Source organism: Sceloporus occidentalis, unplaced genomic scaffold (genome assembly GCF_023333645.1).
Source record: "Sceloporus occidentalis isolate IW3139 unplaced genomic scaffold, rSceOcc1.0.p SCAF_1, whole genome shotgun sequence".
Lineage (NCBI taxonomy): Eukaryota > Metazoa > Chordata > Lepidosauria > Squamata > Phrynosomatidae > Sceloporus > Sceloporus occidentalis.
Window position 1 is genome coordinate 224,427,549 of NW_028316981.1, and position 60,948 is coordinate 224,488,496.

Consider the following 60,948-nt stretch of genomic DNA (forward strand, 5'->3'; position numbering starts at 1 on the left):
GGAGGGGCTGGTGGCACCTCAGAGGGTCCTGAAGCTGGAAAATGGCACCTGGTTGTCTACCCTGTTGTAGTTAAAAGCCCAATTTCCTTGAGGAAAAAAAAAACTCTGTCAGATCTTTGTTTCTTCTTTTTGTACAAATGGAATAAGAAATTCAGGAGATAAAAATATTTTCCTGTGTCATTAAAAATAAAAGACATTTGTGGTCAAACTGCCTAGAATTCTAGTGCTTCTCCAGCTCCCGCTTCCATTTCATCCATTGCCTCCTGTTCATCCATGGTTGGGCCAGGTGTGGCCCCCCCATATGCTGTTGGGCTGCAACTCCCAGCAGGCAACATAGTCAATAATGAGGGCTAATGGGAACTGCAGTGCAACATCATCTGAAAAGCCAAGTGCCAACTGACTTTGGCTTTGTGATGGAACCTGAGCACTCAAAAACCAGTCAGGAAAGAGAGGTGGGGACCTCAAATGGTTAACACTCATAAATAAATAGACAGGGCAAAGATAGAAGAGACACGCCTTATTTTTGCATAGCCATAATGCCAGTAATATATCAAATATACTTAAGAGTATAGCTTTCTGTTGACTATCTCACTGAATCCCTTTTAATTTGGACTTGGAAGAAGTTCACACTATTAGATTTTGCACTTCTTGCCAAAAAGAGAAAGAAAGAAAGAAACCCCAAAAGCAAAATTGGTTTCTGTCAGTTCTAGTTTCAGCTGACAAATTACATTCTCTCTGTCACCTTCATCTCTTGTAAAACTTTACAGTCCATTCCCATCTTCTCTTAGGAAACAAGTATCCTCCAGCTACTTGGTAAGCATCTATATGCAGCTGTCTTTTAGAGTCACTGAAACTGGCTTTGCAAACTAGTTAAAAACTCTTTAAATAAAGTGGATGATTGAGAGGAGTAAGCTACTCATTTACATATTAATGAGTCCCTATATCCTTCTAATTAACTCAAGGATTGTTTGTCTTCTGATTTCCTGAAATTCAGCTTGTTGTTGCAATTGTTGTTCCTCCCACAAACAGCATTTCATGTTCCAAGAACATATTTTCACTCAGGGCCGGCTCATCCATATAAGCAAACTAGGCCTAGGGTGGCAAAATTTAAGAAGGGGTGCGGTGGCTTTTTTGTATAAGTTTTTGCATAATTAAACAATATTAAAGTGAAAACTCATTACAGCAAGCAACGTAAAAGCAAGCTACTGTATGATGGTTTCTTTGTACAGTGGCCAAAACATAAATGTGCGCCCCCCTGTGTCTGTGGTGCGGTCACATAGTACATCATCCACCTTCCACATGCGCCTTGACTGTAACCCCAAGTTCAACAGCCCCCTCCCCTCTTGCTGTCCACCCACCTTACCCTTGGTGCCACAACAGGGAACGCCAGTTGTCAGTCGTCTTGAGTTTACTGTTTACAACAAACTAGTCTGTTTTCGTGATTTGCATTTTTGGTAGCGATCATGCAATAGTGTTTCAGTGTTTGTGTTTGATTTTGAATGTTTGCCTAGTACATTTAATACTGTGTTGCATTCTTAAGACAGGTTTTAAACTAAGTAAAGATGAAGTTTTAGTTGTTTAGGTGAGTACTCTATTTATTATTACATTATCTTAGGGGATAAGGGATGCACAGCCGTCCTGTAGCCTATGTCTTTTATCATTACGTAATCAGAAATCAGAAAAATAATGTTGTTCTATAAAATGCAATATATTAGGCTACAGACACAATCCAAGCAGAAGGCTAAAATGTTAACAAAAGGAGATGAACTATTTATATTGACTAAACACTCCAACCTATACAATAAAATAATACAACGAACATTTGTTAAATAGCAAAATACAATTGTAACGAACCTAGTCATCTCACCTACATAGTCTAACCTAACCTAAGCTACTTAGTAAATTGACTTTTTTTACTCTTGTAATAATAAAAAAATACTTAAAAATTATGCCAAAAATGATTTTATAGTTTTCAAACACAATTTAAATAGTAGCGAAATACATTTATGTTCTATAAACGGCGTTTTTTACTTGTATTATTTTTAAAGTTTAAGTAATAAAACTGATCTCAAATTACAATTAAAAAGACCAAACTTTTATTGCTATAAGTAGGCTACTTTGATTTGTGTTTAATTTTAAACACTTTTTAGTCAAAACTATACCACTACAGTGTAAATAACATTGAAAATATATTTGTAATTGAATTAAGTTAAGCTATGGTAGCATGGTAGGTTCTAAATATCCTTTTGCGGTGCTCGTTTTTGACTGTGAATTTTTTTCTTTTTTTACTAATTCTCAGTACTATGACGAGAGACTGGAACCTAAATTTTATATCATGTTTAGCTTTAACAATCAAAACAGCGGAAATCGAGGGGTGAAAATAATTATGAGGGGCGACAGGGGGTGCCAAAATATTTCTCGCCTAGGGTGGCCAAATACCTAGAGCCGGCCCTGTTTTCACTGAGAATGTGTTAAGTCAGGACTCAGCAGATCACATAAGACAGTTTACAGGCTGGTGAAGGATATGTCTGACCATTGCAGGCCTCTATGCATTTAAAAGAAGTGATCAGATGCCAGCACTAACAGATTAGAGCCCTTATACCAAACAAACTGGAGCAAACTGTCCCCCTCCCTTGCAAAGTATATGCTTTGCCTTTCCATCCCATTTGTTTTACCACCCTACTCCCAACCTAACTTTACTTCAACAACCTGTACTTTCCCACAGTCTGCTTCTAGTATTGGCATATCACATTTGAATGTTCAGAGATGAGTGTTTCCATTTTGAATACTCAATAGTGCAGGGGTTGGCAACCTATGGCCCGCGGGCCGGATCCGGCCCAGCAAGGCCTTGAGACCAGCCCCAGCCCGGTCCTGCCGCCAATTGCCGCCCCTGCCGCAGCTTCTGCGCCGCTCTGGGCGCCATTTTGAGTTCAGCCCCCCAGTTGTCTGAGGGACAGCAACCCGGCTCCCAGCTCAAAAAGGTTGCCTACCCCTGCAATAGTGAATGCCACTATGCTGATGAAATGACACCATCCATACACATAACTGGAGTATCAATAGCCTTGGGAAATCTCAAAATTTACAGAAATATTACAAACGTTTTGACAACATAATGTAAGGGGAAGAACGCCAAGCAGCCTAAATAGAACTGGTCACCAAGCATCTTCAGCGGTCAAGGAATACTGAATACTTGGAGGCAATATTCCATTGTATTCCTCATCGCCATGTACGGATGTGAGAGCTGGACAATGAAGAAAGCGGACAGGAAGACAATAAACTCATTTGAGATGTGGTGCTGGAGAAGAGTGCTGAGGGTAACATGGATGCAGTGGCATCATTAGGTGGGTGCAGACCACACCAGGTGACACCCTAAGGGAGGTGACACCTCTTCTCCCCAAAAACCAACCTTTTGGCAGAAACAGGGCTGTGGCATCCCCCTGCTTCCCTTTAAAATGCTTAAGAGATAGTGGGAGTGGGGTGAAGCTCAGTGGGGGGAGAAAGGAGAGGCCCCAGAATTTTTTTTAAATTAAAATTTCAAATTTCAAATCATCTTTTAAAAAATATTCTTTTTAAAATTTCTTTAAAAACATCACATTTTAACCAAATCTTCACTATGCATATGTAAATATATTTAGGTGGTACCTATGATATTGTAATTTGAAGACAGAATTTTAATTGTGCTGGTTGTTTATGTCACAACTATTAGCATTACATTCAGTGGTATATGGGAATTAGGATTTATGAGTAACATTAGTGCAAAAAAGCATTACTAAGGATTCTATATGGTGGGAGGAGGTCAATGGTGTGTGTGTGATACCATGAGTTACCATACCGGATGACACCAACCTTAGAGGATGGCCAAGAAGACTAAGAAATGGCTCCTTGAGCAGATCAAGCATGAACTCTCCCTGGAAGCTAAGACTGTCTGTCTTACTTTGGCCACATCATGAGAAGGCATGAATAATCAGGAAAGACAATTATATTAGGAAAGATAGAAGTTAGAAAGGGAAGAAGGCAACATGGCAGAGGCATGGACTCAACCTACAAGACTTAAACAGAGCAGTGATGGACAGGGGGTCTTGGAGATGTCTCATCCATAGGGCTGCCAGGAGTTCGGGTCGACTGGAGAGCAGTTAACAACAACAACAACAACAAGACAGAGAATGGAAAACTGGGTGGGAAAGGTAATGAAATAGGTATCCTGGGCAGTAGTTCTAGACATGGTAGAAATTGGTTGCAAGAGGCCTCACTTGTAATACAATAACAACTCACTGGAAAAGCATTATGCGCTCAGTGGGCAGCAGTGATTGAAGAAAATCTCAAGGAACTGAATAATCACCACCAGCCATATGAAGGAAAGACAATTAGTGGTCTCAGTACCTGGAAGCATGAAATCTCAAAATGGAAAAGCATTTCCCAGCTGGCAGAATGCTACTAGGATCTTTACTCCAGTGGCAGTAGAGAGGGGTGGGAAAATAGAAGAACATGGAGCCCTGGTGGTGCAGTGGTTAAATGCCTGTACTGCAGCCATTTACTCAAAACCACAAGGTTGCGAGTTCAAGACCAGCAAAAGGGCCCAAGCTCGACTCAGGCTTGCATCCTTCCGAGGTCGCTAAAATGAGTACCCAGACTGTTGGGGGCAAATTAGCTTACTTGCTAATTAGCTTACTTGCTGTTCACCGCTATGATCTTTGGAATAGCTGTATATAAATAAAACAAATTATTAATTAATTAAGATCCAATCTGCAAAAGTGGACAAAGCAGTGAGATTGTTTTGACTCCCAACAACATGTCCTCTGATGGTCATCCATTACACCCAACCAGCCCTGTGCTCCATGTCTGGCTAGCATCTGCACTACAAAACTAGCAATGGGTTTGGCACAGTGAGTACCGTCTGGGTGGTCATAGCAGAGATGTTAGCATGGCTCCATCTCATTATTTTCAAAAAGATAGACTGTAAATGTTATGATATTTTGTTTTGTTTTAAATTAAGTTTAAATTTTTAGGTTAGAATTTTAAAATAAATTGTCTTGGGGGCTGTTTGGGAGACAAAAGTCAACTTGCATTGAATTCAATCGATAAATCAAAATATCAGATTGCTGCTGCTTAAAGACATGTGAACTGCTTTGGTGTGTTGTTGCCCAAACCATTAATTACAGATAAGAAATTGGAAAGAGAACAGACACAGACTCAGAATGTCTTAGAAGAAAACCTCAGATGTCCAAGGTTTAATATATCCCATTTAATGACTATTTACACCCCACCTTTGTATTAAAATAGTAACTCTATGGTCCAAAACACACTGGAGAAATAATCCAGTATGAAACTGCTTTAACTGCCCTAGCTCAGTGCTAGGGAATCCTGGGAATTTTCATTTATTGTGGCACCAGGACTTTCTGATAGAGAAGGTGAAGTGTCTTACAGAACTACAGTTCTCAGAATTCTCAAGCATTGAGCCAGGGCAGTTAAAGTGGTCTCAAACTGGATTATTTTTTGCAGTGTGTTTTAGATCGATGTCATTGTATCGCACGAGTGGTTTTTTGGATTTGGACTAAATATAAAGGCTATGTCAAAATATACCAATATAGGTGCCCATACAGAAGGCATTTTATAAACTGGACAAAAGCGAAAAGGAGAAATGGATGGCCTTTCAAGATCTGATCAAATTTGAAGATGCTCACTATAGGCTCCCATCATAGCAGAAGGTTCCAACATAGTTAGGTAGCTATAGACTGTTTATTAAAAGATACAAAATGGATAAAAAAAGTATTGGGTTTTGAATATATGAAAATAGAATTTTATGATATGTATAAATGAGGTACACTTGATTGGTAAAATGTATAGATTATTACTGAAATTAGAAGTAGAAGGAGAACAAATTAAATAATGTGTCATGTACTGGCTAACATCAGTTCAGAAAGTTTAATTCAGAAAACTAAAGTTGTTCACAACATAATGATGTTGTCAGGACTGAGGCAATTTGGGTTATAGAGTATATTAAAACCACACAGCAATTTAGATGTTTTTGCATGCTCCTGCCCCATTCATCTTCAAACCAAAACACCCCTGTTCCCAAGATTACCCCTCCTTCATTCGCATACCAATGTTTCTAGTGAACTGTGACAGTTCAAAGTGCATTTTTCCTTCTCTCACATCTGCTCATAAACCAGCTTTAAGAAGGATAAATAATCTCTACATCCAGCATCACCACTTGTGTAGCATAACCCATCATTCAGTATTACAAAATAATAGTTACCAAGCATGGCAGGACCTATGGTCCTGACAGAATGCATGGTTAAATGGACCCAAAACTTTTGTTACAATATTTAATTTAAAAAATAAGAATAGTGTGCTAAAACATTTAAAATTTACACAGTCTTAGATAAAACATTTTTATAAAAGCAGGAAATCAATTTTAAAATTTTGTGTATGAGTTTTGGGTCTGTTATGGTAGATGTAAATGTTTGTGGGTGATGTTTTGTTTTGTTTTCTTAGGATTTGTACTTATGTTTATATGTTTATATTTTATCTTTATTATATCAATTAAAAGCATTATTTTAAAAAATAGTAACATTGGCCTGTTACAGACTGCCAAAATAAAACTGCTTTGGGTCTCTTTGGAGGTATGCTGTTTAAATGATGCATGCATCCTAAGAATCCGGAAGCTGCACCAAAGCTGCCCTCCAGTGCTCAGGAATGGAGTGTGGCTTTGGCGCGACCTCTGGACTCTTAGGACCCATGCATCATTTAAATAGCATACCTCCAAAGAGACCCGAAGCAGCTTTATTTTGGCAGTCTGTAACAGGCCCATGTACACTTTAGAATCCTTTTTACCAGACTGATGAGCTATTATACTAAGTTGGCAGATGCACACACATGGCTATGGGGGGAGTGGGATGGGCAACAGTCATCAGAGGAAATTAAATACAAAGTAGTCCTGACAGATGGCCATTCAGCCTCTGTTTAAAGACCTCCAAAAAGGAGACTCCACTACGCTCCAAAGGAGTGTGTTCCACTGTCTTATTCTTACTGTCAGGAAGTTCCTCCTAAAGTTGAGATGAAATCTCTTTTCCAGTAGTTTGAATGCTCCAAGTCATGTTCTCTGGAGCAGCAGAAAACAAACTTGCTCCAGCCTCAATATGACATCCTTCAAGTATTTAAACAGGGCGATCATATCACCTCTTAATCTTCTCTTCTCCAGGCTAAACATTCCCAGCTCCCTAAGTCTCTCCTCATAAGGCATGGTTTCCTTCACCATTTTGATTACTCTCCTCTGGACACGCTCTAGCTTCTCAAAATCTTTTTTGAATTGTGGTGCCCTTAACTGGACACAGTATTCCAGATGAGGCCTGACCAAAGCTGAATAGAGTGGCACTATTACTTCCCTTGATCTAGACACTATACTTCTATTGATGCACTCCAGAATCGCATTGGCCTTTTTAGCCGCCACATCACACTGTTGACTCTTGTTCAACTTGTGGACTCCTAAGACTGCTAGATCCTTTTCATATGTACTGCTGTCAAGCCAGATGTCCCCCATCCTACATCTGTGCATTTCTTTTTTTTCCTGCCTACATGCAGTACCTTACATTTCTCCCTGTTTAAATTCATTTTGTTAGTTTTGGCTCAGCATTCTAATCTATTAAGGTCATTTTGAATTTTTATCCTCTCCTTTGGGGTATTAGCTACTCCTAATTTGGTGTCATCTGCAAATTTGATAAGCATGCCCACTGGTCACTTGTATCCAAGATAAAGAGGAGCCATTGCTCTGCACCCTTTGGGTTCAGCCAGTCAACCAATTACAAATCCACCTAACAATAGCATTGTCTAGCCTACATTTTAGTAGCCATCGGCCACCAAAAGAAAGGAAATCCAGCTTTTGATTTGACCTCGCTATAGCCACAGTTTATCATGTGTGAATTTTAAGTAAGTTTTAATTTTAATCTGTTTAATTGTATTTTAAGGAGGTGGGTGGGAATCATGGTTTGTGTATGTGTATTTTAATGTTGTAAGCCGCCCTGATTGCGTTTCGTAGAGGGGCGGGATATAAATAAATTATTATTATTATTATTATTATTAGCTTCTTTGCAAGAATATCATGGGAGAAACTGGTGAAAGCCTTATTAAAATGAAGATATGCTACATCCACAGCATTACCCTTGTCTACCAAGCTTGTAACTATCAAAAAAGGAGATAAGATTAGTCTGGCGTGACTTGTTTTTGAGAAACCCCTGTTGATTTGTAATGATCATGGCATTCTTTTCTAAGTGCTGACATGACAGACTACTCTTCTGAAAAGAATAAAATAAAAATACACATTCTATTTAAAATAAGACATAATAATAAAAATAGTCAGCTGCATAGTGACAGAAACACATTTCAACTTACTGTGGAGGAAATAGAGGATCTGGAAATTAAGAAGCATTGGTTTCTTTAAAACAATTAATGGACAGATTAAAAAAACAAAGCCAGTCAAGAAGGATTTGAGACCAAAAGAATCCTATAAATAAACTATTGATAGGAGAAGAACAGAAACTAACGTCAAAATTTTACAAAACCTTACTAGAAAGATACCTTGAACAAGAGATAATTAAAGAAACCATGATACAATGGGCTAAAGACCTAGGTAAAGATATTTCACTTGAAGACTGGCATCAAGCACGAAAAAAGACTTGGTGATTTACCAGATGTCAGAATCTAAAAGAGAACTATCAGAAGATGGAATTTCACTGGCATTTTACACTGGGAAAAATGGCATTTTTTTTTCAAAAGCACAAGTAATTGATGCTGGAAATGCCAAACAGTTTCTGGCGCATGGTTCCATGTATGAGGGAAATGCAAAAAAGTGGGGGCGGGGGGAATTCTGGATACATATTCATGACAGCATCTGTACAGTTTTCATATGCTCCCAGAAATCTATTTGCTCAACATAACCAATAAAATTTCTAATATTCAAGCGAGAAAACATTGGAAACTCATATTGTATATGATTACTATGGCAAGATTACTTTTAGCACAATTTTGGGGAGGAAACCAACATACCATCAACAGATGAACGGTTGGTAAAACTGCAAGGTATGATTGAAACGGACAGGCTAACAAATCTACTCATTGGAAAATCAGAAAGAGACATTGAAAAGGAATGAGAACTGTATAAGAAAATGGAAGCTTTAGATAAATATATAATAATAGAGACTAATGGGAATGTGCCACCATACAATAACTTTACACAGTTTTTCCCATACACTGGGGGGTGGGGGTGGGGGTCCGGATCCCCCATGTATAGGAAGGGGCCATTGTACTGTAATACGAATACATGTACAGCTTTATGTTCATTCATTGGTTTTTTTATAAATTGTGTAATATTTTTTTAAATGGAGGACATTTTGGAATGTAGACTGGAATGTAAGACAGGTCCTAGAAAAGAAGGATACCTGGTCACCCTGGGTTGGCAAGCCCTCCATTCTATCACTCAGTTTGCAGACATGGTGTGATTAGGGTTGCCATATCCCGCCGGGGGGGGGCGGGACAATCGCGGTTTGGGCGGTGCCATCCCGGTCCCAGTCCGGTTTGGCGCCCAAACCGGGACGGCCCCCCAAACGCGGCCACCTCAGCCCCCGCGGCGGCTCCAAGGCCTTGCTGAGGCCTGGGAAGGCTCTCCGCAGTTGGAGCTCCAGCCGCGGAGACGCTCCCTCCCGGGCCCCAGCGAGGCCTTGGAGGCGGCTCCGCAGTCGGAGCTCCGGCCGCGGGGTCCTCAAGGCCTCCGCGAGGCCAAGGAGGAGGAGGAGGCCGCTTCCCACCGCGGCGATCGCCGCGATGAGGGGCAGCCCCCGCCTCCTTCCCAGCCTGGGAGCCAGGCCCAGGCTTCCTCCTAAGCCGGGGAGGAAGCGGAGACTGCTCTCATCGCGGCGATCGCCGCGATGGGAGCCGGCCCCTGCCTCCTTCCCGGCCTGGGAGCCAGGCCCAGGCTTCCTCCTAAGCCGGGGAGGAAGCGGAGACTGCTCTCATCGCGGCGATCGCCGCGATGGGAGCCGGCCTCTGCCTCCTTCCCGGCCTGGGAGCAGGCCTAGGCTTCCTCCCAAGCTGGGAGGAGGACGAGGCTGCTTGGCACTGCAGCGATCGCCATGATTCCAAGCGGCCCCCGTTCCTCCTACCGGCTTGGGAGCCGGCCTAGGTGTCCTCTGAAGCCGGGAGGAGGAGGAGGAGGACAGGGTTTGAAAATGTAGGACTTTTTTTTTAATTTCCTAGCCAGGAAATTAAAAAAAAGTCCTACATTTTGAAACCTGGTCCTACATTTGTCCCGGTTTGGAGGTCCTCCATTATGGCAACCCTAGGTGTGATTAAGTCTTCTTTCTCTCCCACAACCAGAAACTGGATGGGTCTATGGCCCCGTCCACACTAAGAAAATAACCCGGTGTGACACTGAGTTATTTTTCGTGGTGTTCATACTTGCCCCAACTGCACTTGGTGTAGTTTGCAGGGGGGGTACCACTTAACCTGGTATATTCAATACCGGTTTTTTCCCTGTTTCTTTTTTTAAGAGCTGCAGTGATCTGCATCTTTGGTAGTGGGGACATGCAACTGAATCGATTCCAATCCCTCTGCATCATTCCCGAAAATGGAGGCTCCATTTTAAACTGAAATGGTGGCACTTGTGATTGGCAACAGGGTTTAAATGCCATTGAGAAATTCGGTAACATAAAAGTAGTGAGAACAAAGATCAGGGCTTGCATCAGCACAGTGGTCCGTATCTCCTCGGGACAAAAATGTACGAGTAAGTGTGAATGCCCTCTATGATTCCTAGAGCTGAGCATCTTCATTCCAGGCCATTCCAGCTCTCGGGGGCTCTAGTCTGCCCTTCCCTGCCTGCGATTCTGACATTGCTTTTGCAGCCCTTTCTTCTGGCGGGGATCCTGCCTTCTCGCTAAGAGCTCAGGTGGTTCTGGGCTCCAGCAACAGCTTTCTGCCAATCTCCATAACTAACACCTGCTTGGCACAGAGCATCATCCTTCACTTAGCCCACCAGCTGGCCTCTTCCAAGCCCAAGCCTTACTTAGAAGGCCAAAAGCATCTTTGTGCTCACTCCTCATAGTTCAATGGCTGCTGCATTTCTGGACAACCCTTTTTCTGTTAACTTTCCATCTGCCTTGCTTTTAGATGTCCAAAATCCCCGGTCACCTCTCGCTCAGTCTATTTGGGATTTAGCTCCTCTTTTCTCAGCCCTATGCATCTGTCTTCCACGTTCCATGCCAGGTTGTTAATATTTTGAAAAAAGGAACGGATTTGAAATGAAACCTCTTCATGCATACCAAGAATACTCCTATCAGCACACATTAGATTATTGTCTTCACAAAATAAGAGGCCTTGCCATTTATTTTACCAAACATCTGTTAATTTCAGAGACTCCAGAATATCCCAGGCTGAAATCTAGGTGGACAAACTGCTTTGCAGAATATAGACCTAAGCCTTGGAACTGTTGTGATTAGTTGAGAGAGTATGGAATCACTGATTTTGGTCAGGTCTGGTATTTTTCATAGAATCATAGAGTTGGAAAAGACCCTAAGGGCCATACAGTCTAACCACTCTGCCATGTGGGAAGACACCATCAAAGCACCACTGATAGGTGGCCACCCATCCTCTGTTTTAAAACCTCCAAGGAAGAAGACTCTGCCACTCTCTGAGTAAGTGTCTTACTACTGTCAGGATGGAAGTTCTTCCAAATGTTGAAGTGGAATCTTTTTTCCTGTAGATTGCATCTATTGTTCTGGGTCCTATACTCTGGAGCAGCAGAAAACAGACTTGCTCCATCCTCAGATACTTAAACAGGGCTATCATGTTGCCTCTTAACCATATCTTCTCCAGGCTAAACATACCCAGCTCCCTAAGTCTCTCCTCATAGGGCTTTATGGTTTTCAGACTTTTCACCATTTTGGTTGCCATCTTCAGAACATTCTCCAGCCTCCCAACATCCTTTTTGAATTTTAGTGCACAGAACTGGATGCAGTATTCCAGGTGATGCCTGACCAAAGCACAATAGAGTGGTTCTATTACTCCCTTCGATGTAGATACTGTTGATGCAGCCTAGAATCATATTGGGGTTTTTAGCTGCTGCATCACACTGACTTGTGTGTCTACTAGGCCTTCTAGATCCCTGGTTCAAACTTTAAATGCAATTTAAATATATCTTGAATTGTTTTGTGTATGTCTTTCCAATATTTCTTTCTTTTTTGGCATGGTCACTATATATGGTAGAAAGAACTGCCTTTTTCTCCACATTTCCAACAATTATTATTATAATTATTATTATTGTTCTATTGTATGGACTTTTATTGTAAGCTGCCTCGATCCTGAATGGAGAGGCGGGGTAAAAATAAAGTGTTAATAAATGTTAATGTTAGTGTCCCCCATCCTATAACTATGTATTTCATTTTTTTCTGCCTAATGAGAGCACGGCTTTCTCAGCCAGCAGGCAGAAGAACAGTAGACAACAATACACCAACACCTTATATTGTGGAAGGCTTGAACAGTAAAGGGGCTGGTTGGGTGGTTGACAGTCCCTATTAACCCTCTGTCATCCCACTTTTTCAGCTGTTTTTAAAATGTCCCATTGTCTCTCTTCTTCTCCCACTTTCCCCTTTGTCCTTAAATTCCTGCAAACTGAATTAAATTTAAAACTAGTTTGCACACAGTTATCTCAGCAGGTGGGAAAGGAGAGGAGGGAATGCACTCTTGCTCTTCACAGAAGACTCAGCAAAAGCAAACTGCTGAGTTCTTCCTCATTAATAACATTTGCCATATTCATCATATCCTGCGGTTGCTTGTGTGTTCCAGTTTTCCTCTGTGAAATGTTGATGAGTATGGTGCTATAACTGGTAAGAGGGGTTTCATCTCATTCCAGCTGTTATTAATGGAAATTTTGGTTCCCCCCCCCCCCCCCCCCCCAGTATGGAATAGGTCAGGATTTAACATTGGCGGGTTACATACCACCATTTGGGACGTCCCCAGGATGTCCCAGTTTTAAAAAGGGGTGTCTAGAAGAGACGCCCCTACTCCTGTTACGGACTCTGTCCGTAACAAATGGCGGCGGCCGTTCCACACGGCCGCTACCATCTTGACGTAGCGGACGCTGTGCAGCGTCATAACTGCAACACAAGAAGAAGCTCCATTTTGGAGCTTCTTTTTTGCTCCACGCGGGAGCCACACGGTTTGGCTGCTGCAGCTCCCTCGCGGAGCAAACAGCAGCAGCGGTCTGTAACGGACCATTGTGTTTGACATTGGAACACACTTCCTCGGAGTCTCCTTCTTTTTAGGTTTTTAAACAGAGGTTGGATGTCTATCTGTTAAGAGGGCTTTGATGCTGTATTCCTCCATGGCAGAAGGGGGATTGGATTGGATGGCCCTTGGGGTGTCCTCCAACTTTATCACACTATCCTGCTGAAAAATGGGATTTAAACTAGATTTAAATTTTAAAACCCCCTCAAATGCGGGAAGTTTATCAGATGCCGTTGCTGTTAAAGTGAAATAATGCCAAGTTAAACCGGAGGTAAAGCAGAGAAAAACGACAGCTTTTTACTTTCGGAACTTCCCAAAAGTAAAAAACTGCCATTTTTTTCTGCTTTACCTCCAGCTTAACTTCACATTATTTCACTTTGGCAGTCATTAAGTGTGATAAACATCCCTTCTGAAGGTAACAGAAGGGCACATTATCTTGACAGACTTACATAAAATCTTTTTTTGAGTGGGTCATCCCTAATCAGGCTATCCCCTATTCAATAGATTTCTTTAGTGAAAGCTGATCTTAGGAATAGAATCTATTTCTGGTCTCTCTTTCAGCCTTTCAGAGCCATTATGTATATGAGTCTGCCCAAGTTTAAATACAGTATAAAACCCCATTTAACCCACATTCGTATAATGCAGTTTCCATTTTCTTCATGCTGCTTCACACTGCCTTGTGGTGCTTATTGTGTTCAGCATTGATTCACTTATGGTACCCACCTGTTAGTTGCTCCTGCTGGTAAAGTGCTTGGACTGGTAAAGTTCTCATGCTGGCAAAGTGCATAAGTTGTTTAATAATGGGATCAAAGAGTGGCAATGCTGTCAATCCAGATATGCCTAAGGAAAGGCTTAAAGCTTTTTGTTTAAGTGAGGTGAAAGTTCTTCACTTAATAAGATGGTTGGTAGTTTTGCTGCCGTACCTCAAAATGCAAAAGTTACTCCAGAGATACGTCCAGAGTGCATAGTAAAAATGGAAAAGGCTTTATATTTGTGGGTAGAAGACATGAACAGAAAACATATTCCCTTTGGTGGCGTCTAGGTGTTGCACCACAAAGCACTGAGACTATAAGAATTCAGCAGTGTCCCCGAAAATGAGTGTCACCAAGCTATTTGATGCCATTTAAATGCTATATAAAATCAAAACCTTTCAGAAGAGGATCCTGCTGAATTTTCTTGATGCAGGATGGAAGGAATTTCAGGGAAGAGGCTGTAGAGGTAGAAGGAAGGTGTAAGCTCTCCCTCTCCCTAATAATTTCCAGAGGCATAAATCTAGGCATGCTTATGCTTGAGCCCCATTGAAAATAATGGGGCTCGTGCATGACGCGATGCGTGATGCGTGCACTATGGGCGCTTGTGCCATTGAAACTTCCGTCATGCATCTTTCAGCATAAGCTGAAAGCTGCATAAAAGGCACCCGCGTGTATTTACAGCAGAATCTTCTGATGGAGCAGCTACTGCAAAGCCATGCCCAAGGCACTAAATATGAACAGTTCTGGACCACCAAATGAATGATAGCTTTTTTCCCTCCCTCTGCTTTTGGGATGCTTTTCTAACAGGAGAAAGTCTACTCAACCTGCAATCGAAAGGGAAGGACCAATTATAAGAGCTATTTGATAGTGCAAAATGCTGCCTCAGTGTGGTGGAATCTCCTTCTTTGTAGGTCTTTAAACAGAGGCTGGATGGCCATCTGTGACAGGGAGTCCCTTGAGTGTGTCTTCTTGAATGGCAGAATGGAGTTGGACTGGATGGCCCTTGAAGTCTCTTCTATCTCCATGATTCTATGATTATCACTGCTGTTGTACTACCCCTTGCAGCAGTCTTTCCTGCATAGCAAATGCCTCTCCCAGGAGGTTCATTGGGCTATGTCCTGTTTTATATCTGAATCTTGATGCATGCCTCTGCCCTGATTTTGGTCTACTGTGCACTGTGTGTATCCCTGAGCATAAAAAGGCAGAAGCCCTACCCTATGCTCATGTGATTATATACAAAAGAGATACACTTCCTAACAACTATCAGGCATACCGAGTTTTAAATCATGATTTTATTGGTATATTTTATAGAATATATTATATGAATGTATCTTAATGGTTTTATAGTACTGTATTTTTCCCAATAAACATTTTATTAAACAAACATAAAATTTCACATATACAACACTTACAACATAGAAAAACAAACTCATCAATATACCCAGCAATATGCAACCAAACCTTGAATCCAATCACTTCTCTTCTGCCCCTTCCCACTTCTTCTATTTCATTTTCTTACCTTCGTTCACCAACTCCCACCTCTCCCCTTCTTGTTTACTTGTTCATTCATTCTTTCTCCTCTAAAATTCATTTCCTCGTTCCAACCTTCTTCACTTCCACCCACCTTTCAACCTTCTACAAACCATTTTCTCTTCCATTTTGCACATAAACTTCCTTCTGTGTACTTCTCATTCAATTTCATTGAATTTATTTATTGAGGATGATTTCCAAATGTTCTGAGTTAACCTTATACTTTTACCTTTCGAACAGTTATCTTGTTTCCTTCTTAGATCTACCTTTATAGCTGTTGGTTTTATGCGTTTTCTTTTTTTAAATGGTGTTTTGTATTTTAACACGTTGTACCCTGCTTTAAGTCTTGAGGAGAGGCATAATAATAAATGTATTATTATTATTATTATTATTATTATTATTATTATTATTAGTTGGGGAAGAGCTGCAGAAATGGTGCCATTCCTTTTCGCACAACCATATGGCTGTGTGCATGATCACACCGCAGCAGTAAGTGATAGGGAATGTTCTCTCCCTGCTGTGCGTGAAATGTAGCCTGTACTTATTTCTTTGCCACTTGGTGATTATTGCGATTCTTGTTATTATTTTTGGCCATCTTGCCCCCTGCAGCCACCCAAAGGCCAAGCTTGGTGTGTTAGTTACAACAAGCTCAAGGGAGCTCAGCTGCCTCTCTTCACACCTCGGCTTCCCTCATCTCTCCTAAAGCATCTTTTGCCTCATCAACACAATTCAGTCTAATAAATGCAATCGTTATAGGCGCTGGAGATGCACTCTCTGAAACTCCGGCTTTTTCCGAGCCTCAGGTGCTGAGCCCAATGAACCAGTTAGAAATGCCAAATCCTTTTAGAATGTCAGACACTGATTTTATATCCTACAGCAAATTTATGACAGAGTCAGGAGTGGGGCATGTTAATATTATTGAAGCATGCAGGTTCACTTTGCTCATGAAACCCGACTGATGGCTGCTCTCATGCCCCACATTAAACCAGTGGAAGGTCCTAAACTAGCAACCAATATCTGGGATGTGGAATGTAGTTCATCAGAGAAAGCAGCCTACATTTTAAAGCAAGCCTGTTGACTGACAAAGGGCTTTATCACACAACAATATATAGCAGAAACAAACTGTTCCAGTTCCATTTTTGCTGCTTTTCTATCGGACGACAGTGTGTTCCTTTCATGTCCCTGTTGCTGGAATTGTGTTAGCAAAATACCCCTATCCATTTACAGAAAGAAACCATGAATGACTGCAATTCTGCTTCCCGTCTGCTCTTTTCCAAGTGTGTGAAAATCCGACCCGCCTACATAGAGATAAAATAAAAAATGCTCAATACTGAGGGGCTGGGATGGAGAAAGAAATGCATGTGCGAAATGTCGTGCGGTAGATAGACGGCACTATGGCTGGACATGTGGAGACTCGACAAAGCATTATTGTGCCGATTTTATTCCAGTACTTTTGCAAGCGTGCAATATCGATTGATCTAAAAGCTGTATGCTTCCATCTCCTCAGCAACACCATTTCAACAGTTTGCTCCTGCTATATGTTGTTGTGTGATAACACCCTTATTTTGGAAGGTAAAAAACCAAAGAGGTTTTACTAAGCAAACCTGGTGTGAGGTATGTTCAAAGTGGGGGAAACGAGGGTGCTATATTAGCCAAAATTAAGCATCTTTCTGGCCATTGGGGTTCAAAGAACTATCCCCACTCGGAACCTTTATGGCAGAACAAACATTGCAATGACAACATATAGTGATTTTAAAGTTAAATCCTGCCATATCCCAAAGTGATCACATGCTGGGATTGAGGATTTCTCTGCTGAACATCACAAATGTCAGCGTTGTGATGTTATCCCCAACTTACTTTCTACAAAACAGGTTTTAATCCTGAATGTGACAAAATGATACAAGGTGAATTCTCAGACCTGACAGTCATCTCATGGTGGAAATTGTTCTAAATGTACAGGATGAATTCCCTGACAATGACACAACCACCTCCTATAAATGACTTGATCAGAAATGTGACAGCATTTCAAATGCTTTTTTGATGGCACAATAGCTGATCTGCATCCCAGTTCCAAGTAATATTGGATACCATGATCCATATTACCATTACCTGATTTCTATGAATATAAAACATTGACCAAAAGAATATCATAGCAAAGATGATGTTTGACACACTTCATCCAGAGCTATTCCTGACATAAACATATTTTTTTTTAGATTGTAAGCCTGAGGACAGGGAAATGTCTAATTGAAAAAATAGGTAAGCCGCTCTGATAGCTTTTTGGCTGAAGAGCAGGGTATTATTATTATTATTATTATTATTATTATTATTATTATTATTATGTTAGTAATAATTAACATATTCTGCAAAGAAAAATAGAAGAAGAAAGGTAGGGGAAAATGTAGTTTCTAAACAACTGCATCTACACTACATTAATAATCTTTTTTGACACTGCTTGAAGTGCTAAGGAATCTTGGGAATTGTAGTTTATTGTGGCACCAGAGATCTCTGACAGAGAAGGCTAACTGTCTCACAAAATGACACTTCCCAAAATTCTCTAGCATTGAGCCAAGGCAATTAAAACAGTCTCAAACTGAATTATTTCTGCAGTGTGTTTTGGGCCATACTTGAATGATCTAAAGCTTGCTGAATAAAACAAAAGCAGAATTTACTCCAAAGGGCTGTGTTTTGATTGCTAAGACTGGTGGCACTGCTATTAGCAGCAGGTAGTGATCAGAGACCACAGGAAGGAATTGTGGGGGGATTGCATTTTATTTAGATATTCTTCATCACCTCCACCTAAAACAGACTAATCAGAGGACTTCTTTCAAGTATATTGGACTGAAGACAATATGTAGCCTTGTACAAATCTGCTAAGTGCCACTGGATTCAATGCAGCTTACTTCTAAGGTAAGTAGGTATAGGGTTATTACTTAAAAGAGTTTATGTAGGAATAGTGACCAAGATTCATCTCCTCATCAGGAAGTCCTTGATGTAAATGAAGTCACTAGGTGGCTTAAGGAAGACTACTTTCTTTCAGCTCCTACCCAATAAATTAATTAATTAAAATAAATAAATCTGCAATATGCAGATCGTTACGGTGGTGTACCTTGGAGTTTGTCAAAAGGACTGTGCCAAGACAATGCTCTATATGTTAAGCACTTTGAACAGTCTGAAGCACTACATCAAAGTTAAGCCCTGGGATCGACCTCACAACCTTGTGGCTGCAGTAGAGATGTGAAGACCCGTGAAAAAACCGGGGTGGGGGGACCCCATTTTTGTCCATGTTTTTCCTGAAGTATGCTAAAATAAAATATTGCATAATTGATTTTCTTCCTTTTCCAATTTTTTCATGTTTTTTCCCCTGTTTTTTTCCAGGATCTGCATCTGCAGTACTGGCATTTCACACTTCACCACCAGGGCTCCCCTAAAATTAAAATTATGCATTTCAAATACAGTATTATACACACAGAATAAACATGTTTACATACACAGTCAGTCCTCCATCCCCATGGATTTTTTTTATCCACAGATTCAAGCATCCACTGTTTTAAAATATTTTAAAATGATATAAATTCCCAATAGCAAACCTTAATTTTGGCATTTTATATAAGGGACACCATTTTGCTCTGTCGTTATATTTAATGGGACTTGAGCATCCATTGATTTTGTTATCCATGGGGGATCCTGGCACCAAACCTCAGTAGATAACAAGTTCCCATTGTAAAATGTTCTTCCTCCCCGAAAGGAACTATAATTCCAATACAAGTTTCTGTACTGTTTGAATGTTGGGCTATGGAGACCAGGTAATACCCCAAATCCACCAAATAGTGATACCTTTATTAGACCAATCAAAATGCACAAAACACATGCGGCAAGCTTTCAAAGCTCCACTGATCAGGCAAGGTGTTAAAAACCATACAGGTAAAAAAAAAAACATTGTTAATCCTAGGCCTGAATTTTGTGGTTTTCGTTCTGGTTTTGGTTCTGTTTGGTTCTGTTTTAGTTCTTAGTTCAGATGGTATGGAGACCAGGGTTTTATTCCCTGTTCAGCCATGAAACCCACTGGGTGACCTTGGGCAGGTCACACACTCTCAGCCTCAGAGGAAGGCCATGGCAAACCCCATCTGAAGAAACTTTGCCAAGAAAACCCTATGAATAGGTTCACCTCAGGGTCACCATAAGTTGGAAAGGACTTGAAAGCACAAAATACACAAACACACATATCCTTGTGTGTCCATGCAACCTAATGGATGAGCTTGGGCAAGTCACACTTTCTCATCCTCTGGGGGAAGACAATGGCAAACCTCCTCTGAACAAATGTTGCCAAGAAAATCCCATTATAGGTTTAGGGTCGCCATACATGAGGGCACACAACAACAGAGGTTGGATGGTCAACTTTCAGGAGCACTCTATGTTTACTCTCGTCCCTCCACATTTACAGCTTTGACTTTTGGGTACTTTCTGTGGGTTTGATTATTCACGGATTTTATTAATATGTTCTCTCTAGGAATATCTAAGTCCTCCAGCTCAACTCTATGGTCAACTTTAACCAAAAGTCGCACCAAAGGACTAGAGATTCCTAGAGAGAACACTCCAATAGGCGTTTGTAGCTCCTCCAACACAATTCTATGGTCCCTGTCTGGCAGATGTTAACCATAGAGTTCCACTGGAGGACCTAGAGATTCCTAGAGGGGTGTCCTCTCAGGTAAAAAGCATAGTGTTTTTTGTTATTTGCGGTTTTTCCACATTCATGGGGGTCCTGTGCCCCTATCTCCAGCCAATTGTGGAGGGATGAGCGTACTCATATTTCAGCACTCATAAATCCATGCTTCTTAGTTGTGCTCAAAGTGGAGGACACATTGAAATTCCTCCTGGACAGGAGGCTGAAATGAAGGACAGACCCTGGGAAAGGAGGGCGTATCTGGCCACATTGGTTGTGGTGGCACCCAGCATGTGGACCTCCTCCTCTCTTCAGTGTTTCAGAAGCTGGCAAAGGATACCTTATTTAGACAAGATTTTAATATTGTTTCATTTCCCCCATGATTCACTGTCTTTGTTGTTGTTGTTCTATCTCTAGATCTTGCTGCCTTGAGTCCTTATATTGGAAGAAAGGCGGGATACAAGAAAATACTACAACAATAATTTGTATTTCTGGATGTTTTGTGTGCTGCTCTGTCTTTAAAAATGCGGTTGTTGTTTTTATTTTATGTCGACATGATGGCATGACTGCCTTAAGAGTTCAACATACAGAGAGCTAAGGGTATAAATTAACTTTCTGAATTAAATGTAATTGAAGCCAGTGATGGCTGCACTTTTGCTGTGGAAACAGGGCCCTCTGTTGGAAAGGCTCTCTTTATTTTCGATTCCAAATCACTCTGCAGAAATAATCTGGTTTGAGACTGCTTTAACTGCCCTGGCTCAATGCTAGGGAATTCTGGGAACTGTAGTTTTGTGAGACATTTAGCTTTCTCTGTCAGAGAGCTCTGGTGCCACAATGAACTACAATTCCCAGGATTCTTTAGCACTGAGCCAGGGCAGACATTCCTTTCCATCACTTTCAATGCGCTTCATCTGAGGTCCAAAACACACTGCAGAAATAATCCAGTTTGTGACCGCTTTAACTACCCTGGCTCAATGCTAGGGAATCCTGGGAACTGTAGTTTATTGTTGCACAAGAGCTCTCTCTGACAGAGAAGCCTCAGTGTCTCACAAAACTACACTTCCCAGAATTCCCAGACCATTTTTATTAACGGCGACTTTAAAGAGGGCGGGGCCTCTTCGTATTGGCCAGTGAAGACCCGGATGTTCTCCACCTTTGCCAATGGGAGGGGAATTGCCATTCTCTCTTCGGGGGCGGAGCCCTTTCCCTAATGGTCACAAAAGACCCGGATCTTCCCAACAGAAGGAAAAATGCCACTCCCATCGGGGGCGTGGCCTAAAGGACGGAGCCTCTTCGTAATCGTCTTTAAAGACCCGGATCTTCTCCGCTTTTCCCAATGGCAGAAAAAATGCCACTCTCCCTTCGGGGGCGGGGACTTTGACGTCATCCGGAACTCGTTCCTCCATTCCACGCCGAGCAGCTTCCGCCCCCTTTTCCACTGTGAACGACGCATGCGCACTCGTGTGTTCCCCTGGAGTCGTGGCTTCTTCTTCCTCCCCTGAGGTGCCGCTGACCTCTGCGTTAGAGAGAGAGCGAGAGAGCCGAGGAGAGGGGCGAGGGAGGGATGCGCTGCCCCTGGCACCGAAGGGCGGGCGGAGGAGGAGGAAGGAGAAAGAGGAGGAGGAGGGGGGGTCCGCCTTCTCCTTCGCAGCCGCCGCCTCCGCAGCCATGGAGGTGGAGGAGGCCTTCCATGTGGTGGGCGAGATGGGGCCCTTCCAGGTCTGGCTCTGCGTCCTGCTGGCTGCGCTGCTCCAGGTCAGGATCATAGGGTCAGAGAGTCATAGGGTCATAGGGTTGGAAGAGACCCAAGGGCCATCCAGTCCAGCCCCATTCTGCCATGCAGGAAATCCCAAGCTGCCATGCAGGAACTCTCAGTCAAAGCATCCCCTTTGACAGATGTCCATCCAGCCTCTGCTTAAAGACCTCCAAGGAGGGAGACTCCACTACACTCTTACTGTCGAACAGCCCTTACTGTCAGGATGTTCCTCCTAATGTGGGGTGGAATCTCTTTTCCTGGAGCTTGCATCCATTGCTCCAGGTCCGAGTCTCTGGAGCAGCAGAAAACAAGCTTGCTCCCTCCTCAATATGACATCCCTTCAAATATTTAAACAGGGCTATCATATCACCCCTTAACCTTCTATTCTGCAGGCTTATGGTCTACAGAGGCCACATGCTCTGGACTGGAGACTGGCATGGATGGGATGGGATGGGATGGGGGGGCAGGGAGAGATTTTAACTACCAGAGCCACTCCAAGCTGAAGGACCCTTTCCAAGAATCAGTTACAGATACTCCTCTCTCCTTCACCAGAGACATGTCTTCCCCAGCTTCGACACATACACACACACTGCTTCTTTGGTTACATCTTCTCCCAGCCTGTCTGATGATGAAAGATAAAGATAACAGGAGCAGCCTGCCAGCCAAGTCCCAGCACAACTCACAGAGATTAAGCAGAGTCCCAAATTTGAAAGCTCCTTCTTGTCTGTAACTCCTTGTAGTCACTCTTTCGGTCCCAAAATGGTGCCACTCTGAGCCATAGAAGCAGTGCCCTGCTGCAACCAAGCCTCACAAGTCCCCCTTCCCCCCCCAGTCAAGATGCAGCTGAGGGAGTGAGCTCTTGTGGGCAGGCAAAGAGTGGGAGACACCATCACACTAAATGGTCAGTGATGCTTCGTGGTGGCTTTAAGGGACCATGAAAAGATGTTTCATGCAGCTCTCAGCCCCACCATGGTCCTAAAGGCTGCTGGTTCCCCTTCTCTTTCTTACACACCCTATTTTTGACTGGAGGCCCCCTTGCCACCCCCTTTCCCCCTCACTGCCCTTGGATCTTTCCACTTCTCTTTTACCACCCACTTTGGGAATCACTGAACTAAAGGATTATGATTATGAAACCAGGGAAACTGACTTTTGGGAAGCAGTTTGTCGCTTTCGCACAGCAGCACTAACTAGAGATCTGAAAAACCTGTATCACTTCATCCAGCCCTTTGAAAACTTAGGGCAAGGCGCATGCTTTTGACACGTCTCGCTCCCACAACTGTATAACTGCTTTATACATGAGGCCTTAATACCACTCACTACTGCATTTTATATCCACGAAAGCTCATGCTAAAATAAAACCCAGTTACTCTTTGGCCTGTTACAGACTGCAAAAATAAAGCTGCTTCGGGTCTCTTTGGAGGTATGCTGTTTAAATGATGCATGCATCCTAAGAATCCGGAAGCGGCACCAAAGCTGCACTCCAGTGCTTAGGAACGGAGTGTGGCTTTGGCGCGACCTCCGGACTCTTAGGACCCATGCATCATTTAAATAGCATACCTCCAAAGAGACCCAAAGCAGCTTTATTTTGGCAGTCTGTAACAGGCCTTTCTCTCCCCCCCTTTTTTGGATTGAGGTCTTCCTTTGTTACCTTTACCATCCCTCCCTCCAGCTCCTAGTTGCAAGATACTTATTGATTTGGTGAGGTTTTTCCCCCTGGGACCACACCTGCAAAGCCAGCAAGGATATTTCTTGTGAAGTGAAATCTGCTTCATGTATATTTGCCTTCAAGTTGCTTCTTGACTTATGATGACTTCATAATTTTCATGGAGTTTTCTTATTGAAGGAACATTCAGAAGTGGTTTTGCCAGGTGCTTCCTCTGAAATATAGGCTACAGCACCTGGTATTTGTTGGCGGTCTCCCTTATTTTTGCATATACAACTTAAAATGTCATTTCCAGTACATTGGGCCCTTGTTATACGCTGGGGTTTGGTTCCAAGATCCCCGTGAATAACAAAATCCATGGATGCTCAAGTCTCATTAAATATAATGACAGAGCAAAATGGTGTCCCTTATAAAAAATGGAAAATCAAGGTTTGATATTTGAAATTTATACTTTTTTTGAACATTTTCAAACCGTGGATGCTTGAACCCGTGTATAAAAAATCCGTGTATAAGAAGGGCCGACTGTATATAGTAGGTGGGTCACTATTTTTACAGCTAGAACATAACAAAGTAGCTTGGGCTCACAGACATTTGTTGTTCTTTCTATCTGATGTTGTTCAGACTGTTGGAAATAGTAGGAGTGCTACATAAAATGTAGGGTTCAAAATAGTTCAGATATCACAGGAAAGAGAACTATGCCAAAGAGAATGAAGTTATTTATCCAGGATGATTTTAGGCAATGAGTTATTCCAAGCCTGGAGCAATGCACTCTTGTCATTAGCATTTTCGTTTCCTCTAGTGACAGCCAAAGATAAAAACAGAAAACAAATCTTTTTGTATTCTTGTCCTCAAAATAGCACAGGGCCTTAATTCAACAGAGATCTGAGTCCAAGAAAGATCTTCGGAATACCTTTTGAAAGGGAACAGAAAAAAAGAGAGGCAAAGTTGCTTCTCCGTGACTTGCCTTCTTATTTATAGAAAAATTGTGTGTGTTTATTTATATGTGTCTTTTCTTTTTTTGTTTGGGCTTGGTTTCAGTGAGAGACTTCATACCATCTCTTCGGCAAATAAAAAATTCAGTCACAGGTCACAGCAAGTTGACAGAGCAAAAACAAACAGGATTTTCGTGGCAAAATATCGTAGTCACATAACAGATGGCAACCAGAATGACAGGTTTTTGTGGGTTAGTTAAGTTACTGGATGTGGAAATGGACATAAAATTTAAAAGTAGGAATATCCATTTTAAATGAGGGCATTTGGCCTCTTTATAGTTGGACAGCTTGTGTGGTGGGGCAGTGGTTAAATGCCTGTACTGCAGCCACTCATTCACAAACCACAAGGTTGTTAGTTCAATACCAGCCAGGGGCTCAGGGTCGACTCAGCCTTGCATTCATCCATAGGTTGCTAAAATGAGTACCCAGCTTGTTGGGGGCAATTAGCTTACACATTGTAAACCGCTTAGGGAGTGCTTAAGTGCACTGATAAGAAATATAGAAATGCTGTATATAGAAATGTACTTGCTATTGCTGCTTGCTGCTGTGCAAGCCACGTACCCAAACTTGCAGGTAACCATCCGGTCCCAACTTGTGAGCAGGAAAGACTGACCCTTATGTGCTGCTGTGGCATGCAGAGCACTTCTGTCACCTTGCTAACAAAATGATTAGTCACTGCCAGCTGTGGAGCTGTCAGGTTGGTGGTGACTTACTCAACCATTGTGCAGCTGAGTCTTCCAAAGCAACTCAGACACGCAAGGCCAAATCAACAAGACTGCAGCTCTGAGTCAAGGGGATTATCATTCTGGAGTTATTACCTTACTGTTATGGCCAGCCAAAATCTGTGGACTCTTAAAAATGTGTGATTGTGCTATTTGGCTTAGAATTTTCTCTGGCCAATTTAATACTGGTGACCAGATCTTGGAATGTTATGTTTAAAAGTTAGTTTATTACTGATGTTAGGGGGGGAGGTAATTCTACTGCTCACTGTTATTTGTTACTTTCGAAAGAAACCATTAGATTAATTATTAGACTGGGTTAAAACTGGATTCATAATAAAATTTAGTTAGATACTCTGAACAGAGTTTATGATACTGTTAATTATTATTTTTAGATCCAAATAGACATACACATTCCTTTTGAATCCCCAAATAGCTCACATTGACTGAATTAAAGCAGGACCCCGGTGTGGTCGAAACATTTTGCAAGCCTACTGAAATATGCAGTAACTTGTGCTTGTGAAAAGTCCTGAAGATCCCATCTTTTAGTTGGCTGATTGAACTCGAACGGAGAGTCCTACTTCATATTTACAGTGAGCTGGGGGGGGGGGGGGGTTAGAGAAGAAAATAGGACTTTAAGGCCTGTTACAGACAGCCAAAATAAAGCTGCTTCGAGTCACAGTGGCGGTATGGTGTTTCAATGATGCATGCGTCCTAAGAGTCCAGAAGTCGCACCAAAGCCACGCTCCAGCCTGGAGCATGGCTTTGGTGTGACTTCTGGACTCTTAGGACGCATGCATCATTGAAACACCATACCTCCACTGTGACTCGAAGCAGCTTTATTTTGGCTGTCTGTAACAGGCCTAAGATTCAGACTTAGTAATCCTTTCTCCAAAATGTCTCTTTTCTGAAGTATCCTTGACAATTTAAGGAAACTCATGGTAGTAAGAGAGCACACTTTAAAGAATATAGTGGAACTTGTGAAATTCGACACAGTAGAATATTTTGCTTCTGGTTCTCGTACAGTTTATTTTTTATTTTATAAACAAATACATGTAATACATCTAATTTCTATTAATATACACCTAAACATACAAACCTATCACCATGAATTACATACAAACATATAATCACATGGACACCAGTACATCTCTCATCTTGCCAAAGAGCTCTTGGTCGTAAACCCCCTTAGTCCTATCCATACATACCCCCATACGACACGTACAGATACATAAAATATTATCCTTATTCTTATAACTGTTCCAAAAAAAAAAACACTTCAACTGATAAAGCTTGTTATTTTCTATCTTAAAACGGATTTGTTTCTGCCCAGCTTAAGCTCAGTTTGTACTGAACCTCTTGTTTAGCTTTTCCTTATCTACCTCTATTTCTTATTCTCTTAAATTTAATCACCCTTTGAATTATAATTTTGTCCTTTTCCTTCCCCCCGTCCTTTTCCTTTCCCCCCCTTCCATTTACATTACCATTCCAATTATTTCAGTTTCCTTTATTTCCTTCCTACCCAGCTATTTAAACTCAACATTGAATGTTGGTTCTCATACAGTTTAATGCTGTAGGAAAACATCTTAGTGAACTTCAGGTTTGCATGCTCTCCCGTCTCTTCTCCTTCACTTTTCCAACTAATTTGAGTGTCTTCTTGTATTCCAAGCAAGGATTGCAAACCATGGCTTGCTCCTGACTTGTGTGAACAAAACATAGCTCCCTTGAGGTCATATGACTTGGTTTAAATTTGGCAGTGAAAGGGAAGAGTACTATATAACCCAGACCTAAACAACATTTAGAATTAGATGCAAAATGGAAGCCAGTCACTTATTCCTTTGCTTTACAAGATGTTAATTGTGTGTGGCTGCATGTAATCTCATGACAGGGTTACATTGCTGTGATCCACATGCTGTTCCTAGCATTCAAGTGTCTATGGTGGAAGTGTTGAATGAAACTGAGATGATGTGTTTTAAAATTGACCTGAAAACAAGTTTGGCGGTTTACAGACTGCCCCTTTGGGGTGGCCTGTACCCGCCCCTTTCCCCGATGGATCAGGGCCTCAGCTGCCACAGCGGCAGCCCTGAGGCCTTGATCTGCCGCTTTTCCAGGCCGCGGGAAGCGGCAAAAGGCCGCTTCCCGCGGCCTGGAAAGGGGTGTCCTTGGGGCTTCAAGCCCCAAGGACACCCCGACAGTGGCGGGGAAAAAGAGAAAAGGGCCACTTGGCCCCTTTCTCTTTTGTGTTTCTGGTGCAGCCGTGTAAAGGCTGCGCCAGCGACACAAATGAAGAAAGGAGCTCCCTTTCAGAGCTCCTTCTGGCGCTGCGGAAAAGGGCACCAGAACATCACGTCTGCGCTGTTCCGTTTGGAGGCGGTGCGACCATGACGTCCTAATGGCGGCACCCATGTAGAATGGGTGCCACCATTTTGTACATACTATGTACGTACTAGGGTTGGGGGTGTCTGAAAGAGACGCTCTGGGCAACCCTAGTACGTACACAGTACGTACTAAAAGGCCCGTTTGTAAAAGGCCTATGTCTCCTATTAGGCAGTGTTTTCTTTGCCAAGGTATTCTCCTCACAACTCTCAGTTAAAAGTGGGAAATACACTTTACTCCAAAAGAGTGGTCTTTTCGATTATATGAAAGAATTGCCTTATCTGGGCATGCATCCTAACTGGAAGGAGGATACAATGGGGAGCTTGCTCTGCGGGCAGTTCATTCTCCTGAGTGTTTCTTTCCTATCTGGTGCTGAGATGCAGCACAGTAAACCTTTGAGTAGATATGATCAAGGAAACCTGAGTGCCTGAATGTTGTTGGTCTTGGCACTGATCTTGATTCTGTTTTTTATCGTTTCAGCTCTATGTAGCCAGTGAATCAATCCTCATTGCAGTAGTGGGAGCAACACCACCTTATCATTGGGATCTTGACGGCATCTCAGCTAATCAGAGTCACAATAATGAGTCAACTAATGGAGAAAGAGCTTTTGGGAAGTGGCTTCTGACAGCCAATGGAAGTGAACTTCAAAAACATGTGCACTTTAGCAGCAACTTTACATCAATAGCTTCTGAGGTAATGAAACAAGATGATTTTGTGTGTGGACATATTTAACCTCTTACTATTAAGACAATGCATTAACTAAATCATCATCTAAAATGCATACAGTTACAGACAGAAGTGGAGCATTTCCTTAAAATCTCTTATAACAGATTGGGTGGGAGGGAATTTGGGGGTAGAATACTCCAGGAGTATTTTGGCAAGTGAAGATGGGTCTCCATAATTTTGTAAAGATAAACATGCAGAATAAAGTCTGTCAGATTTCTCTTAGTGACTTACAAGTTGTGCAAAGAGCAGAAAAGTTGCAAGGATATTACAGTAAACTGAGAAATTCAAATATATTTTATTTTGTCTTCAGAATATTTAACCTTATATCTAATATTATTCCTGGGCTGCTCAATATCACTTACTAAACGTGTACTGAAGGAGGTTGCTTCTGATTAAGAAGTGGTTTCTGTCTTGTCAAGGCAGACTATTGTATTGTAAGAGAAACCTGGATTATAACAAACTTTGATTTTTCTCCCCCTAGTGGTTTTTAATTGGCAACACATCATACAAGATCAGTGCTGCCAGTTCATTTTTCTTCAGTGGTGTATTTGTTGGAGTGATAACTTTTGGACAACTCTCAGACCGTTTTGGACGGAAGAAAGTCTATCTTGTCGGTAAGCATCATAAGAAAAAGATTCAAAATCTTGCTCTGTATCAGATTAATTTGATCCTTAGAGTTTGTAATGGCTAAAAACTAGGCTGACTAAAGCCCTGTGAGGGAGATATTCTACCTTCACTGGATATTATGAAGGGGAGCCTTTACAATATAGTTTCTACTCCAGATATCCCAAATTTTCTTTTTCCATATTTTAGGGGCATACTGCCTTCTAGACACTAGAGAAAGTTACAGACATGAGATAATCCATGAATGCATTAATTGAGGCCTAACAGTCACCAGTGCAACTTTGTGTCAATTTGTTTTATGATTGGAATGGGATTATTTGCCATCATCAGGGTTGTCATTTTGTTTCTCAGGGTCTTCACAATTTCTTCAATTGTTTATTCTGATCTGTGAGATTGCTGAGTCGATATGCCATGTTTTATCAAGATGGCAAACACTCATGCAATACTATACTTCCAAACTGCTTATTTGAAACAAAAAAAAAACCCACCCCAAAACACCATCAACAAACAGATGCACATTCTTAATGTTTATTTGTTTTTGTCTAAATGAAAAATTTGCAATGTGCCTTTTCACATATGTACATAATAAGTCATTATAATAATAACAACATGAAACACACTGAAGGTTTATATTAATCTTCCTGTTCATTCTTAATTGTTATGCTCCTCACTTTGGTGGCAGGGAAAACTTGGCAGAAAATTACAGATACAGGAGAGACTATGTTCTCCAGGCTGAAGATCTAAGTGGCTTCTTCCTCTTTCATTCCCAGAAATCCTTGTCTTCAACCTGGCACAGTTTGGGGGGGGGGGGGGGGGGTTGGCAATCGCTGGTAGTTCTTAAAGCTGTGGCAAGATAACCCTACTGGAAATGGCCACCAGACAGCAGATGGCCATTAAATTTGAATGGTCATATTCACTATCCATTCAGCTGAAAGCTATTGAAAGACATGGGACTTGATTTAGAGTCACTAACTTCAAAAGAGGGAGCATTGTTTAACAATTTATGGAGAGTGGTTTTTGATTTTCCTTTTTTGCGGTGAATCAATCAAGGGATTCTGTGGAATGGTTAACTTACAAGTTAACCATTGGCTATATTTTTATTATGAACTTCTGCATGTGCCTTCTTGAGCAAAAGATTTCATTGACATTAAAAGGGTTCATGCTGTCAACAGTAGGCTGACTTTGGAAAAACAAAACCATGCTCAACTCTTGGGAATAGTTCTAAGTAAAAACTTTCTGTTTGCCTTCCAGGTTTTGGTCTTGATATCGTGTTTGCTGTTGCTAATGGATTCTCCCCCTCCTACGAGTTTTTTGCAGCCTCACGATTCTTGGTGGGAGTAATGAATGGTGGAATGTCCCTGGTGGCCTTTGTCTTGCTGAATGAATGTGTGGGCACTGCTTATTGGGCTTTGGCAGGTACAACCTTTTATTATCTCATGTTTGTCATACTTAACTTCCTAGTTGCAAACATAAATTTGGATTACAATTTGAAGGCTGTTTCATATTGTAGGTGCACCTATGTGTACTTCATGCACTCGTGTTTTATGGTACGCAGGTGCAGGGTAGTATTTTTTTTTAATGTCCATACATGTTGCGGGGGAGTTCTAATGAACTCACACTTCCCACAGGGTCTAAAATATGGGCCTGCAAGTTACAGGATATAATTAGTCCTGTGTTTTTATTATTTGTGTACACAGTGATGAAGCTTTGCAGGTTCACTTGTGAGCAGCTGAGCACTCTGAATCTTATGTATTCTGTCCAAGAGAAATTTGTCTACTATTTGGAAATGGTATTTAATTTTTTTCCATTAAATTAACAGTAATAGTTGGCCAGCTCTGCGTTTCCCTTCGGTAAGTGGGATTGCAGTTAGTCACTAAGAAATTTAAGTAGCCTTAATGATTAGAATCATAGAGTTGCAAGAGACCACAAGGGCCATCAAGTCCAACCCCCTGCCATGCAAGAAATCACAATCAAAGTACCCCCAACAGATGGCCATCCAGCCTATGCTTAAAGACCTCCAAAGAAGGAGACTCCACTACACTCTGAGGGAGCATGTTCCACTGTCAAACAGCTCTTACTGTCAAGATGTTCCTCCTAATGTGAGGTGGAATCTCTTTTCCTGTAGCTTGCATCCATTGTTCCAGGTCCTATTCTCTCGAGCAGCAGAAAACAAGTTTGCTGCCTCCTCCATGTGATACCCCTTCAAATATTTAAACAGGGCTATCATATCACCTCTTAACTGTCTCTTCTCCAGGCTAATCATACCCAGTTGCCTAACTCTTTCTTCGTAAGATATGGTTTCCAGAACCTTCACCCTTTTGGTCGCTCTCCTCTGGACATGCTCCATCTTGTCAACATCATTTTTGAATTGTGGTGCCCAGAACTGGATGCAGTATTCCATATGAGAATTTCATATGAGGCCTGACCAAAGCAGAATAGAGTGGCACTATTACTTCCCTTGATCTAAACACTATACTTCTATTGATACAGCCTAGAATTGCTTTAGCCCTTTTAGTTGTTGCATCACACTGTTGACTCATGTTCAACTTGTGGCTTACTAAGACTCCTGGATCCCTTTCACATGTTGTCTCCTTAAGCCAGGTGTCTTCCATCCTATAGCTATAAGTTTCATTTTTCCATCCTAAGTGCACTTAAGACCACTGTCCTCCAAAATCCTCTGATGAAAGAACGAACATCTTTCCTTTCCCCTGCGTAAATAAATAAATAAAATGTAAGAACTCTTATAGAACATGGCCACATAAGCCTGAAAAAAACCACAAAAAACTGTAAGAACAATGTTTAAGCATTTCTTGAACCTTGAGACTTGATGGTTGTTTTGTGCTCTATTTCCTCTATCCTTCAAGGGTTAAACCAGCCAACTTGGTGTCCTCCAGACGTTTGGGTCTATAACTCCAGCACCCACATCATCCATACTTAACACGGGCATCCTGGCTTTGAGAGCCAGGAGTTGTCATCCTCCACATCTGGAAGGTGTTAGGTTGTCAGAACTATAGTTTAAACTATACTGAAATCATTGAGGCTACCAGTACTGGTTGATTTTATGCAATGTAAGAAGGCAGCCTTCAAAAAAATCCTGCAAGGATTAATTCCTGTCTTCATTATCCAGTATAGCCACACATTTCCATCTCTCCCCTTCCACATTTGAATTTCCTCTTCATGCTGTGTCTTTGCACCTTCCTTCTTTAATTCTTGTTGCTCTGTTTTCTTCTATTTCCCCCTGTTCCTGCTCTGTCTTTGCTAATTTGGTTGTTTGCTTCCTCCCTGCAATCCCTCCTACTCCAGTTTCTGGATTCATTGTCTGTCTTCCTCTGCCTTTGCTCCAGCATTCTCCTAGTTCATCTTCTTTCCCCCATCACCCATTCTGCCTTCCCCAATACACTAAATCAGGATCCAGCACAGTGGCTTTTGGGAGTATGCCACATGAGTCCTGTTCTCATTAGATTTTTATGGCAACATACCTGAGTGAGTGAAGTATGCAGTATGCACATATGGGGACTTCTTCAGAAAATTTGCCATCTAGGTTGTTCGTTTGTTCTTACTTCTGCATACATTTGGATTCACCCAGGCTCCCTCTCTGTTGATAGGGCCATGTTCTTCTTGTAGGGATTAGCACACTCATGCTCCCTAAAGTTAGCTAGTTGAAAGTGTTCATGCTCCAGGGTCTAGAAATGCAAATGCCACACATCTAAGCTTGAGCAAAATTCCAAAAATAGTTCTGGGCTTGCAAGATCAGCAGCTATTTTAGAGTAAAAGGGGCACAGGAATGGAGGAGTATTACAAATAATCTGGCATATGGTTTCTGATAAATTGAACTCTTTATACGTCACAATATAGGTCTTTTAGAAAAAATATTTATCTAGCGCATGGCTGTGTGTCTAATAAATTTACATGTCTAGTAATTTTGTGGTAAGACGAGGATGGATTGCAATTACTAAATTAATGGTTTGTGTTTGCTGTTGTCAGTTTTTCTCTCCAGCTGCTACTCCTGAATAAAAACTTGTATGATCATGTCTTGCTGGGAATCAGTTTAACATTCAATCGTATTTTCACCTAGCAGTATCTTTGTCTTTGCCTTCTACTACTCTTTATTTATAACCAGATGCCCATAACAACTTAGTGCTTGTGGTTAAATACAGAACAGAAATATCATTAATTATTCCTGTCAGCTTCCATCTTATACATTTTTAGTTTTTATTTCCTTGTTCAGGTAGCTGTCTTGTGCTCAGCACTGTTTTTTGAAAGTGCTTATATTAGGAGACATAACTAATGGTCAGTAACATTTTTCCCTATCTGCCTTATGTTAGGATCAATTGGTGGCCTGTTCTTTGCTGTGGGAATTGCCCAGTATGCTTTGTTAGGATATCTCATTCGCTCCTGGAGAATGCTAGCAGTTGTGGTTAACCTGGAGGGATCACTAGTCTTTCTCCTCTCTCTGTAAGTTACATACCTTTAAATTGTTCTGGTAATACTCATAAAAAGTGTGGCAGTTACTGAATTGAATTATTCCTTTTCTCTTTAACCTCTATTTCAAAAGTGCTTCATTCTCTCCCACCTGTCCTTTCCTAGTTTCTCAAGGGTTGGATATGGTTTTAATCTCTTATAGCATTGATCCTATGAACTCTTTCATTTTAGTAGCCCTCCACTGGTACTTTTGTAATTTCATTCTTAAAGTGTACTTTGAGAAATGAACATACGATTTGAGATGTCAATTTATCAATGCTGAGTAGAAAGAGAATACTGCATCCAGAATTGTGCAGACACTGTTCTGGTGGGCCACATCATTGTTACCATGTATGATTTTATCCACAATTCTCTCTAAACCAGCCTCAGAAGTGCTGCCATCCTGTCCATTTCCCACCATTTCTAATCCTTGTGCATTTTATGGTTCATTATCGCTTTGCCCTTACTCATTTTTTTCTCCAAGACTCTGATGTTAGTTGCTACCTACTTTCAAAGTTCATGCAGTTTAAGTTGTAGATACCCTGTAGCTTTCCTTGCCTGAATGAATAATCTGAAGGTTACTGCTTACAGAGAGGCTAGCAGCTGCTTAGGGAAGACAGCTGCTAGCAGGAAGATAGACACAGGCTTTTAAGAACATTTGGAGCAGTTTCTTTGTAATATACATTGGTTTACTGAATCAGTCCCCAATCTTGTGCCTCCCTTCATATGTCTGCTGAGCTAATGGGTGCCTGCCGCAAGTGGGTTTTCTCAGTGAGGCTGAATTACTCAGGAAACCTGCAGGATGTTTTTCCAGCCTCAGGGAAAGTGCACAGGAGGAAAAAACTAGAAGCACTTAAACTGCTGCCATCACTCTTAAAATGTTACGTCTGTCTTTATCCTTTCAGTAACCGAAAAGAACAATGTAAATGCTCAGACTGAAAACTAGTAACTTGGTTCACATAGGTCACTGAATAGGTTTGGCATGAGAAACAGAAGCAAGTTCACCCTCTTGTTGTTGTGTGCCTTCAAGTCATTCCCAACTTAGGGTGACCCTATCACAAGGTTTTCTGAGGGCTGAGTATGTGACTTGCTTCCATGGGCGAGTGGGGATTTGAACCCTGATCTCCAGAGTTGTAGTCCAGCACTCAAGTCACTAAGCCACATTGGGCCAAACCTCTACTCCCTTCTTACCCCAGCTCAAAAAGGGCTAAAATTTGAATGGCAACTTAGGGTGGATGTGCTAATGAAAGAAAATTGCATTTCAAATCCTGCAGCCCCTTCACACTGTTTAGAAATCATTTGCTTATGGGTACAATAAAGAAAGACAAGGTGTGTTTCCAGTTCTCTTTGAACAAGGTGTTTAACTAAGTTCTTATGCAGATTAAAAGTTGAGATCACTTCAAACATTGGATTAAAATGAAAGACAGATTTGATGATAGTAGTAATAAGGCTGTGAAGTAATTTAATCAGAAAGCCAGGTTCTATATTAGACAGAACAGTGGTGTAAACTAGTCTTTTGTGTTGGCACTGCTGGAAGGAGCAGTGCAGGGATTGGCTAGTAGGAAGTTAGTTCTGCATTGCTAGCATATATTCAAAGTTCTTTGTCTAGCCCTTCATGTGCCACATTCGTTTTGTACTGCCCAATATTTAGATAAAGATAGTAGGTGTTACTGTATGGTCCATGACACAGAAACAGGTTCTGGTATGGTCAACAGGGATTACTCACAGGTAAGTGTGTGTAGCATTGCAAGTTAACTGCAGATGTAAACAATTTAAAATATTGTCACAATTTTAAATTACATCGACATTTGTAAAATAATAAAAAATAAACAAAAGGAGAAAAAGGAGAGAGTTAAATAGCACCTGGTTCAAAACTTTGTGATCAAGTACACCAAGCAATTTAGCATATGCCGTGTTACTTATATTATGATCATGTTAAGATTATACATAGTTGAATTGCATCAGTGCCTAATGCTACTTTATTTGCTTTTACTTTTTTCAAAGTTGTGTTGTTAGTGCTTATTTATTCAGATTTACTTGAATGTTTTCTGACACAGTAGTATGCATACTATATATCTACACAGTTGTTTGTGACATCGAAAATTAAAGTCTGTTTGTACAGGCAAATGTTTGTGTACTTAACTAGCAAGATCAATATTAAATAGTAAAATGGACCAAATATCACACATGAACTGTATGTTCTTTTCTTTTAGATTCGTTCCTGAGTCACCTCGTTGGTTGTACTCCCAAAGACGGCTGAATGAAGCCGAAGATGCTCTCTACCTCATTGCAAAGAGGAACGGAAAGCCAAAGTGCACTTTTTCACTTAAGCCACCAGCTGAAGAGAATTATAAAGAGGCTGCTAGCATCCTGGACCTATTCCGATACAAGATCCTTTTGGGACGTACTATGATCATGATGTTCATCTGGTACTTACATTCCCTTAAGATTGAAAATGCTGCTCCTACACTGTTACTTTAGTAGAGGGTTGCCAGGTTTTTCAGGCAGGGCAACTTCCTCTGATGTTCAGCCATCCCAAGACTGATCAGTACACACGAGGCAGGCCTATAGAAACCATGCCAAACAAGACCTCTCACAAGAGTTGCACACTCCAGCAAGATGGGAGGTTTTGTAAAATGTGACTTCAGCTGTTCTAGCATCCTATAGCATTTGGTTCACAGCAAAATGGTTTCAGATGGGGAGCCATCTGTTATAAATGCAAGTATTACCCACTTTTCTTACCTTCAACTCTAGAGATGACAGAGAAGCATGTACACACGATTTGGGATTGCTCTGCCTGGCTGGCCAGGAAAAAGAAAGAAGGGAGGTGCCACAGTAGCTGTGATCCCAGCATTTGGTGCATTGGGCTATTTTGCTGCTTACCAAATGCTCAGAAGTCGGTCTGTTGTGAGTCTGGGTGATATTTGTTCTTCCCAAAAACATTTGATTTAGCAGAAGCCTAGAACTCTCATGAGAGATCTTCATTCTCAAGACCTGAGGCAGCTGGTGACTGCTCTGACAAAGTCAAGGTATACTAGATTTGGGGCATCTTGTATGGTTTTTATTCAGGTCTAGACTTTGAGCTTCCAAATATGGGATGGCCCAAACAAACTGGGACACCTGGCACTCTACCTGACTGCAAAATAGAGATACTGGGTGTTGTGGGCTCTTAAGACATCACTGTTATTTTTTCCCCTTAATCTATTAGCGATTACAGATAACCTGTTTTTTATTACTTAATTTTGTTTTTTCCTGCTTCTGCTTAAAACAGTTTTACTAAAAGCCTTGTTAATATTAACATATTCAGATGTAGGATACATCTGAAGTCATAGAATACATTTTCATAACGATGATTGAATTGTTTAGAGCTTTTACAACTTTTCCAATGATTTGGATGAATAATAGTTTAAAACGACTCAATTAGAGCCACAAGGCATGCAAATTATAACTAGGAACGTAGCACATTAAATGGTGTAAAATATTTGTAACAAACAAAATGCATGCTTTTCATACATCTGTGCATAGACCGGTTTGTTCAAATGAAATCTCTGAGCTCCTATAGGCATATATCTAATTTCGTATTTATCGTTACCTTTCAAATTTCTGGGGTAAAATATGAAGCATATTATTGCCCCAAACTTTTCAAAAAGCAGGCTACAAAATTCACTTGGAGAGTATGGCCAGAATCCCATTGAACCAGTGGATTTATCTGCATGTTAATTCGACATTCAGCAGCAAGGGGAGTGATCCAGACCTATATGCTTTAACTGCTTTTACAGCAGTGACCTAGAACTGCTGGAGATCTTGGAAAGCTGGGTCTGAGATGATATTGGTCCTTCGTTACATGGACCTCAAGTTCACAGATGGCAGAACAAAAGTTTGAGCACATTTTCAGTTTCCATATATAGCCCAACATATCACTTAACGTGTATGGTTTGAGTGAGGCTTCGAATATATTAAAATTTCTTAGCATCCTTGGGGCATAATGTTATCATTGATACACATAGCACCATACTATGCAGATGTGACTTATAGTACATAGGTCAAATCAGAACAATTTTTGTTACATTCATGAGAGAAGTAAGATTAAGGCAGTGATCTGGATGGGATGGTTGGTGTAGGTATTTGGCGAGCAACTTCACCCAGTGTAAAGGTAAAGGTTTTCCTGGACATGAATGTCTAGTCATAACTGACTGTAGGGGGCAGTGCTCTTCTCTGTTACTAAGCTGAAGAGCCAGCGTTGTCCAAAGACAACTCTGTGGTCATGTGATCAGCATGACTGCACCAAATGCTGTTACCTTCCCACTGAAGTAGTACCTAATTTGCATGCTTTCGAACTGCTAGGTTGGCTGAAGCTGGGACTGATGGTGGGAGCTCACCACATCATTCTCACCTTACAGTTGTCAGAATTGGTGTCTTAATCACTAAGCCATTGCATCCCTTCACCCAATGTATTAAGGAAAAAATGCCAAAGAGAAAAAGTACAATTGAAGATGAGCATTTTATATGCTTCCTTGAGCTGTGCTGGTCTGCTAGTTTCTGTCTGCCATATAGATTAACAGGGATCATTGAAGAATCCCTCTGTGATTGTTGTGCAGAATCATTGTCCTCAAAAGGTTATGCATGAAAATAGCTTGAGAGAATGGTTCACATACCAGGTGCCTATTTATATCACCCTCAGGTTATGCACTGGTTATTCTGATTGAGACAATGAATTTCGCTCTTTGGTATTCACAACACCATTGTCTGCTTTAAGGTAATGTTACTCAGTAGGCATGAAACTGGAAGAGCCAACTTTTCATGTTACATCTCTTCTTTTTGCATCCCACAGGTTTGTATGCAGCTTGGTTTATTATGGTCTTACGCTCAATGTGGGTGATTTGGGTGGAAGCATCTATACTAACCTGGCTCTTTCTGGGCTAATCGAAATTCCAGCATACCCCCTCTGTATCTACTTGATCAGCCAAAAATGGTGAGTGTTGAGTGCCAGGAAGACTTCGTATATCCCTTAGTAACTATTTGTTTTGTTTTTTTAATTTCATTGTGGTAGATGCTATCAAATTCAGTTCTTGTTTTTGCTGGAGAATGGGTAGACAAACATATGCATTTGTTTGTCTTTAGTGTATGATGTGTTTGCATTTGTTTATTTGAATGCAACCGATTTTGATTTTCAGGAAGACATGAGTAAAAAGATATTACTGTAACATAGTAGGGTTATGCACTCCATGTTAGGCACAGAGATTAAACCTATATCAGAAAGTACAGTTTATGACAGAGTAGACAACAGCAAGAGTCTTTGCCAGACACCAGAGAGAGAGAGTTGTTTTGTAACAATAAGTGTTATGTATATCATGTAATGTGGCATTGCATAGAATCAAATGACATTTGCATTGCATGGCCAGCTACAAAGAGACACAGAAAATACTAAACAAAAATGATATGAATTAGTGCTCGATTGGGCAAATGCAACATTTCAGAACATTGTTTCTTCCTTTGGAGCTTCCTAGAACAAATATCAACATATCATTAAAATATATATGCATATAGCACAAAAATTATAATGAGTTGAGTGACAAAACATGTTCACAAATTCAGACTCTGCTATATAAGCCACCCAAGTTTTCAAACATGCACTCATGTTCTCTTATATATCTGTTGAAAAAAATCACAAACAAATCCACCTTGTGAGCTAAAATTCTCTTACCTATATTACTCACACAAACTCATTTCTATTGCACTTGCATAATAATACTAAATCAACATGCTCTGTATATCTCTAGAGCAGAGATGGGAAATTGCTATCACGTCAGTGTTAGACTGTGGATCCTTACCATTGGATGTGCTGTCTGGGGCTGCTGGGAGGTGCAGTGCAACAGTATATGGAGAGTCACACAATTCTCACCTCTGCTTTAGATGTATTGGCACACATTTTCTTTCTATGGCCTGTTACAGACTGCCAAAATAAAGCTGCTTCGGGTCTCTTTGGAGGTATGCTATTTAAATGATGCATGCATCCTAAGAATCCAAAAGCTGCACCAAAGCTGCACTCCAGTGCTTAGGAATGGAGTGTGGCTTTGGCGCGACCTCCGGACTCTTAGGACCCATGCATCATTTAAATAGCATACCTCAAAGAGACCCGAAGCAGCTTTATTTTGGCAGTCTGTAACAGGCCACAGGTTCATTTAAAAAAACGTCTTGACCACAGAGTGTGTTTTCTTTGCTCCACAAGGACTTTCAGTAAATTCCAGTACATAAGTAGTGACACTCTGGCCCTATAGATGTTATTGAACCATAACTGGCCCTATAGATGTTATTGAACCATAACTGCTCCTTCACATTTAGTCATGCAGAATGGGCTCACATAAATAAATTGGCACTTTGTGACTTTATGCCACTTTGCTCTACATGTTACCTTCCATGACGTAAATCAGGTGCTGCAGTACGTTGCACTGTGATGCTGAGTGATGTAATTATGTGGATCTCAAGCTTTGTGGGTGTTTTGGATTTCAGTGCCCAAGGTTTCCTATGCATTAACCATTCTGGCTGGGGTTTCTCAATGTTGACGATCAAAATACCTAAGGGACCAAAGTTTGAAAATGACTGAAGTACTTCATGGTATGGTGTGTGTTGCAAGACTTGTATCATGATGTTACATTTTGGTGCCATAAGGTGATGTCACATGATGTCATATTGTAGTTTGCATACCTGTTGTATACAGATAGAAATGAATAATCATAAACAGACCCCAAAGCCAATGAAGTGAGATCAAGCAGGTCTTTGATAATTTGGTGTGTTGGTGGTGACACAAATCTTCATAGCTTCACTGTTTTTACTTAACACATATAGTAGGTGAGTGATCTGACTTGTGCCTACTAAGACCTAAGTGAATAAAATCAAGTTTGCTTATGAAAATTAATTCATTTCAATCAGCCATTTCCTTTATTGTTGAAGAATGTTAACTTTCATGACTGCTGTAGAAGATATTAGGTAATTTGACCTCTCTTGTTTGTGGCAATTTGCAAGCTGAATTATAACACATATTGATATACAGAGGGTGCAAATTAGTACTATGTCCAGTATATTATTGCCAAATTTATGAATAGCCCCCCATTTCTGGACCCCAGTCAGCCAAGAAACCTAGATTAGTAAAAGACTGTTGTAAGCCACACATGTTTGTGTTGTTTTGAGGGCGACACCGTGTGAATACAGAGAAATTGGCTTGCTGTACTGAAGCTCTGGATGCAAAGAGAATCTGTTCATTTTTTCTTCCCATGGCATTTTCATTGTTTCTTTTCTTTGTGGTTTATTAGGTTCGGCCGTAAACGAACACTTGCCACATTTTTGTTCCTGGGAGGACTGGCTTCGGTTGTTGTCATGTTTCTTCCAGAAAAGAAAGGTAAATATATTTTACTTTTAATTGTGGAGAACACTGGAATAATATCTTCTAATAAAGCCTTTGCAAGAATTATGAGGGCAGTCTTCAACTGCATTTATACAAGGACTGCTTCTGCCAGTTGAATCCAGAAGCCTATGGATTATTTCTAAAGCTCTTCACTGTGAGTTCTGGATGTACAAAAATCCAAAACTAATTTATCAAGGTTTTTTTTTCTATTCAAGAGCCATCATAGTTGTAGAGTTTTGCACCTGTTCCAAAAGTCATCATATTTAGGGCACAGATCTGTAGTTTCAGTCCTGATTCTCAACATTCATAAACCTTATTTTTCTTTTTAGTGAAATCCTGCTTTAATGCACATGGTTTTCTTTGCCATTTAAATAGCATTAATTGTTTTCTTATTAAATTTTAAATTCTGTGGCTAGTTAATGAAAAGTTGCATGGTGCATTTGCACTGCAGATGGAAGCTGAAGACTTAGTTTGTCTTTGGCTAAATGTTCTCCTTTTCTTTTTTATCAGTGTCAGGGCAATATGAATTATAAAGGATATCACTCAAAGTCATTCCTTGTCTTGATACTGCAGCTGCTACTTTGCTCTCAGATCAAGACATTGGGTTAGGTGACCAAGGCAATCAGTTGTACTGCTGGGGTAAAGGCAGTTTCCATGACCAACTCGGCCACATTCCTCTCAGATGGAGTTATTTGCCCCAGTTCAATCTCTAGGGTTAGGTATCAGACAGTCAGCTTTTGTCATAGCATGAGAGAGATTAGCATAGTTCCCAGCTACCTGTAGCAGAAAACATGAATACTTTCCTCCCTGTTCTCCATCTACTGCCTGCTCAACTCTTTCCTTGGAAGTGTGAGAGGAATGCAAATGATTCCTTTCTGGGTGATGCAGAACACAGATGCCATTTCCAGCCTCTGGTTACTTGCTGGATGTTGCCACAAGCTGCAAAGTTTCCTCCATGTGTAAACGTGGGATTATTAAGAGCTGCCAGTTCTGAGCTTCATTCCCACTATGGTTTAAACTGGATTGTACCAAATCACGATCTGGTTTAAATGAGCATGCTTCCCACTTAATCCGAATTGCTGAAGCGATCGAAAAGAGTGGCCATGCTTTTGACCCATTTAACCAGTGTCAAAAAGATGCTGGATTTTTGCGGGTCTTTGGGCTGAATCGATTTCTTTTGCAATAAATCGATTCAGCCCAAGTGGGAACCATGTGGATTTGAATCCGTCCAGATCCCCGGCCTCTCTGTCCCTGGCCTACCTTCTCTGCCCCCTGGGCCTTCTCCAGAGTACACTCCTCCTTCTCCACTCCTCCTCCTGGGCTCCTTCGGGAGGCCTTGGATGCAGCCTGTACTCCCTGTCCCATCATTCCCCACCACTCTGGCCCTGGCCGGAGCCCTTTTCTATGCCGCCAGTGGCGGAGAACGCAGAAGCCAGGGGTGGAGACGCAAGGCCAGGCAGCGAAGAAGCTGGGCCAGGGACGGAGAGGCCAGGGAATGAGGCATCATGAGGCTGGGCCTTCTCTGTCCCCAGACTCCGCCTTCTCCGCCACAGTGGCATAGAAGAGGGCTCAGGCCAGGGCGGCAGGAGATGATAGGACAGGCAGTCCAGGCTGCTCACAAGGCCTCTGGAAGGACCCTAGGAGGAGGAATGCACTCCAGAGAAGGCCCGGCCAGGCGGCAGAAAGGCAAGGCCAGGGGTAGAGAAGGTAGGCCTGATGGGTTGCCTTCCCTTGGGCCCCTTGGGCCCAGAGCTCCTGCCTGCCAAGAACGGGGCAAGGTAAAGGATGGTGCCTGATCCAGATTGATGAATCGGTTCAGCAGCAATATGATCCAGCTCTGCTGCTGAACCGATTCATCAATTCGGATCAGGCACCGAATTATATGGGAAGTGGGAATGAGGCCCTGATAGGCAATAAAATAGTTTTATAGAATCATAGAGCTAGAAGAGACCACAAGGGCCATCCAGTCCAACCCCCTGCCATGCAGGAACTCTCAATCAAAGCATCCCCGACAGATGGCCATGTGTAAAAAAAAACAGGGTCTAAAATCCCAGAATAACTCATGAATCTCTCATACTTTGGACAGCACATTGTACATTCATTTCAGTGTGACCAATAGGTAACCAGTGTTTACTGCGAGCAGAGCAACTCAGTCCAGGCTTTCTTACTAGTTCTGTGGGGAATGTCAGTCTGTAGCAGTCCACTGTCTTCTTTTACAAGTCTAGGCTGCAAGTATGGGCTTGCTTGAAATACTCCCTCGCAATGAAAAGAATAAAAGTATAAGAGTGTGTGTGTGTGTGCGCGCGCACACACACATACATGCATATCCATATACACATGGGGTGAGAAGCATTCAGCATTTGAGCCCTTTCTTGTATTGTAAAGTGGCAGCGCTATGCAGCCTGAGTACATCAATGGATCACAGGTTGACAAGTGGAACTGGTGAGCCTTTTGTGGGCTTGGACCTTCTTACCATTCACTGTAAAGTTTACATGGAGTTTATTCTGACAGGCATATTTCAATGAAATGTAAACCTTTCTATGTTATCTAGAATTTGCTTAACATTATTTGATAACTAAGCTTGATCCAGTCATCTATAGATTCCCCAGGGTGTTCCTATTTCCTATGCAATATACATATTTTAACATATTATGACATCTATTAGATTTTTGAAACAAAATGTAACCATTTATGTTGTTTGAGCACAACATGAAAGGTGTATTTCTTCCTGTTTCTAAAATACTTTTGCATTTGTCAGCCTTTTTAGTACTGAAAGTGAACTGTTCAGATGTTATGTTTGGCTGAATATTTATTGGATTATGTTATATGCCATATTTCAATCAGATTATCCTCTTGACAGTTTACAACAGATTCTAAATATAAAAACCAGAACAGTCCCCAAAACAGCCTGCCCAGCAATCTTAGTTTTTCTGGCCTCAGCCAGTTCCACATTTGGAGCTCTGGGTTTCTTCTGGAAGGCAGGGTTTCTTCTGGGGAAGCTTTGGGTGAGGGACAAGTCAAACTGGTTTCCCACTTGCCATCATGTTCTTCCTATAGGACAGTGGTTCTCACACTATTTACCCTCTTGACCCCCATGCAGATGCTGTGCCTCCCCGCCCATTCAATGTAGTATATGAACAAAAATGTTTTGATTGTTTAGTGTGCGTATTTTCATTTGCACGTTCATATTTTAACATTTTATAATGAAATAACATTGTTTAAATTAGAACAGATTTATTGAAATACATTCAATATTTAACTCAATAAATGTATCAATTTTACACATAAAAAAGTTTGGGAGGAGGAAGAGGAATCAGGGCTTCCAAGTCCCCCCCCCCCCCCCGAGCAGATCTCACACTCCCCCAGGGACTTGCCCCACTGTTTGAGAACCACTGCTATGCTTTCGGCCTAATAATAATAAATAAATAAAACTTATTTATATATTTTGTATCCCTCCTCTCTGTCAGTGACAATCGAGGTGGCTTACAAGTTAGAAATTATATATAATCCCATGTCCCACCCTCCCCTAAAACATCAGTTAAACAATTAATGATTAAAAACATACAATTAAAATAACACATCAGCGAATAGGCTATAGCGAGTTCAGAGGAGTGGTAAATTCAGATTAGTGGCTGGGTTTTCTATTCAGGAAAGGCCTGCTAGAAGAGATCCGTTTTGACAGCCCTTTTGAAGCTGTCTAAAGTGGTAATATGATGGATCTCCTCCAGCAGGCTGTTCCATAATCTGGGAGCAGTTGACGAAAAGGTCCTCTGAGTGGTTGCAGTCAGCCTAGTTCTTATAGGCTGCAATAAATTCTTCTCAGAGAACCTGAGTGCCCAGGGTGGATTATACAGAAGGAGGCGGTCCTGAAGGTAGGTTGGACCCAAGCCAATTAGGGCTTTAAAGGTGATGACCAATACCCTGTACTGCGCTCGGAAACCAATGGGCAGCCAGTGGAGCGATTTTAAGATAGGTGTTATGTGATCGCTTCTGGTTTTTCCAGTAGCCAACCTGTCTGCCATGTTCTGAACTAATTTACATTTCTGAACTAAGCACAAGGGTAGCCCCATATAGAGTGCATTGCAGAAATAGACTTGTGAGGTTACCAGCGCATGTACCACAGTTTCAAGGTCTCCCGCTTTCAGGAAAGGATGCAGCTGGCATATCAGCCAAAGCTGATAGCAAGCGCTCCCGACTGTCTCATTTAACTGGAGAGATGAGTCTAGGAGCACCCCCAACTGCAAACACAGTCCTTTGAGGAGAGTGTGACCCAATCTAGGGCCAGTGATTGTATTACAATACCTTGATTAGGGGTCCCTACAGTGAGTACCTCCGTTTTGTCTGGATTCAGTTTTAGTCTGTTTTTCATCATCCATTCCATTACTGCTTTAAGACATTTATTGAGAGGAGAGATGCCATCTGTAGTCAAAGCTGTAGACCAAGACATGGAGAAATAAATCTGGGTGTCATCAACGTACTGATAACACCGTGCCCCATGTCTCCAAATGATTTCTCCCAGCGGATTCATTCATTCATATATATATATATATATATATATATTTAATAGCATCAAAAACAGGATGGCGCTTTGAGGGATGCCACAGTTAAGCTCCTTTTTTGCAGAGTGACTGTCACCAAGCATCACCCTCTGGAACCTGCCTGAGAGGAAGGAACAGAACCATTGTAGTGCAATACCTCCAATTCCTAATTCTCTCAGGCGCTCCAAGAGGATGTCATATGCCAAAAAGTCATCTTTAGTTGCTACAGATAGTTTACAAGGACTACAATTTTTCCCAACAGGTACAGGAATGTTTGCAGTTGTGAACAGTCGTTCACTATCTTTACTAGGGAAACTGACTATCAGTGCAGCATTTAATATTGTTTATATCTACACATCTGAACTCTATCCTACAGTGATAAGGTAAGACAGATAAAGTTTGTTATGGTAGTTTTTGTTGTCTCTGTGGATGTCCCTCTCTCCTTCTTGGAGGCGTCAATCATTTAAAAATACTGGTCTTCATTTTCAGATTGGGCAATAAGAAATCTATCCAATGACTTCTACAGATCTGGGGGCCAGTTATGAATCTTCCCAGTGACCCACCACGGACCACAGACCTATTGAAAATCTGGTTTTAGAAACTTAGCAGAAAATTCTCTGGCAGATATTCTAAAGCAATATCCAGTACATTGCTTTCGAGGAAAATTGTCATTCTTGGAAATTTCCTGGAGCAGCAGTTTTTCCCTTGTTGGAGCATTTTTCCCCCCAGTGAGTAAGGGTCTCCAGGTGGATCTACAGCCCATGAAGTTTGGCAAAGTACTGTATGTCTCCTGCAGGCTGGGAGCTGTTCTAGTGAATTGGTGGTTTTCATTATTTTCCATGAGAGACACTAAAGAGGGGGGCTTTTTTGATCAGGAGGGGCCTTCCTATCCATTCTCCCCCAGCTTGTCAAGTATGAGCACTAAGGAGTGAGCTTGCTTGGAGGCCTTTTGGGACTTATTTCCCCCTTGTACTTCCAGGGTATCCAAGAGGTCATCAACATTCACTAATCTCATAAAGGGATCTCATTACACCTTTGAGACTATGTGTGTAAAAGAAGTTGTAGAATAAGCTTTCATATATTTGGTCTTCTTTTTCAGATGCCTAGAGTGGACTAATACTCAGGAAGAACTTATAATTAGATTACAGGAAATTTAAAACTTGTGAGTATGGTGATGAAAGAGATTATCGCATGGAGAAATGCTCTCTATATAGATGTGGGATTGAAAACTCAAAACCAGGTGTTATTGCATGCACCAGAAGCTGGGTGAGTGCAACCTAGATGAGGCCCAGACCCATTTTTCCTGTGGCTTTTCAAAAACTAGAGCTTGCTGTTTTTGAAATTTGGCCAGATAAGTGTGGTTGCAGCTGGGCTGCATTCATCTGGCTGCTGGCCCATGCAATAACACTGGGTTTTGAGTTTTCAATCCTGCATCTGTATTGGAAGTATTTCTTCATGCAATAATCTCCAAAGTGACAAGGTCAGTTTCAACTAGGGTCATTGAGGGACTAAGGAAGGATAGATATAACAGATGGGGAGACGGATAGAAGTACGAGTACAGATGGGGAGACGAGTACAAGTACAAACCCAGATGCGAAGTCTGCCCACACAACTACTCAGGAAATGTCATCACAGGGCCTAATCACAATATTAGAGGCACTTTCACTTGTTCGTCCTCTAATGTGCTATGTGCCATTCTCTGTCAGTTGCCCTTCACCACTCTACAATGGGCAAACAGGCCAGGCTCTGTGCCAGAGGGTAAATGGACATTAGGAATAGGAATATACAAAAACATGTTACAGAACACTTCAGTTTTCTTAGGCATTCCATCTCTGATCTCAGAACAGCGGTTCTTGAACAAAAAACGACAAAGGGAGATTGGAAAGAGAAACAGCTGAATTAGAATATATCCATAAACTCCAGTCATTCAACAGTAGGTTGAGCAAACACAATGGCTTCCTGGAACACTACACATGTTACAACACTGGTTAACAAGGATGCTCTCAGCCAGTTTATCACATCTCCTTTCTGGTAACCCACCAGCATCACGCTACATTCCAGTAATTCCCTCCATCATTCATACGGTTATCTACTCACTTTGGCTTTAGGCAACATGTTTCGTCCTGCCTTTGTCACTGAACGAACATAGTTAACGCTGAACCTGTCTGCTCATCACCATACCCACAATGTTTTAATTTCCATGGATATCCATACAGTCTAATTGTTAGAGTCTTCCTGGGCACATGTTCACTTCATGCACTTGAGAAAGTAGGCGAAATCTGTTAAAGTTTATGTTACAACTTCTTTCACTCAGCCTCAAATGTGCTACACGATCCCTTTGCATACTGATATTCTAGTCTAACACAGCTATGTCTCTGAATAAAGTTACTAGGCAGGTTATACTTAGCACAATGTTGGAAGATCTCCAAGCACAAGTCCACCTTGGGCTTGCCCTCTTTTTCCCCTCATACTTTACCCCTCAAACGCCCATGTAGTGCACCACTGGAACAATTTATTCACATTTTTCCTGCCTCTTGGGTTCTCCTCCTGCCACATCTGACTGATCAATGACTTCTCTATTTTTCATTTCCTTCTGCCTCTTCAGCCACCACTTTAGAACTGATAGATAGCATCTCTTCCCAAAGCCCAGATCATAGTGGCTTACCCCTCATTAAAGCAAACAAGGCAAGACTAGGGAGTTCTTGTTGAGACTGAGCAACTACTGCAGAGAAGAGATAGGGGACAGGTACACTTGAAATGACTAGATACTACTCTTTGGCCTTGTTGTGGGGCCACTATGCTATATAAATGTTTTTGGGATTGTACAAATACACAAGGGTAATTCTAAACCTTAATTGGTTAGGGGAAAATAATTCCCTTAATTGTCACTGTTTTGTCTTATTTCTTCACAGGAATGTTGGAATGGGAACCTGCTCTATGTTCTCCCGAGTTGGTGGGATCATTGCTCCTTTTGTTCCATCTCTGGTTTGTATCCTTTTTCTTTTCCCCCATCTTCCTCATAGCAGAGACAAGGGTCTCCCCCCTTCCCCACTTTTTTTTCTTGGCTGGACACACTGCAGAACAAAAGATGAGTCTGCATTTGGCCACTTTCAGTATGGAAGATAGAAGTTTGGGGCTGTAGAATGCTTTGGCAAGCATCAGTGAAGGTATCTGGGGATGTATTTGTGCCCATGGGCACATGCTTTCTACCCACCACTGTACATGGGAGCCATCTTGAAATTTGAATACAACTTCCCTGTGAAGTGGGCAGAGATACATCTAGATCTCCCAAAATTTTATTATTTATTCATTTACAGTATTTATACCCCACTCTCCAGTCCTAAAGGCTCTCAGAGCGCCTTACAGATAGTTATTTAGACATTTCCCTGCCCTCAGGTTTACAATCTAAAAAGACATGATGCAAAAAGAGAAGGGAATGGTGGTGGGGAAAGGGGATCAAGTCCAGTGGTGGTTCTCTCCTTCTGAGGCATGGACCATGGCAGATGGACTGGAGGGAGGGCCCTTCTTCTTGCTCTGGCTAGGCCTGATGGAGTTGAACCTGCCTTTTCACTCCCTCCCAGGCCGGATGATGACAGTTGGCATGGAGGCAGGGTTCTTCTTCTTCAGGCTAGCCCTGATGGAGCGGGCCTGCCTTTCCTCTCCCTCCCAGGCCAAAAGGTAATAACAGATTGGCTAATCTGAAGAAGAGCTGGATTTGACAGAAAAGTCTCAGTGAGAAGGTTCTTAATTTAATCATCTGCAGGTACAGTACTGTGATGACATCCGTTTTCACCCAAAATTCAGCTGTAGGGCTTAGAGAGAATTATCATGTGTTTTGTTTAAGAATTGGAAATAATAGATGCTCTGTCAACAAAGAAGCCCCAGTCCTGATGGCTGCCTTTTCAGTCTCCCCTTGTGACTAGAGCCCTGTCCAAAGTGTAAGCAGTGGGACGGAAGTGATTGGCATAAGCTCCTTTTGGGGCCCAGAGTCCCAGACTTGGTGGTCATGCCAGTGTAAGAACTGTGTAGCTCCCAGAGGAGCCTGACACGTTTTGCTATTAGAACCTAGAATCTTACTGGCAGGGATATGAGCAAGAGTGTCAGTGCACATTATGTGGGACACTGGAAAGTTCTCTTCCAATGCAGAGTCACATGCAAGTGCATTCTAGGCTGCTTGCTTAAAGGGTTGGTTATGTGGGACTTCAGTGTAATCATTAAGATCTTAAGATTTTTTCAAGACCCGGTTGTGGTGCCATAATCTCTTTTTATTGCTGCTTGTCTCTCCTGCAATTCACCTTTGTTTTTGTCCTGTTAGGCTAGAGGTAAAACAATCTGAAAGCACTGGAAGTACCTTATGGATATGTATTAGACTAGCACTGTCTCATACTTTGGACAGTACGTTGCAGGTACATTTCAGTGTGCCCAATATGTAGCCAGTGTTTACTGAGAGCAGAGCAACTCAATCCAGGCTTCCTCCTAGTTCTGCAGGGAATGTTAGTCCATACCAAATGCCAGTTTTATGGTATTAAAAGAGTAAGAATAAGAAGGAAGCCAGAATTCAATCCAGGTGTTTTTAGGTAGCATTCTGCCCTGTGAAGCACTGTCTTCTTTGGCAGAATGGCCATGGCTACAGAATACATGTCTAAATGTCGCCTTTCCCATTTGCATTCTTTCCATGTCACCATTTTCCCCTGGCAATCTGACTAATTCTGAAACTGTGTTCTTGCACTCTTTACACTTTGATTTGTGAGTACATAATTTAGTAGTAACTTAGAGACAAATGTGTTCTCAAGGCATGGTTTGAGAGGATCAGATTGAGAGTGCATTTGAATTCTTATGCTATTGAGTATTACTGTTTCACCACTCCTCAGCCTGTAGCTGACCCAACATGCGCTATGCCAGTGTAGAGGAACTGGGAAAGAGTTGAGAGTATATGAACACTGCAGCCAAGGTTGTGGGGTTAACATGAGAATATTGTTTAAAATTCAGCTGTTGTTGCTGTAAGTTATATTTGTTTACTTTCTCTCCCCCCCCCCCCCCCCCGCAGAAATCTTTTCAGTGGTATCTGCCATATATTGTATTTGGGGTGGCAAGTTTGTTGTCTGGTTTTCTGAGCCTACTACTGCCAGAAACCCTAAATACTCCCCTGCTGGAGACAATATCTGACCTACAAGTTTGTTCGTATCGGAGGCTGGGTGATGAAGCCATGTCACTGCAGGAACTAGAAGGCTCACTGGTATGTTTCATTTATGATTTCTTCTTGTTATAATAGATATAGATAATAGAAACCACTGCATATGTGATATAGTGACTATGACTCTGGAGACCGGGGTTCAAATCCCCACTTGATCATGGAAACCCACTGGCTCTGTTTTTAACAAGTGTATGTTCTGTGAAGCCCTGATGATGGACAAGATTAAAGATTTTGACATGCCTTATCAGAGTGTTCCTTAGACTAGCCAGGAAGTCTGATCTTCACATCTAGAACATTCCTCCTACCAATCAATCAGGCAACAGAACCTATCTGATGAAATTTCAGAGGCATGCGAGTGCAAAGTACTTCCTAAGCAGGTAGACAGTTTCGTAGCTGTTCTTTTTTCCCCTTTAAAAGCATAGCCATTCTCTTCTTTTTTTTCCCAATCCTTTTTTTAAAAATTGCCCCATCTCCACATTAGGACTGGACTTGTGAAGCCAGAATCTACTGTGGGAAAAGGGAGCTGCTTTTCTAGGAGACTTCTGGCTGCTCTTTTGTGTCTCAGTGCCACCAGCTCTGCTTCTCAACAAGCCTGCTCCAGCAGCAGAGGTTGTAGCACTCTTTACCCTCCTCCTCCACCACTTAATAGTCAGGACAAGAGAGATTGCCAGATCCCCAAATCAGTGATGGAGGAAGCAAAAGTAAGAGGCAGTAGGTTTGGCTGTCCTGTTATTAAAGTCCTGGACGTGTTGGTAGATGAGCGAAACCACTGGCGCTGGGTAAGGTCAGTGATGATCTTCCTGGCTTAGTTTTGTGGATTCTAAGAGTTGGAGCTTAGAATCATAGAATCATAGAGTTGGAATAGGCCACAAGGGCCATCCAGTCCAACCCCCTGCCATGCAGGAACTCTCAATCAAAGCATACCCAACAGATGGCCATCCAGCCTCTGTTTAAGGCTTCTTATCCTTCAGCTTGCAGTATCTTGTAATGGAGGATTAACCCCATGAGTGTTTGTCTCAAACACAATCAATATGATTTTATTTACAGTTGTCCCTCCATATTCGCTAGGGTTCGGGGAACAAGACCCCTGTGAATATGGAAAAACTGCAAATAACAAAAACACTGTTTTTACCTGAGAGGACACCTCTTTAGGAATCTCTAGGTCCTCCAGTGCAACTCTGTGGTCAATGTCCAACATACACTGACCATAGAATGGCACTAGACTAGCTACAAAAGGTCTTTCAGTGCAACTTTTAGTTAAAGTTGACCACAGAGTTGCACTGGAAGACCTAGACAGTCCTAGAGAGAACATATTAATGAAATCCGTGAATAATCAAATCCGCAAATATGGAGGGATGCCTGTATTTTTTTATTCAGAGTATTTGTATCCTACTCTTCAGAAACAAATGCTCTCAGAGCAGTTTATAGATTGCTAATTTGACAGTTTCCTGCCCTCAGGTTTACAATCTAAAATGACATGACACAAAAGAAGAAGGGAATGGCAGTAGGGAAGGGGATCAAGTGGAGCAGATACTGACCGTTCTTCTCTCCCTCAGAGGCCAAAATGGTGGCCATTAAGATGGAGGGAGGGTCTTTCAACTTCCCCTGGAGCTGGGTGTAGTGAACCGTTGCCTGCCTCTTCTTCTCTCCCTCTGAGGCCAAGATGATAGCATTTGGAATTTTAGAATTACAAATGAATGCCTATTGTAAGCTGGCCAGTTGGAAATATTTAGCTTCTCATAGGAGCCACAACATTTTTGTAGTTCTTTAGAGTGTTAAGAGTGCTCCATAGACCTCAGTTATATAGTTACTACTGCATCTGGTGAAGATGTCTTCTGCTTTTCATCCATAAATGCAGTGCAATGACTAAAGGATATCTTTCTCAGAATCTCATTTTCCTTTTAGTCTGGCAAGGATTCAGCTGGGAGTGAAAGTGAAGATGAAGAATTCTATGATGCCAACGAAGAGACCCAAATGATCAAGTGATGGATAAAGCACTGCTGCTAAATTTTACATCCTCTTCGAATTATCTGATAAACTGTTTGTACAAACACAAAAGCCAAGAGCAATCAGTGGAGTTTAAAAATACAGTATTTTTGTTAAAGAGAAAGGTAGGACTTGGTTCAAAACTGTTGCAATAGGGCAACTGTCACTAAGGATGTCTTTAGGAAATTGGTCATTTTGACTGTGGGATAAGTAAGCAATGGTATACAAAATGGATCCAATATATAGTTAGATCTCTTTGACTGTCTTACAAGGATTTTGTTTTGTTTTGTTTTTTTACAGAGAGGCCTGTTTGTTTATTTGGGAGAGACCTGTTTGACAACCCTGGATTTTATTTGATGCTGATAAAAATTTGGGAGGCATTATTAACTCTTAATGGGAACAAATGTTCTGAAATTCTACAATGTGATATTTTATAGTGAATGCAGTGTGGAATTTTGATCTTGGGGTGATTTTGTGTCACAGGGGACAAGATATGTTTCTGTCAAGTGACGTAGGACTGCCAAGAAGACAGATACTGATTTAAAAGGTAACTGAGGCCCTTATCAGATGAGTGTGGAACTGGGGGTCTTGCGCACTGGGAGGTTCGAATTCGCGTTATTTCGCAAAGAACCATCATACCTGAGAGTCCTTCCGCATTGGCAGGATTCAAATTGGCCAGTCCGCATTCGCGCGAAGTGCATTCAGTGCAGAATGTTTCATCACACCGGAGCTCAACATGCTGATTGGCCGATTCGTATCGGCCGCCTCGCACATGCTCAGTGGTGCCCTGCATGGGTTGCGACCTTAAACGCTTCCGGGGTGAAAGGGGAGGTCACGTCATGACAGCCCGGTAAACAGCTGGAGAGCCAGCTCATGCACATTAACAATCGCGATACAACGTGCCCGTTACTGTTCCCTCTGTACATTCCTGCTTGGTTTTAACGTGACCTTTCCTTGCAACAAATTAGCAATGCCCGGTTCTGCGTGAGTGTGTGTGTATGTATTCTGGGGGGGGGGGGGGGGGAGGAGCAGTTCCAGCGGCTGTCAAAGAGGCTGGATGGCCATCTGTCAATGGGGATGCTTTGATTAAGAGTTCCTGCATGGCAGAAGGAGGTTGGACTGGATGGCCTTTCTTGGGGTCGCCGTGATTCCAGCGGCTTCCTCCTCCTCCTCCCGGCTTGGGATCCAGCCTGGGCTGCATCCCAGGCAGGGAACAGGCACGGGGCTGCTAGAATCGCGGCGATCGCCGCCGTTCCAGCGGCCTCCTCCTCCCGGCTTGAGAGGCATCCCTGGCTGCATCCCAGGCAGGGAAGAGGCGCGGGGCCCGCTGGAATCGCGGTTCCAGCGGCGGCCTCCTTCTCCTCCCGGCTTGAGAGGCATCCCTGGCTGCATCCCAGGCAGGGAACAGGCGCGGGGCCCGCTGGAATCGCGGCGATCGCCGCCGTTCCAGCGGCCTCCTCCTCCCGGCTTGAGAGGCATCCCTGGCTGCATCCCAGGCAGGGAAGAGGCGCGGGGCCCGCTGGAATCGCGGCGATCGCCGCCGTTCCAGCGGCCTCCTCCTTCTCCTCCCGGCTTGAGAGGCAGCCTAGGCCGCTGGAACCGCCCCCCCCCCCCCCCCGCTTCCCTGGAACCGGCAAGAGGAAAGACCCACCGGAAGTAAAAATTGGAATCTGGGGGTCTTGCGACGAAGTTCAGGACTGGGCATTCATACCAGACCCATTCGCACTGAGATCGAACAGAGCCCCAATCCGGATATCCGCCAATCCCCTTACTCAGCGCACTGGCCAACACGCTCCAAAAAGAGGAGACAGTACGCATTCAGTTCGGCAGCTCGCGCATTCACGTGAGTGCGGATTGGGCCATTCGAATGCAGGTATGATGGTTCTTTGCGAAATAACGCGAATTCGAACCACCCAGTGCGCAAGACCCCCAGTTCCACACTCATCTGATAAGGGCCTGAGTCACAATAATTGTGGATCCACAAGGGAATAACACATTTGACTTTAGGCTATCTTTGCCTCCTGGTAAAAGATAGGATCAATAGCTGTTTTGCTGGTTAATTCAATAGGAAATGTAACAAGTGTGGCTAATTTGGGTAGTGCAACCTGTGTTCACTTGACACTTTGTCATTGAAAGACTAACAGTCTTATGTTTACACAGAACTCTTTTTTCACCTTGAAATGTGTTGCTGGCAGTGCTAGGAAACTGTTCTGTTAGAAGGGAGGAATTTGGGTGGTACCATATTCCAGCTGGTGCTGTCCCTTCTGTGCTGCTTCTGTGTGTATACTTCCAGCACTCTGTTTCTTCTTCTGTATTTTAAATGGGAGAAAAGAGTTGAATCCGAAGATAGGAGTTCCTAAATCCATTTCTAGCTCCATTGTCATACCGTTGATAGACACATACCAAGACAGAGCAAGACACTGTTCCTCACTCTGTCATAAAGGCTTGTACTGCTGTGAGATGTACTCTCATTTAATTTGTCCACTATTGCCAGAGTCAGATTGTATAGTATAATATAGCTTGGGAATAGTTGTTGCCTGGCCGCTGCTAAAGCAAGTTCAGAATACATACAGTATTAGGTAGCTATCCCCTGATGATATGGCATCTGGTTTTGCTACTTAGTACTGTATATTTTTGCCTGTTGTCTTTTCATGAGGCAGAAAGACTGAGAGATGTTGTCTAGGGCAGCTTTTTGGACTGATGTCCTCCAGATGTATTGGATTACATTATCTTTCCTCCTCAATAAGTATGGTCAGGGATGAAGGGAGATGAAGCATATCTGGAGGGCTTCTTGCAGCGTGGAATAAAAAGGAACTTCATATTGATTTTTATACCAGAAGCAGTCTTCCCATAACCAACTTTTAAAATCAGCATAGAGTGTAAGACTTTTACTTTTCATTTAAAATGATTCCAGCTTGTGTAAGTGTTCATAGATGGACTTTTCAGATGGTTGGTAGTTCCATTTGTTGATTCAGTTGTTGTAGGAGATCAATACAACCTTCCCACAGGTAGCATTTTGATTACATTTTGCTAACAGTTGCTGAAGAGACAACATTTAGTCTTGGAGTTTGTGATTTTGAGGGCTTAGTTGAGGTTGCATGTGTCTTATGGATATCTTTTCACTAGTGATCACCAGCGTGCTGCCTTTCCCACTTACCCTATCCATGCCACTTTAGACACTTAACATTATTCTATATGTTTTCTTCTGTCTAGTTCTCAATAATGCATACCTACACATGTGCACACACACACCTGTACCAGTGCTAAAACAAATGCCTGCACTGTAAGGAGGCAGCTAAGAAGCAGGTAAATGTCATCGCACTACTCAGCCTCCACCTGCCTTTATTGAAAGTTTCTTATCCCATTTCTGAAGCTGATGAAGCTTCAGTCCTTCCAAAAACTGTACTGCTCCTAGCAGTCTCAAAGGGAAGGGCAAAGGTGGCAGGGGATAAAGAAAATAGCTGTTGGAAAGGCAAGTTCTGTGAAAGCTGGTCCTTTTTAAGGAGTTAGAAAGATGGGGTAGGAAAAGCACAGAAACATTCAAAGAACCTTCTTCCTGAAATTGCTGAACTACTTGAAAGTCCAAAGGTGTTGGGGAATCTTTTCAATATATACAACCAGTTAAGCTGCATTGTGATAACACTAGTAGTGTATACACCAGAAAGAAGAAAAAGTGTAGGCTTGAAGAGAGTGGGAAAAGAGATAGTGACTGTCTTTTGCCTTAACTGCGATCCCTGCCACAGCTTATCTCTTCGTTTTAAATTCAGTGCCTCTCAAGCAAGTCAAAGCCCGCAATTCAGTGCAGAGTTACTTCTTAGAGGTTTCCATTGAAATACATGAGATGTATCTGAGTGAACTCACAGAGGAAAGTAGTCTTATGAATGGTTAGCTCTTTGACCTCTCTTAGTTTGGTACGTAGTGGACAGCAAATTTAGAAGCCCTTGCAAGCCTAACATATATTAGTGTGTAAAATCTTTTAAAAGGAAAAAAAACCCCATCATCATTATTTCCATAGAGAATGTATCATTGAGTCCTAATGACTTTATTTAGCAATTGGAGAAAATATGCATACATGGATATGCATATACTAGGTGGACAATCATTTTCAGCCCGATGGAAATGAAATGTCTTGCCTGAAAGACCAAGAATAAATATTCCAGCAGAAGGAGAGTGGCAAGCGTCTTGAGTTTTGGTTGCACTGATGAAGAAGCACAGTAAAAAAAAGGCCTTTCTAATAGGAACACATTTATGCAGGTGTGTGCTCAGTTGCTGACTGTGTACGTTCTGAGAAGGAGCAATTACACCTTTCTGCGAAAGCCATTAACACCAAGTAATAATGTGTTTGAGAAGGTGCTTGGGTACTCTTCCTCTTTTACTACCTGGCCTCTATTCCAGGATGGACTACATCCTAAGCCTCTTTACCTGTGCCTTTTCTTAAACTAACATTTTTAGATGACTATTGCCTTTTATCAGAGAACCTGATAAATGAGTATCTGTTTTCTTTTGCTAAAAAAGATGACAGTATCAGTGAGTTTAAAAGTACTTGGGCTTTCAGAACCTCTTATGTAGATAAAGTATTGCCAATAAATGAATTATATAATACACATACATATGTGCTCTTGGTTGGGATGGCACACATAACTGCTCAGTTGTGTTTGCAGTGAGGAAGTTCATGTGATGGCTGTTCCACCATGTAGCATTGTGCATGTGAGCCAATCTCATGAGGAAACCTTTTGCAGAAACAGGTCCCCCCCCCCCCATCCTATGCACTTTAATGTCTCTGAAATGACTTCCTATTTAAAGATAATACCCAGCCAAAGATAAATGCAGCAGTTAAGAATTAAGTATATTTTTATTATCTAGAAAATTAATGTATGTAACTGTTTAACGATAACCAAATCTGGATGAGGATAATTGGATTTTGATGTTTTCTTGTGTTGAATTGCAAGTTGTAGGCTAGCTCTTGAGGTGAAAATTAAACTGGTTACAGCCAATATGTGGAATTTAAATTTAAGCCTCTGAAATGTGAACTTATTTGGGCATGTCCAGTAAAAAGAGCCAACTTATTTAGAGGTTTAAACCTATTTCAAATTATCATATATATGAATTGGATGTAACTTTTATCTCAATGTTAGGATGTGTCTTCCCCATTTTTTTTTCTTGTTAAGAAATATTTCTGCCCTAAAGGTTTATATGGAGCAATTTAAGGAAAATGCTTCATTAAGACATTGCTGCTATTTTGCTCCTGTTTGCTGCTAATATGCTTTTTTTTTACAGAATGAGCAACCATGTCAACAAGTGACTGGTCTTGACTTCTAGCATGGTTTCAAAAAAGAGTAACATGGGAGTCAAATTAATTTTTCTGTCATTTTTAACCTCAAGCTGCTCTAATTTCATTTCCAAGAGAATGGTTGCAGCCCACAAAACAACTGTCATGAGCCAGCTCCTCCTCATGGCTTAAGATCTTTTTGCCTAAATTGTTTTTGGGCTGGCAGGATTTTGAAACCCTTTCTACTGAAATCAGTGGTGTGAGATAGTCTTCATTTGTTTCAATACTGAATCTTCCAGAAAATTGATAAGAGAGGAAATGCAACACATCACTGAAGATGCTTGGGTCAGGCAGGGTATTCAGAGTTTATTCCTTCTCTTCAGAGACTTGCTGGAGTTGCAAGCTGGGAATCGTTCTCCATATTAGATTTTATCCAAGTTAGAGAAGAACTGTGATGCTTGTCTCTGTCTGAAGTGAGTGGCATTTCCAAATGCCTAAAGCTCGTTTCCAATCCTGAACATATTAAATTTAACACCCTATCTCCCAGGAAATCATATGTCTAATGCTGCAGCTGCATATTTTCCTTTAAGTTGTCCTTCTGATAGGCACAACTCCAAAGAGTTACATTTGTGGGAACAAATTCAATCTGCATCTGCTTCACTTTCTGGAGCCACAGATGATAAACTATTCTGAAATATTACCTAGGTTTTGCTTAGAAGTGTCTGTGAAGCCTGTCTGCAGACATTTTAAGCTAAAGGTGCTGCTGTCTGTTTCTTAGTCCAGAATTTGGGACATTTTGAATACAGGGACCATATAGGATGTACATTTGTAACGTGAGGAAGGAGCTCTTAATACATGCAATGTGTGCAATGGCTTGTTCTATAATGGAAAGGTTTAACTTCTGGATTTATATGATCATTCTCTTTCCTTTTAATGTCTTAATTCCCCAACTGTTTATGTCTTGGGCCAAATACGTTTTTTGTTCTATTTCTGCTCCTCTCACCCACAGTTGTCTGATTAAACTTGTTTTCAGTCTGGATCTCAGTTTGCACCTAGTAGAGAGGCTGGAGATGGGCACTTGAAAGGAGTTGTTTTGTCATCTATGCTTGATCACATTTTTGACACAATAAAAAACCTGATCTTGAAAATGATGTTAGGCTCTACACTGTGAACAACAATCCTCTCCTTGAAACTATATCCAGCCTCTTAACGATTTTGTCCATCCTGGGGAAAAGAGAGATAGTGAACAATATTGCATAGTAGAATCAAAATAAAAATGAATCTAGGAAATCTTGTCCCAGTAGGAATGTTGGACACTACATACAGTGCTCATCTTACAGATGTGAGTAAACACATTTGGGATCAATTTAACTGTGTAGCACTTAGCTTTCAACTAAATTTGCTTAGGATGGTAGCCTGAGCATTTTAAACATTTGCCAGCATTGGGCAAGACGTTTGTGAGTTTTAAAGCTGTAAATTGCCTTTGATTTGCACAGTTTGTGTAATGCGTGTTTGACTTGCTTTGTGCCTTTCCCTCTCTTCCGACTTCCAAAACCTCTCAATAAACAAGGTAATCCGCAATAATTAATGCGTCATTTTATGCTCATCTTTTGCCAACAGAAGGGATGATTTCTTTGAAAACAGGTATTACTAGATCTACAAGGACAAAGGAGTTCTTTTTGGAACGGTGGCATCCTAGAAGGCTTGGGAAGTAGAATCATAGAGTTGGAAGAGACCGCACGGACCATCCAGTCCAACCCCCTGCCATGCAGGAAATCCATATCAAAGGATCCTTGACAGATGGCCATCTAGCCTCTGCTTAAAGACCTCCAAGGAAGGAGACTCCACTACACTCCGAGGGAGTATGTTCCACTGTCGAACAGCCCTTACTGTCAGGAAGTTCTTCCTAATGTTGAGGTGGAATCTCTTTTCCTGTAGCTTGCATCCATTGCTCCTGGTTCTGTTCTCTGGAGAAGCAGAAAACAAGCTTGCTCCCTCCTCAATATGACATCTCTTCAAATATTTAAATAGGGCTATCATATCACCTTTTAACCATCTCTTCTTCAGGCTAAACATCCCCAGCTCCCTGAGTTGTTCCTCGTAGGGCATGGTTTCCAGACCCTTCACCATTTTAGTCACCCTCCTTTGGACACGCTCCAGTTTCTCAACATCCTTTTTAAATTGTGGTGCCCAGAACTGGACACAATATTCTAGGTGGGGCCTGACCAAAGCAGAATACAGTGGCACTATTACTTCTCTTGATCTAGACACTATACTTTTATTGATGCAGCCTAAAATTGCATTGGCCTTTTTAGCTGCCGCATCGCACTGTTGACTCATGTTCAACTTGTGGTCTACTTGGACTCCCAGATCCCTTTCACATGTTGTCTCCTTAAGCCAGGTGTCCCCCATCCTATATCTCTGCATTTTATTTTTCCGCCCTAAGTGCAATACCTTACATTTCTCCGTGTTGAATTTCATTTTGTTAGCTTTGGCCCAGCTTTCTAGTCGACTCAGGTCATTTTGAATGTTGTTCCTATCCTCTGGGGTATTAGCTATTCCTCCTAATTTGGTGTCATCTGCAAATTTGATAAGTATGCTCCCAATTCTGTCATCCAGGTCATTGATAAAGATGTTGAATAGCACTGGGCCCAGGACAGAGAATTGTAGAATTGTTAGTGTGAATCAATACCTTCCCCTAGGTAAGTTGCAAATTGTTATTATAATCTCCTGAATGAGTGAATTAGTTGGGCAGGGTTGTGAGAAGTTGGAAGTGCAGAACAATATTCAGGAGAGAAAATGAGCTGACTGCAGGATGAATAAAACCCTAAAATGTTTATCATGAGAATTTTCATGTAGATATTTCTATTTCTCTTAACTGATTCCTCAGGAATCCATGTCTCCTGTAATGTGTGAAAGCATCAGTTCTATATCCTGTTCTGCCCTCCAATTTCTTTATTGGTCTTTCTATTAATAATCTATACAGTAAGCAGTCAGGTATCTTAATACGTATTTGCTAAGCTAA

The 60,948-nt window shown here is 41.7% G+C and overlaps 1 protein-coding gene across 3 annotated transcripts; it reads left to right on the forward strand.

Annotated features, from left to right (window-relative positions):
- The first annotated feature begins 21,728 nt into the window (after positions 1-21,728).
- On the forward strand, positions 21,729-59,507 carry SLC22A15 (solute carrier family 22 member 15). Of its 3 annotated transcripts, XR_016277220.1 has the most exons (13): positions 21,729-21,972; positions 28,204-28,416; positions 28,931-29,063; positions 30,325-30,489; positions 33,399-33,528; positions 35,748-35,963; positions 38,366-38,506; positions 40,845-40,930; positions 45,737-45,857; positions 48,387-48,459; positions 50,522-50,710; positions 52,574-52,779; positions 57,932-59,507. XR_016277220.1 is itself a non-coding variant. In XM_089489194.1 (12 exons), exons 1-12 carry the CDS (start codon positions 21,886-21,888, stop codon positions 52,652-52,654), a joined length of 1,635 nt encoding a protein of 544 aa, XP_089345320.1. In that variant the 5' UTR covers positions 21,729-21,885; the 3' UTR covers positions 52,655-53,323. The 3 variants fall into 3 exon arrangements, 2 of the variants coding, with proteins under 2 accessions (XP_089345320.1, XP_089345330.1); XM_089489194.1 differs by lacking the exon at positions 57,932-59,507 and having other exon boundaries at positions 52,574-53,323; XM_089489204.1 differs by lacking the exons at positions 50,522-50,710; positions 52,574-52,779; positions 57,932-59,507 and adding an exon at positions 49,056-49,090.
- The last annotated feature ends 1,441 nt before the right edge of the window (positions 59,508-60,948 follow it).

Bases quoted from the DNA above. Each gene is read 5' to 3' on its own strand.
- SLC22A15 (XM_089489194.1), top strand. From the start codon at position 21,886: ATGGAGGTGGAGGAGGCCTTCCATGTGGTGGGCGAGATGGGGCCCTTC. The intron at 21,973-28,203 runs GTCAGGATCATA...TTATCGTTTCAG, and splicing joins TGCTGGCTGCGCTGCTCCAG to CTCTATGTAGCCAGTGAATC. The intron at 29,064-30,324 runs GTAAGCATCATA...TTTGCCTTCCAG, and splicing joins GAAGAAAGTCTATCTTGTCG to GTTTTGGTCTTGATATCGTG.